General features: G+C 39.0%; 2 protein-coding genes across 2 annotated transcripts; both read left to right on the forward strand.

Moving 5' to 3' along the window:
* The first annotated feature begins 16,093 nt into the window (after positions 1-16,093).
* Positions 16,094-27,266, forward strand: LOC124281646 (sodium- and chloride-dependent glycine transporter 1-like). Its single transcript, XM_046717582.1, has 5 exons — positions 16,094-16,208; positions 19,937-20,198; positions 25,518-25,650; positions 26,506-26,640; positions 27,159-27,266. Exons 1-5 carry the CDS (start codon positions 16,094-16,096, stop codon positions 27,264-27,266), a joined length of 753 nt encoding a protein of 250 aa, XP_046573538.1.
* A 1,915-nt stretch (positions 27,267-29,181) lies between these two features.
* Positions 29,182-34,077, forward strand: LOC124280975 (sodium-dependent dopamine transporter-like). The gene is made up of 6 exons (XM_046716988.1): positions 29,182-29,291; positions 29,616-29,747; positions 30,214-30,313; positions 31,144-31,244; positions 32,736-32,906; positions 33,899-34,077. The coding sequence occupies exons 1-6, from the start codon at positions 29,238-29,240 to the stop codon at positions 33,989-33,991; spliced, it is 651 nt and encodes a 216-aa protein (XP_046572944.1). The 5' UTR covers positions 29,182-29,237; the 3' UTR covers positions 33,992-34,077.
* The last annotated feature ends 23,739 nt before the right edge of the window (positions 34,078-57,816 follow it).

Below are 57,816 nucleotides of genomic sequence, written 5' to 3' on the forward strand. Positions count from 1 at the left end.
TCTTTCTATGTTGATTGTGTAAAGAACATTCTAAGAAATAGTGATGAGCATTTTCGCATGGGTTTCCACATGCGCAGGACGGATCAGTGATTAGCCCTACTCTGCACAGATCGTAACTTAATCTACTAGCTTCATGACGTAGTTGAGTATGCAATATGTTAAATTTTCTAATACCGTAAGAAAAGTACAGTGGAGCTGAGTTATATGATGTTTTTATGCTCGATTTAAACTTTGATAGTGAAGTACAATTTTTTACATCTGTAGGTAGATTGTTCCACAATCTTATAGTTGATGGGAAGAACGACTCATGAGAATGTTTTATTCTGGTTCTTGGCAAGCAGATATTGCCTGAATTTCTTAGATTATATTGACTCCTGGAGCCCACGTTCCGAGGAATTATTTCTTTTAGGTAGATTGGACTTTTGTTGTTTTGAATATTGTAGAACAAAGACAATTTTCTTATTCTTCTACGCTCTGATAGTGCTTCCATGCCTGTTTCATAATATAGTGAATTAAAAGAAGAATATTTGGGAAGTCCTGTAATAATTCTTGCAGCTTCCATCTGGAGCCTTTCCATTTATAAACTTAGTTCTTTTCCGCAGCCATCCCCGACTTCGCATGCGTACTCAAAGTGTGGTCTTATAAAAACTGTGTAAATCTTTAGAAGTGTATTTCTGTTAAGAATATATTTAAGTTTTCTCATTGAGTAAATCATTTTAGAGGTTTTGTAAACAATATTAGATACATGGGAGGACCATTTGCCGTTCGATGAAAGTATTATCCCCAAATGTTTATGATCTTCTACCGTTTTAACAATCTTATCGTCAAATAGTAAGTTAATCGAGCAAATATCATCTTTAAGTGAGAAAAGTACTGATTCTGTCTTATCTGGGTTGTATGATATCAACCACTTGTTTGCCCACTCGTTTAACCTTCTGAGATTTATGTTTAGGTTTCTATTCTGTTAAGATTTCCAGAAGCCTTGCCTAATGATGTGTCAGCTGCAAATAATCGCGTTATGCAATCTAAGTCATCATCAATATCATTTACATAAACAATGAATAACTGGACATTATGTATAAAAGATAAAGATTAAAAGAATAATTTTTGACTCAATACGGCAAAATGGCTGCACAACCTACAACAGTCCAAACCAACAAACGTGGAAGAGTTAACTTATAGTACATGTACTCCACACTATCTGGAAAGACTACAAGATCCATATCTACAGCAATCAGTGTTACACAATCAATACTCAATTTTCAACTACCATAAACCACCTTCACCGATGTGCAGGCAGGGATCTTCCAAACTGATTCATCGCATCAAGTTTTTTGTTTTGCGCTAATGTCCAGGTAACGCAGGTAGGCGTTACTCTTCCAAAACCCTAAATCCTGCACAATCTCTCCTGCTAGACCCGACGGGAAACCCCAAGTAGCCCCTCCTCGTCTAAACGAGTGGCCAGTAATATTCTCCTTCACACCATGGGATTTCATAATATATTGTACTGTATCAATGAATGTCCTGTAAGATAGAGCGTTCCCCTGATTGTCACACAGCAGCGGCTGTGATGTGTCACCCCGGCCGGGATGTATGCGAAGTAGTCCGTCAATTGCCGTAACCGGATCTAAAGGGTGATCTGGAAGTTTTGGTAGATATACATGCAAAGTTTTTTCTCTAAACTGAAGAATTTTTGACCAATTCAGCACAATCCGATAAGCGTCGCGACACGCCTACAACTGTTTAATCAGCAACAACCTCGAATTATCACGAGTTCCAGTTCCAGTAACTAAAAGATTACATGGTCTGATCACTCCCAAAAACCTATGAGACAAGCGACGAAAATAGTCACACCAAACACACTGTCATTTACACTGTCCTTGATGATTAGAAGATTATTGGCGTAATGGCTGTGGCTGGGTTCTGAGAGTCTCCTAACTCTCGTCTAGCACCATGCAGAACGTGTGCTATGCGCCAGTTTTCCTTGATTGGAGCCTCTAAGCCACTTTCTTTGTGTATATTGGAGATAATACTCAGATATTGTCTCACTGTCGCATACTTAAATTGTTTAACATCCACCAAAAAGACAATATACAACATTACACTTTCCTCTGACAGTGGCACAGGAACCATCTGCAGATGCAGCTTGTCACAAAATAACATGAAACATTTAAATTGAGACCTGTACGTAGTTTTGGTTTAATCTGCCCATCCCTAGGCTGCACTCCGCTTTGAAGACGACATCCCATCTCCCCATCAGCAATTAATAAACGTTCGTGACATATGATTCTCTAGATTGCGACTTGAGAATTCCATCAAAGACAGACTGGGGATCAAATCATACAGCCGTGACAAGCTGCCAGCCTCATGCATTCTGGAGGCTGCATCTGCTACTTTGTTCTTCAAACCCGGGATATACTCAGCTGTAATTGAGAAGTTATTAATTGCTTGTAACCAAAACAAACAGCGTAAATAATGCATGACAAACGGTATCTTGCAGGTCCCCTTGTTAATCATGGCTTTTGCGCATATATTGTCAGTTTTACTACAACTTGTTTGTTTTGCCATGCACATGACCACCTGATAGCTGATAAAACTATGGCCAGGCACTCCTTAACGTTAATGTGCATATCGCTCACATCTGGCATGTCACATTGCCAGTTTACATAGAAAAAGTCACCCATGTAATAAGCACCAGCCCCTTGGGAAGAAGCATCCGTCTGGACAGTACGTACTGAACGCTTATCAAGGAATTTCTTCGAACAATTGAACACTTCAAGACAGGATCTCCACCACGAAATATCGTTCAATCAATCTTCTCAAGAACGATCTCTTGACCTTGAATAACTAGACTGGCCCAATTCAAGAACGATTTACCTTGAATATCAGACTTTCAATCTGGAGCTTACTTCTAATCAGACTTTCAATCTATTTGCAAAGAGAGCTAATAATTGTTGCAGATCTTTTACCTTTTCCCCCGGTAAGGCTAAAGTACTGTCAATTGTATTATCAAGAACACCTAAAAAAGTAAGAATCTGACTCGGGCCTTCCACTTTGTTCCAGTTTATCCTAAACCCCAGAGCTCTTAATACTTCTATCAATTTTCTAGAGCACGGTTACACAAAACAGCATTATCCGATATTATCAGAAAGTCATCTAAATATGCTATAACTGTGAAACAAAAGCGCGCTTTCGTTATTCTACAAACAGCAGAACTAAGAGTCTGAAAAATCAGGGGACTTTTGGATGCACCGAAAGGCAGCTTCCTGTCATACATAAAAGCAAAATCACCATTCTCAAAATGCCATGCTAGTCCTGTTAAGTCATAGTTGCTTGGATGTATTGGTACCGATCTGTACGCATGTTTTAAGTCCACATTTGCTAGAACACTTGCAGGTCGCACTGCTTCTCTAATGTCCATGTATTCACAGTCACAATTGTTCATAAAACTGTTCATACCATGATAGATGGGATTTTCTTGTCAGATTTTGGAATAACACCCATTGCACTCACTATTGTTGGTTTTGTCTCTGTAATTACATAATTTCCGGCTTCTAATTACTCTTTTATTTGTTTTTCTGTCGCCTCTTTATGACCATAAGCTGATCTATGATTGGCAATAAACACATCCTGGAGAACGGCATCAGAAACTTCTGCTAACTTAAAACCTTCTTTAACACCTGACAGAATATAGTCTCTATCGGCGTAATCATGTGGTAGAAGGGTTTCCCATACGTCGTAATGCAGTGTGTTAGTTAAAAGTTTTTTTGACTGGTTCAAGTAGTCGTTACTGCTTGCTTGTGTAGACTGTGTGTGACTCCCACCATGAAATTGCATCGTATGGCCCCTTCTAGTACACACCGAACATGCATGTAGTAGCTTACACTGATCACCCCGAACACAACTGCCGACATTGAAGCGCCGACAAATTTCAATCCCATCAGCCGTGAATGGGCCCCGCTGCCTGTTGCTATGGTGACCGTTCGCGCCCTTATGAACGTTGCCGCTCATATTTGCATTATCCATCTGCTTCAATGCTTTCGCTGTATTTGAGTCAGGTTTTGGAACAAGTTGAAACTCACGAATATCCTGTAATGGGTTTCCCCACCGGAACTGATCACGATGCTGTAAATCCCTGTACTCTTGGTCGTACAAGAGGACACTACCCCACACGTACTTCGAAGACAATCTACAGACATTTTGCATATATTTAAGGTAGTCACTTATCCCTGCCATATCCATCTTTCCCTTGTCAATCATATCCTGAAGAATTCCCATACTGGCATAGTTCCACATGTCGATGGTGTTGTTACTCAATTTTCCGCTTGACCTTGTATTCATGCCCAAAGTTATCCCTTCGGCAATTTCGACAGTACTTGTGTCCCTATCAAGGGAATCTATCCATAGATAGTCAGAAATGTTACGTTTTGGAGGCACATTACCTCTTTGAGTGGGGTGATCCCAAGCTTGTGGAGGCGTAGGTTGACCTTGCCGGTCGCCGCCATGTTGAATTTCAGCGCTACTGGATTTTGCCGCCTGATCCTTTTCCAACTTGCTTGTCAGCCCATCAATCCGAGACTGCAATTCCTGTCGTTTTTCCTGCAACTGCACGCGACGCATTTTCTCTTCTAATGAAGCACATTGTGCCTCCAGCTCCGACACTGTCTCTTCCCTCAGCGGCAATGATCCCCGCGTTCCGCTAAATGCTGGAGATTGCCCGACGTTTTCCAACTGAACTGGGGAACCCCTCAATGCGCCTAAAATTTCTGGCATCTTTGCACCGGCACCCTTGCGTCTTGGCTTTACATCCCCTTCTGTCATCTTCGTAGTTTCGAACCAAAACTATGCAAAAATTTGTCAATTTTTTTGTCAAGTGCAAAGCAGTGCAAGCGTGAACGTCTTGTCGCCTTCGCGTAGGCGATAGCAGCGCCGTTTCAAGGGAGCAAACTCTATTCTACTGTAGATGTTATGTACAAGGTGAAAAATGTGGTCAAAGGGAAGTAACTCTTGTCCTAACTCAAAATACATTTTATGACATAAAATAACACATTGTCTTTATTGCTATAATCACTGCCTTTATATTATAATGTTGTTAAATTTATACTGAAATTGTAATATCTGTGTAGTGATATTTATGTTTGAATACAATTATCAACTATCACTTTGCTTTGTTGTTTGTTAGATTCACAACGAGTTCTTTTACGGACTGCTCAATAGCTTTTAGTTTCGACTTGGGAATAAACACGAAAAATACTAGGTATATATGCCATATATATTTACATGGCATTTTGCGCAACCCGTATGTCAAGTTGTTCTTTTGAACCCGTACTTTTCGTAATGATTGTGGGTATAGAGATACTCTGTAAGTCAACTATCTTGTATTGTTGGGAATTCAAGGCACTCTTTAAAATGTGCTCACTCACTCACTCACTCATTATGCGGGACACGGCCTTTGGGGAATACAGTGTTATTCCTCCATCAGGTGAATAAAATATTGGAAAGCAGATAGCTACAGAAGTACATGTACAACAACAACGATAAGATAAATATAGTGTGCATTTAACGAGAAAGTTCAAGCTGGTTGGGGCTGATTGGTAATGACATTGAACAAATAGACGCCAGGAATATATATGCCCAGTCAAAGTGGCTGAGTCTTTGACTTAAAAGGCTAGTTTGCTATGAAAATATTTTTCGTCAACTTCATTGCCGACGTGGATTATTTTAGTGATAGGCCCTCTCTGTTCATAACACGCTATGTGACCCAGCTGGGGTTATTCAATCGCGTTAAAGGCACAGTTTCACACATTTTCGACAATATTTTGGCCTATTAAATATACTCACTTTAGCTTCCTATTGATGCAATAAAAGGCGCATTATCCCTTACGATTAGCCTGGACTCGATAATGGAAACTCCGAGGCGAACAGCTTCCAAACTGGAATGTAAACAATGGCTCTGTACATCAAAAACTGTCGCACGCGGTGTTGTCGGTGTTTCCCGAACTGGTTTCAATCACAAGTATGTATTTGTCTAGGATTGGGTTCTGTCTCCAAAGGAGTTATAGAATATTCGTAAAGAGCGTTCCAAGGGACATAACTCCATCGGGTTCTTTCGGCCAGTAGAGAGGGCCCGAGTGTCGATTTAATGCAACATTGCATTATTTCATTCGAATTTTTTAACTCAATATTGTAATCTAAATATGTAATTTTGTTTGGAATACATTATGTGGCAGCTTCCCTGAGGGCTGATAGTTCGTATTATTGAGAGAAATGCAGTATTTATTTTTAGAGAAGTGTGGTGTGAAATAATGCTTAAAATTGAATCTCATTTGTTCTATGGCCACAACTGTGGCTTGTCAAGGTGTTGCGTAAGATACTCTCTTTATATTGCTCTTATACGTATCGTATTTTGTACGTACTCTCATTCAGTTAATCCGTAATCATTTCGGTCAGAGTAAATTGAGTTCTTTTACATTGTTGCTCGGTTGTGGATGAACTTAGCCGATATGGAGTCATTGCTTGTTTGTTGTTTAACGTCGCATTCTACTCAATTGGGATATAACATATGCCAACCATGTTAGCGAGCCTGACTACCTGATCACGTTTGTCGCCTCTTACGACAAGTATTGGTTATTATTATTATTACTAGAGGGTATTTATACAGCGCACATACCCAGGCCACTAGTACATGCTCAAGGCGCTGGTATCGTCACTGGTCGATATGGAACAGTAACTTTTACTACGTTTCCAATTAATACCTTATCTGGTTTAATGGCACCCTGGGCACATGAAGGAGCACGCTACCATGACCTGAGGTAATCAATTAGTTTTGTAGTGTGTAGTAAGCAGTATTCCAGCCATATATCAAGGTCTTAATAGGCATGGGAACACAGGGCAAAGATCAATGATTACTGTAATAAATGTTCTCATGTGTGGTAGTTATTTCATTTTTTTTCATTTCATTTATTTCTCGAAACCACCCACCGTGGTACATGAGATATAATAGCATATATATACAGTAAACATCAAGATGACAGAACATACATGAATATAAATTATAAGTCATTTGTAATACCTCTGAGTCAGATCGAACATGAATACATCTACATGGATAAGTCAAACATATCAGATATACACTAAAAATGTCATACGAATAAACCAGGCGTGGAAACAAGTAACGGATGGAATTTTTTACGGAATGTAGGGATTACCTCCTAAGCTTTTGATGATATTAATTTAAGGTATCTGGGGAGGTTACGTGGGGTGCTTGTCTCTTTTGATTGAAGAAAGATTGCCATTTTAGATAAGTTTGGGAATTAGCAGAATCTTTTGGGAATATATATATATATCTTGGGTTAAGGTTTGCACTTGAAAATGTAATGGAACTCATCTGCTATAGCAGGTGAGTTACAGAGAGGACAAAGTCTTTCAGCTCTTGGTACTCCACTCCAACGGCCTGTTTCCACAGGGAAGTTATGGTTTGATGTTTGCAATTTCATCAGTTGTAATGATAACGTATTGGGAAGAAGAAGTTATGATTCAAATCCAAAAGACTATTTGTAAATAGCAATAATATAAACCTTTAGGGCTTGCAGAGATATCGCCTTTCCAATTTTGAAAGAACTGGTCTTTTAGAATTCTTTCAGCGTTCGAAACTAACCATGGGGTGGAGTACCCAGATGGATTATTCCAAATATGGTTTAAACCAATGTTATTTAAGACACGCTGTATACAAGTTAGCCATGGGTAGTCATTGTTATCAATTTCAAAATCTAACCGAACAAACCGAAGCATTATTTGAGAGAACTTAGTTACACCTATCTGGAAATGTAATGTATGTCAAAAATTTAACATACGCTTGTATATCTTGATATATAAAGGTTCTCTTCCTAGTGCCCCATATACCATAAAATTTGGTGTAGAGTTTCGTAGGCCGGCAGCGAGCTTAAGCAATTTTAGATGAACCTGTTCAATTAAGTGTAGGTTTTCAAACCCCTAAACTTCTGAGCCATATGTTAAAATTGGAACAATCAAAGTGTCAAAAGCTGAAAATAAACAGTCTAGCGGTAAGTTGATATTTCGAGACTTCCTGAGTAGAACATACATTGCTTTTTGTGCATTTTCGCATAGAGATTTTATTGCATATATAAATCGTCTATTTCTATGCAAGTTAATTCCAAGATAAGTATAGGAATCAACTATCTCTAAACAATTTCTACCGTAAAAGAAGGCAAATTTTGAAGATATAGCAGGACCGCCTCCAAATATAACAACTTTAGTTTTCGCAATACATGTATTAACGTTTAACTTCATCATAATAGAATACTCGTTAAAAGCATTTAAGGACTTCTGTAAACCGTTTGGTGTAACATCAAAAATAGCAGTGTCATCAGCATAAAGTAATACAATGAATTGAATCCACATAATAACCATGGAATCATCTGGATTCCTAATGTCAACGTTAACACCCTCACATCCCTTAGAATATAAATAAGATTCAATGTCATTCAGGAACAGGGAGAAAAGTAAAGGAGAGAGGTTTTCTTCTTGTCGGACGCCAGTAAGGCATAGGAAGTAATCAGAAGTTGTATTGTTTACTTGTACTAGCGATTTTATATCTTTATACATATTAACTAATAAAGTGAAAATCTTCCCCTTGATTCCATTTTCCTGTATCTTTGACCGTAGTCCTATTCTCCAGACTGTGTCAAATGCTTTTGAGAAATCAATGAAGGGAAAATATAGTTTTCTTTTTGATAATTTCAAAAAATGCATGAGTAGGTGAAGGACAAACATATTATCGGCAGTCATAAAAAGTTTTCGAAATCCAGTCTGAGCAGAAGATAAAATCTCATTTACATCAAGGAAATTAGTAAGGCGGGTATTAAGTATTCTGGTGAATAATTTGCCAAAGCAACTTAGGACAGTTGGGTCTATAATTATTTGGATCCATTGGATCACCTTTATTTTTATATATAGGTCTTATCTTGCCATTAAGCCAAAGATCAGGCATCGTACCTGAAAAAAGTAGCAGGTTGAAGTATTCAACGTACACGGGGGCCAGTAATTCCATTGAGTCGATAATGTAGTCGTTTTTTTACATCATCTAAGCCAGAAGCTTTGTTTCTTTTTTAATTCCCTCACTGCTTTTTGGATTTCTGCTAATGTTATATCTTTGTTCAATTCTTTACAGTCATAACTTGCTGGTGCAGTATCCGATTCGTCAAATATCTCGGTATCATTGATTTGCGTACTTTCCGCGCTGTTTTGTGATTTAAAGTAATCATAGAATGTATTTATATCTGGGGTTGCATTATTCAGGTTTTTAACTGGATTATTGTTAAATAAATGCCAGAAATCCCTTAGGGAGTATTTCATGGAATTTCTCAGTATATCTTGTACCTGTTTCTTGTATTTTCGTATGTTTCTATCCATACATTTCTTATAAGATTTCGATATTTTACGGAACAATTCTTTATTTGGAGCGGTGTTTGAATTCTTAAGACGACTTTTAGCTTCATGAAAAAGTTTTCGTAATTGTTTACATTCATATCCGAACCACGGTTTATTTTGATTTTTCACTCCTTTCTTATGTACAAACTGATTACGGGTTCCGAATGTTTCTCGTGCGGCGTTGGTGAGCATGTGCGTTATGCGCTCAGCGAGATCATTCACGACAAGTGGGTCGCATTGACCTGTGCGTGCGTCGCGAATCGATTGTAATAATTTGTTTATTTGGAGCGTATTTAAGTTGTTAACAAATACCTCGGATTTAGATTTATCATATCTACCCGGTTTGGAGCCGTTTTCCAATGAGATATTACAAGGATTATCTTGAGTGGAGGTGGTGAATTCTACTGTTTTTACCGTAAAGACAAGTTGGCAGTGCACGTCAGAAAACAAAGGTGAGAATTCCTAAATTTCTGGGTCAGTGAAAATATGTAAACATTTTGGTGAGGCTATTAAGTAGTCTGTTAAACTAGTATCTTTGCACGTCGTTTAACCTATTAATTTGTCACTACCAACTCTACCGTTGCAAATAAACCTACATATGTTTCTGCAAATTTCAATTAGTCTAATGCCATAATTATTAATCTTGACATTATCTTGTGTTCCACGCACATGAGGCATACATAAATTATCAAGAATACACTCAGGAGCTAAGGTATCATCAGTTTCTGCATTATCTAATTCAAACTCCTCTAGTAAAAACTCATCAAATACCCTATAATCACATAGAACACCTGTTCTAGCATTAAAATATCCAACTAAGGAAACACATTGGCTCTTACTAAGGTAGTTTAATATTGATTGTTCAATTTCATAAAATGAGTCTATATTTGCATATCTTGAGCCTTCTGGTGGTATATAGACTACACCAAGGTACATATCTTACTCTAAACCAAATAGAGCTTTACTAGCTGATTCTAATCCATAGAACTTGATTGCAATTATCCTCCATTTGTGTAATGTAATCTTTATATCTATTTTAATGGCTACACCAATGCCCCAAGATCTCCTCCTAGAACCAGCACTATGTTTGAAATAAAGTACAAATACGTCCATTTGTAGATCATCGAAGTAATCAGTTTTTGTTTCCTGTAGGTCGATTATGTCATTATTGTTAATGAGATCCATGCATTCACTGTAATCAAGTCTATTTCTCAGACCACAAACATTTAATGACATGAACCGAAACAGACTTGTATCATGGATTGTCCTGAGTGTGTCTATATGGGCATCATTAACAACGTCATTGTCAACAATATGTGTATTCACATTAACATTATTCTTTCCGAGTTCATTATAAGCATTATCATCATCATTATCCTCATTATTGTCAGCCTTTATAACTCCTCCTTCATTATCAACATCTCTATCAACATTTTCAACATCACCCTCATTATTATCAACATCGCCCTCAGAAATATTTGTCCTGTTTCTATCACTACCATAGACATGGTTAACCTCGTTGCATTTTCAAATGTATGTGCATTCACATTTGCATTATCGTCAACAATCGTACTGGTTGATGTTAGGTTCATGTCAGAATTACTTTGCAAAGTCCCTACAACATCACTATCATCATGTTCAATATCACCCAAGACCGCCTCCGTGGTGTAATGGTTAGAGCGTCCGCCCGGAGAGCGGAAGGTCGCGGGTTCGATCCCCGACCGCGTCATACAAAAAGACTGGACTGTCTGGTCCAGACTCGATTATTTACAGACCGCCGTCATATAGCTGGAATATTACTGAGTGCTGGGATATTGCTCACTCCACCGTCGGTTAGTTCAAGACATCAAGGTGTTTACCATACAAACCTAAACTGACATGAATGTCATATTTGTATATTTGTATTTACAACATAACGGATTCATTAACAGAGTATATATTCAAGATTTTGAGGTAGGTCACTTGTTTGTGGGTCCTACTGAACGTTTAAAGCTAACGTGAACCTCACTACCTGTTGTGCATGCATTGTTGCCTCGTCAAGTACTCACTTATGCTGACAGGATACTAGTTTGTATGGCAACGGTAACCTTCCATTAAATTAACGTTGTCAGAGTTATATATGTTTACAGTCTATAGTCGTGGCGACAGGCTATAAACACTTACGTATAATGGCATAACTGTCTGCACGCAGACGTGCAGGACATGCTTAACTGTTACTGATATTGCTCCGGATTGCAATCCACATTTTTATGCCCCGGGACAAGCGAGGTAACTGAAAGAGTGGGAGCTGCGGTTTTCCATGTGCTTCACTGCGCTGAAGGTGACACGGAACGAAGTTGACAGGTTTTATGGGTTTACTAAAAATACCTTTCGCGAAAACCTGGTGTCATTACTGATAATCAGTAATCTGTGTTTTTCACAGCGACTTTTTCATTTACGCTGGGTATTATACGTGTTATATTATACCATAAGTTTACCTTAACTGGGTCCGCCCGGAGAACGGAAGGTCGCGGGTTCGATCCCCGACCGCGTCATACCAAAAGACGTTAAAATATGGTACTTGTTGGTCCCTGCCTGGCGTTCGGCATTAATGGGTACAACAAGGACTGGTCGGCTCGGAGTCAGTATAATGTGTCTGAGTGGGGTATTCATGTTTCACTGCGGCGTGGTATCTCAGTGTGTTAGCACTATAAAACCAGCTTAAGTCTGGGCTAGTACAAACAGCCGCACATACACATACACACGCATGAGTGAAATATTCTCGAGCACGACGTAAAACCCAATTTCACCTCACCTCACCTTCAATATCACCCACATAAATATTTATCCTGTTTATATCACCATAATAGACATGGTCAGCCACATCATCATTGTCAATCATATGTCCATTCTGATTTGTATTATCATCAACAATATTACTGGTTAATGTTAGGTTCATGTCAGGGTTACTTTGCAATGCACCAGCAACATCATTATCAACATGTTCAACATCACCCTCAGAAATATTTGTCCTGTTTCTATCACTGTCATAAACATGATCAACCACCTCGACATTGTCAAGAATAAGTGCTTTCTCATTTGCATTGTCATCAATAGTACTACTGGTTAGTATTAGGTTCAAGTCAGAATTACTTTACAAAGTTCCAACATCATCGTATTGAGTATCCGGGTTAACATCGACTCTCTGCAAGCCTTGTTTGTTCTAAGAGACGACTTAAAGATGAAACAGAAAAAGGATCATTTGGGCACAGTGACTTGGTTGATACATGTCAGCGTTTCCTTGTTGCGTAGATCGATGCTCACGATGTCGATAACTGGATTGTGTTTCCAGACTAGACTAATTTCTGACATTTTACAGTGCTTTCAACAACAAACAGAACCTGCAAGTGTACGCGTCTTTTAAGATAATATCCCGTAAATTACGCAGGGCGGAACGACTCGGGAATAGCAAGCAATCAGAACAAGAACTTACATAATACAAGTGTATACATCGAATGTTGAAGGGTTGATAGGGGAGCCTTGTGGTTAAAAGCCTTTGTTCGTCACGCCGAAGACCCGGGTTCGATTGATCACATGGGTACAATGCACGAATGAAAACCCATTTTGATGTTGAACCCCGCCTTGATACTTTTGCTTAAAGTCACTCAATCCACACGAATCGTATTTCTATGAATTTGTATTTTAAAAATCGTATTTCTTTAGGCTGCCGCTGTTTGAAGGGTTGTACACTGATTCACAATTCATCTGGCTCACTGGTTACACCTGTTATGTGTTTTTGCACTTTTTAAGTGTTTTGTTTGTTACGTACAATGTGATTAATATAATACCAATGCCATAGAAGACCGCCAAACGTTTCTAGCGGCCGAGCCTCGTTTTCAGATTTCCATGATTTCCAGATATCCGTTTGTCAGAGCACGCTGTACGACAGAGCACTCTGCCCAACGTGTTTGCAAGGATTAGAAGGAGCGTAGTGTTGCAATATACAAGTGATTAGATGTATCAAATAATACTGATTAATATTTATATCCAGTTGAATGAGTTGGTCTAAAAATTCTGGACTGGTTATTGTACTACGTTACGCAATAAGACCGAACCCAGTCAGCAGGAAACGAGACTGTTGAGTAATCAATGTTTTGACTTGACACGTGTATATATTTGATGACAAATTTAGAAACAAGAATTATATGAAACTAGTATGTATATCTGATGTAAAATTTGAGATCAGTTTCTTCGGTATTTTCTGCTCATTTCGTTATGCTCTGCTTAACTTAAATCATATCGGAAACCTAACGATATACAAGGCTATAAACATCCCATGAGAGAAATGGGTTGTCGTTTCTGATTCATTTCTTTTTTTGAGAGTTTACTTGTGTACTGAAGTGTCTCTTTAAAAATCAGTCATACCTTTACCATATGGATTAATGCATAAATAATGCGCGTGTCTGAGATCATACGCTGGTATTCACACGAACATCTATGAGGCACATGGGACCACTTGTTCAACCACGACGCATTCTTAGCCAACCATATGTGGAAATCACGTGATGCAAACGTGACAGACGTGACTTGAATGGCCAACACAAATTGGGGACCATGCTCTGAACCTAGACTGTAACACTCGAGGTTACGCCAGGACCTCTCAGTTAATCGGTCAGTTGGTAAGTAATAAGATTAATTTCATTACAGTGAAATCCAGACTCGTTCTGTAAATTCACGTTAGGTATTTGATGGAGAGAATGTCTCATGATCACAGTAACATCAATATTTGACAGTGATCAGTCAAAAACCCATACTTATCAGTCAGTGAGTGAAAGCCGTCAAGAACGCGTTTAGTGCTGACGAAGCTAAAAACATTATCGGGGCAAACGAGTATTTGGACCCAGGTTCATAGCAGACCCAAGGGACGCAACTCTAAGCTAATAATCTTTGTTTATTTACCATGTAGCTTCACAAATTACCTCCATCCATATATACTTGTTCTATATTTCACAAAATACGTTCTCTTTGTCCACGCTAAATTGCAACTACGATTAGTATTGTGAAGATGTGGTCCGTTGTAGAATATCGATATAAGAATCAATTCAAATTCAAGTAATGTGTGCAGTACAAAATTCATAAAAGGAGATTTGTTAGTTAAGGTGCTTTTAACAAACAATTACTTAAGACTAATGTTGTTTCTACAAACGAAGGTGCTGTCAGTAAGACTTCATATGTTACAGTAACTTCATTTTCGCTGCATTTCGAAATCTTCGATATTGCAAACGAGGTCATACAAGTAGTCTGTGGATGGTATGATTGCACTTATCAACTACGCCACAGTTTCCAGAATAAAGGCTATTGGCACATTAACAAATCTCTTTAATGTAAAATGAAAGCATTAATTTCTAGTAGAATTGAAGGACGCGTTCATGGCATGCTAACCTTTAGCGTGTGAGCCAATGTGTGTAAACTTACAACACACCCAGCGTATTTACTGAATATTTGGTGTTTCAAGGTAGTACAAAATGTGTTTATGACGCAACAAGATGTAATAATACAATGTGTTCGCAACACCGGTATTGCCCCCAATATCCGCACCCATTACAACATGAACAAAAGCAAGTCAGTTAATGCTCATTACATGAAGAAGAATACTGACAATTATTATGGATATACAACTTCTTTTATTCTGTGGAGGAGACCTTTCGACATAGGTTCTAATGTCGTTGTCAAGCAAGTGATAACGACATTAGAACATATTTTTTTTGTTTAAACATATTTTTATTCCGTCAAAGCAGAAACTTGGATATGCGAACAAGCCTAGTGGCGTATATAAACGCCGCTCCAGTACACGGTTCCAATATAGCTGGATACATAATTGAAATAGTCCGACAAGAAAAGAATAAAACTGAGACAAATTAACACTCAGAAAAATGATTGAATAATAAATATTTGGTTATGGTGTTGGTTGTACCTAGCAACGAAAAGAGCTGCCGCAGAAAATCAAGTTATATAAATCTTGTCTTGCATTGAATATACATGTATATGTAGAGGGGATAATCACAGGAAGCGCTTACTTTTAGAAATGAACTGGTGTAATGAGTTGAGAATGTCACAATTTGTTGAGTTATCCAATGCGCCGTTACCGTATAAGATAGTTTTCACATCGCATCCTTGAATATAAAAATACATCGTTGTTCTTAAATTTTGATAGTTCCGACATGTAAAAAGGTAGTGAATGACGTCTTCGTTATAATGACCACATGAACAGCTGTTTCTGATATTTGTCGATTATATCTGTCTGCGTTCAGATCACTACAGCCGAGCTTGAGGCGACAATGGATGATTTGACAAAATCTAGTCCCAAAAGTTAAACATATGTCGAAACGTCGCCTCCACAGAATAAAAGAAGTTGTATATCCATAATAATTGTCATTATTCTTCATCAACTCAACTTCTAAAATGCCCATCAAAGAAGCTCATTACATTGTTCACTCCATTATAGCAAAACTAATTCTAAATCAATTTCGGGCACAGAAGAGGCCTCCTCGTCAAAATCACTGTGAATTTGAGTCCCGTTGATAAGGTTTGTAAGAATCTGATAACGGCGGTTTTGAATCCAAACTTTGTTCCCTTATTGGTATTGGCGTTATTCAGGAAGGTCATGGCTCACCAACAGTGGCGCAGTCAACTGGACTACATCGTCACACTGCTTGGGTTCAGTGTGGGGTCCGGAACATTCATCAAGTTCCCTTTCTACTGCATGCGCAATGGAGGAGGTAAGCTGTCTCGCTTAAACTATTGTGTACATCCTACTTCAATAAATGTCGCCGTGTATCATCTTCAAAGCATTCTATTCGATCCATTAGTCATCATCTTCGAAAATGATCAATACCGTTTTTTCAAATAAGCCTCACCCATTGATCACATTGGATTAAAATTGTTTTAGTGACTTGTCCTTTGTTTGTTTAGTTAACATATGATGGGCGGCTTCTTTATTCTCGTGGAAGTTTTTAGTTAACATATGATACCATTAATCTTTTATGTTTATTTTGTTCCTTAATCTTAGTCTATTATCTTCATTCCTATGTATGGACTCTTTCAACCATTTTCAACTCTGTTTTTCTTAAATGTGGTTTTCCCGGGCTATAACCGTATCGATAATCAACGTATCACTACGGCTTAACTTTCTAATGCATTCTATTCGATCTATTAGTCATATATCATCTTCGAGAAAGAAAGACTGACTGACTGAGTTTGGTTTAACGCCGCTTTTAGCAATATTCCAGACACATCTCGGCGGGGGACACCAGAAATGGGCTTCACACATTGTACCCATGTGGGGATTCGAACCTGGGTCTTCGGCGTGACGAGCCAACGCTTTAACCATTAGGCTACCCCACCGTCCCCGAGAAAGAAAGACACAGTAGTACAAGAAACATACCAATATGGCTATCTGTTGCTTTACATTCGATTTATTTAGTCATATATTATCATCGAGAAACATAAACAAATGTTGACAAGAAACGTACCAATATGTGGATGTCCGGGATGCAATATTACCAGCCGCAGTATATCGTTCATGAGCTGCTAAGTTAGTAGGGCGGTGGGGTAGCCCAATGGTTAAAGCGTTCGCTCGTCACACCGAAGACCCGGGTTCGATTCCCCATATGGGTACAGTGTGTGATGCCCATTCCTGGTGTCCCCCGCCGTGATATTGAGGGAATATTGCTTGAAGCGGCGTAAAAGTAAACTCATTCACTAAGTGAGTAGGTATTATTATGACATGTCACGAAGCCATAATTATTTTAAAAGTAATAAAGATTAATTTTCGTTTATGTGACAAGGATATCTACTTTGTGAAACCAGTTGATATTGTAAGTCAGAGTTACAGGGTTCAGTTTGATTTGACATGCATATGGTGGCAACTGTTTTATGGGTTCATCGATGAGTGATCATTTAAGTTCATACATTGCCATGTGATGATATATTAATCTGTTCTTGAATATTGTCGTCTTTCATGCTTTCACACAGGGGCGTTCTTGATACCTTTTGTCCTGTTTACAATTATTGGAGCCATCCCATGTGTGTTTCTGGAGATGTCGATTGGTCAGTATTCTCAGAGTGGTCCCATCAAAGTCTGGGACATATGTCCAGCATTTAAAGGTAAGGAACCCGTTTGCCAATTGTACTGAGTTACATTTTACTACCGACACAATAATTCCACAGAGAGAGAGAGAGAGAGAGAGAGAGAGAGAGAGAGAGAGAGAGAGAGAGAGAGAGAGAGAGAGAGAGAGAGAGAGAGAGAGAGAGAGAGAGAGAGAGAGAGAGAGAGAGAGAGAGAGAGAGAGAGAGAGAGAGAGAGAAAAATTATTTTATTATTGTGTCACGCAGATGTTTACAAAATATATCAAATCTTCTGTATCACATATGGAACATCTGCCCGGCCTTTACAGGCCTACGAGACACATACAATCCATAAAACATTGCATAAATAAAATATAGCTCCATACACACATAGTAAAACTAACAGAAATGGTGGGTGGTGTTATATCGTACGTTATAATGATTTCCTTCTTTTAAACATAAGTAACACTGTAGCAGCTAAGGGATATACTAGATTTTATCACATTCCATAATAAAAATGGTCTGGGCAACAGGAGTCATCAAGCTAAACAGAGGGTTAAGAGAGCGTGCCTTTTGCCATAAAACTGACCTTATATCGGAATATATATCACACTTCGATAGAAAATGGACCTCGTCTTCAACTGTACTATTCTTACAATATTTACATAGCCGTTGTTCAAGAGGGGTTTTAGGCCGTGAAAAACGACCAAGCTCAATCTCCAGAGGTAAAGTTCCACATCGTAGTTTGGCAAGGGTACTTCGTTGCGACCTATTGAAAATAGTGCAGACATATGTTGATACTGATAAAGAGGTCTTAAACAGCCTGAACGTTCGTAGTTACCAACCCATCTCGCCTCTTACGGCTAAGTTCGGGGTGTTACAACCTACACCCAAAAAGAAACGACATGCCCTATTTTGGATAGCATTTATACAACTGAATTCACGTGTTCCCCAAACAGCAGAGCCATACGATAGTATTGGTTGAACTAAGTTATCATAAAGTTTGTTAAACACATCATAATGCATCCCACCAGCTGCTTTGAATTTACTAATTAAAATACCCAGTGCTCTTCCAGCAGACTTAGCGATTTCCTTTGCAGTGAAATTAAGATCAAGGTGTTCTTGTAACCACAGTTCAATATATTTATATTTATAGATATTAAATAACTAGGCTACCCCACCGCCCAGATTTTGAGAGAATGACTGAGTTTAGTTTTACGTCACTTTTAGCAATATTCCAGCCATATCACGCCGGGTGACACCAGAAATGGGCTGATTTTGAGAGAGAATACCTTGACACAATCAGCCAACATGCACCTGAGTACATGACAGGTCCACGTCGATATGAATTGTACTTGCGGGTTAGACAATCTTGATGCCTGAATGGAGAACGCCAAAGTCACTAATATTTTAGTTGTATCATAACCGAATGTGAATAGTGGTACCATGTAAAGCAGTGGTTTTGATAAATATAGGTTATCACGCGAGTGTGTTTTGGGATGGTGAATATCCTTCATTAGGAGTAATCATTGTAGTACATATAATACATACTGTTTATTCCTAATGCAGGATATTAACAACCCCAAAACACACGAGTGTGATAACCTATTTATCATACAATGTCATTTTTGCTTTATAATTTTAAAAAATGCGATTTCAAATGCCACAAATCATGAAACTAAACTTCGTGGAATGTCTATGACGTCACAAATATGTGCGGAGTAATACGTTACGTCACAAGCCCGGTGACATAATTTTCTCCTGATCACTCATGCTGACTGCGTTAGGTCATCTAGTTCCCAGTAAGCTTTTATGCTAAAGCACGTATTGTTGTCAACAAATCTTAGCTTACGTCTAAGAAACTTCAGAAACCTTCAATTAACCCTTTGAACAACAAACTACGCTTTAATGTTCGCGTGACATTGTGCACCTGGATTCCTATGCCGTTCTCTCGCAAACAGTGACAGTCGGTCGGGGAACTGATGTTGGTATCTTCGTAAGCCTATGAATTTCTATCTTCGCTTTGTAATCTACTACATCTATCATAACCAGGCATGAATTTTCTTGGATCAAAGCACTGACAGTACCGTAACCACGCCCGTCGATCCGGACACGACCGCCGACCCTTGACGCCATGTTTGTTTACACTGTGAAAGTAGACCCTGAAATTTGCATAGGACCTCTCTAATTTGCATCGATATCCGTATATGACCCCAACGGATACCGAAAATATCCGTTGGCTTTATCCTGCCGAGAACACTATCCATTGTATGATAAGGAGCAAATATCCATATACCTGCACCCTTGCTTTTCAGTGAAAAGTGTAATACTGTTGTTGTAGTGCGAAAACAATTCCGTCGTAACTAGTTCCAATTCCTAGGTATTGGCGTGGGATGTGTGGTGTGTTCGTGGATGTTCTTCACCTACTACAACGTCCTCTTCGCCTGGATCACGTACTACTTCTACAACTCCTTTTCCTCCCACCTGCCCTGGGAACACTGTGATAACGCCTGGAACACCCCCGGCTGTATCCCGGTCAACCACAGCTCAACCCTATACAACATCACTGGCTCGTTTCCTGACACTGCTAATCTGACTTCCAACTCTACTCCTGGTATGTCAGCTGCCGAAGAATTTTGGAGGTGAGGTACCCCATTTTCCCACTGAGGATACAGGGCATACAGACAGGCTAATGTACGCAAAAGAAATCATAAGGAAGGGATTTTTCTATTGATGTCAATTTCTTTATTATGAGGAACACAACGTTTCGGAGTATATCCTTACTTCTTCATCAGGTGAATGATGGTATGAGGCAGAGAGCATATACAAGTACATGTAATAAAAACAAAAGTAATGAGACAACAAAGTTGCAGGTTAAACAATGGAGCAATTGGAAGCCAGTACTACCAGTAAATTAGAGTTGAAAGGACGCCAACACTCAAAGTTAATTAGCACCGATTGACTGGTATCACTGGCTTCCAATTGTTCCATTGTCTAATCTGCATCTACTGTTCACTACTGGGAATTGAATTCAACTATCAAAGTTAAAAAGAACGTTAAGACAACGTACAATATGTTAGCATCAAATAACTTACCTTGTGGCGACGTAAAAACGACGTATCACAACGTCAGGACACAACGTCATGACAACGTAAAATGGAGTCCACAGAATAACGTTGTAACAATGAAAGCATAAGGTTGTGACAACGTGAAATTGTTAGCTTGGTATGTGATACTAATTGAACGATGTCAGAACGTCGATATACTTGAAGATAAAATAAACTTCTTGGTCCTACTGAAAACGTATGAAACGAGCTGCAGATTGCTACGCCCTGTCCTTGTGGTAGCTCATAAACATATCAGCAATGTTCTTCTGAGTAGTGTAAAAGTCTTGTGTTTGCACCCGCCAAGACTGTTACTCAGGGCAAAAGATGAAGGTGCAAGGCTATGGATCACGCACGTTCTCCAGACGTTTTTGTTGTTGAACAATAAATTTACCTTTCTTTAACACGTGCCAGTTTTGGTCCGTTGCTTTCATTCTGACGGGCGACATAACTGATTACTGGTCACATGTTGTTTATTGACATTGCGTGGCACATAACAATGTTTTTTAATGAACTAAATATTTATTCCAGCAATATTGTATTCGGCTATTTCAACAATGCACGCAGTTTACCTTTACATTTGAAGTGGCGATCCTTAGCAAACTTTGACTAGAATGGTATCACTGTTTAACACACGTGATAGTTGCTTGAACTTATTCTGCCAAATGACACGACCGGAACAGTTGCTTGGCCCAAGGTGACAAACCGGCACACGTTTAATTAATGCACTAGCAGGATTTGACATGAGGATGTGTACACGCATACAAAAACTGTTCCGAGAACCTTTTTCTGCCGGCATTTGACTACAGACACCTTAAGTGTGTCGAGTAATTGATGACTGACACGCTTAACTTTTTCCAACTAAATTTTTCTGAGCACATATATAATAACCATTGCCGCTCTTGTTTATTGTTTATATAAAAGATAAAGTTGAAGGTATAGAGAGTAATATACGCCATTTTGCGGATGATACTTCTTTTTATGCGATCATTGGTCATCCTGGGGTAACTACTATCGTAATGAACGATGATTTACAGCGAATTGCCGAATGGGCAGAAAAAATGGCAAGTATCTTTTAATCCCAATAAGACAGTCAATATGCTTTACTCGTAAATTGCAACCAACCTCAATGCCGAACCTAACAATGAATGGTAATGTCATTAATTCCGTACAAAGCTATAAACATTTAGGTCTTATACTTCAGCATGATTGCTCATGGAATGAACACATTAACGACGGTGCTAAAAAGTTGCACCAATAGTGAATTGTCTGAGAAGTCTCAAATATTGTTTAAACCGAAATACATTAGAAACCATGTACAGACAGTTCATATTACCAGTTTCTGATTATTGCAGCCATATATGGGATAATTGTACTAAACAGCAAGCAGATATACCTGAAAAGCTCAATCTTTATACTCTAAGAACCGTGTGTGGTGCCAACATAAAATATACAAAGAAACTTATTGTCACCCGTTGTGTCGTAGAAGGTACCTTCATAAAATGACTATGTTTTGCAAACTGGTTAATAACACTACGCCAAGTTACCTTAGTAACCTTGTTCCGCCTAGAGTATCAGATATCGTTGGTTATAATCTGCGCGGCGATTCACATCTTCAGACTATAAACTGTAAATCTGTAAATTATGCGAGGTCCTTTCTTCCAGATACAGTTGAATTATGGAATTCCTTTCCAGCTGAATAGAGCATCACCGTGCCTATCTAGATTCAAAAATGTACTTTTAAATGATTCTAATATTTTGACTTAAATTTCGGTAGCAGGTTTTGTCAAATCATACATTCTCGTCTCTGACTTGAATGTAGTGACCTTAATGCGCCCAAATATGAAAGATTTCTATCTCCAACATCATCTTGCTCTTGTGGCCACAACTATGAAGACTCTGCTCATCATTTCTTCTCATGTACTCTTTACAACGATATACGTCAAATTATGTATTTTTATACTAAAGGATTGGACCTAAAATCAATTTTGTTTGGAAACCAAAGCTGTTCCTCGATAGTAAACAAAAAACTTTCAATTTCAGTGCACTCGTTCATAAATGTAACAGGTAGATTTGATGCAACATACTTTCTTCATATGACATATACTGTTTAACAATGATTGGCGTTATTCTCGTTTTGCAACATTTATATATCATTCACATTGTACATTCATCATGACATGTTTACTCTTCCTTCCATTGTATCCCGGAGCGGTATTCATGTAAGCTTATGCTTGTTTACCAATCCGCGGCCGGTTCCTTTTCTGGAAATAAATATGTTTGAATCACATTGGCGTATTCATGTGTATTAGCGATAGTTGACTCAAATCAGATTATTCAGTTTTGCCAGTTATGGAAAGAGACTAAAGTCCAAAGCACCTTTCAGCAATATTCCAGCAACATCCGATACATTAAACATTGGCGTATTTATGTGTATTATCGATAGGTGACTCAAATCAGATTATTCAGTTTTGCCCGTCATAGAAAGAGTCCAAAGCAGATTTAGCAATATTTCAGAAATATCACGGCGGGGACATCAGAAGTGGACTTCACACTTTGTACCCATGTGAGGAATCGAACCTGGTCCCTTACTAGAAAAACCGCCAGAGTTAAAGGGCCACTGATCCAGAGCGATTATTGTTTCCAACCAACAGTCTAATTACAAAACCTAGATGCAAACTGGTCAGCCTCTGTTCCCTCGACCGTGACGGACACGGGGACTGGGTTACTGGCACCCTGGCAGAATTTCATCAACCTAATCATTGGGACATTGCGAAGGGTGGATGCCCATCAGATGCCGTTATTTGAAAATATTCCCGGTAGTTCTTGTCTGATTGTAATAAAGTATCCCAGCAGTGTAGGCTTTTTCAGATTTTCAAATTTGTGGATGGTATAGTGACTGATCCAATTTGATCCTATTTCTGTGTTTTTTTACCTCAATATTTAATCATGTAAAAATATGATGCCTATTACGCATGCTATGCTATCAAAAAAACACATTTGATATATTTGAATCCATAAACCAAACAGCCCCACTTTGCCATTGCAAAATAAATCTGAAATTTTACTTAGGTACAGATTTTAACTAAGACATAGCAACTGCTTATATATATTTCCTATGTAACAATGAAGTTCTGTTCGTTTCCTCAAAACAGTGTCTGCCCATAAGTTTTTTTCAGGCAATCACACTTGCATACAATTTAGCGATTACTACTCTCTTGCTGTAACCCTTGTTTGGTGGTAAACCTACACATGTTATTTGTCATCATTCACTTGATGGTCAGTTAATGGATTTATACCAGGTATAATTAGTGATATCACCAATCAGATTACCCGACAAAGGTTCCCATTTGGCATTTCTTGTGTCTGGAGTAAAATACTCATCATTATAAATTGAGGTCTGATGTGGCAAATGCATTACATCTTATGTAATATGCGCATGGAAGTGCAGCAAGAGGAATTATCAGCTGAGTTACAAAACAAACATTGATCAAAGAATTAACCGATAACACGATGATTGATTAATTGCTTTTATCCTGCACAGCAGATTTGTCAAAAGGTAGTGTTTATATATGTAGATTTACTAATCTATACTGAATACACTCTGTCGTAAAGTCTCTTTGTAAAAACAACGTCCTTCCTTCAAAGGATTGACCGCGAATACATTGCGTGATTGCTCATTATTGGCTAACTAAATTACTTTTTTAAAGAATGGCGGACATTAGTTGCCAGGTATGCTATCTTGGGTGACCAATTGGACTATACACCAATGTGAGAAAACCTGAAACGAGAGATCACTGTTTCGCATATTAGACTGTTAAAAGACACATGAAATGGAACAGGATACTTTGTCGGCTGAAGATGAATGGCATATCATTCCTTTATGTGGATATTGATGGATACATTCCCCGAACAAGGCAATAGCCTGATATTGTTGCTATAACTTTAGTCTGTTTTAATTTTAATATTTGCATTTTGTTTTTATTTATTTGTTATGCCATTCAACAGAATCATCAGGGCGTGTGTGTGAAATATGATGCACGTTGGCAATCTATAAAATGTCTAGATATTACAGTCATGTTATAAATTCACTAAGTATAAGCAGATCGTGTGCATTATATTAAGTTTCAAAATGCATACAAATATGATAATAAACTAATTAGGATTATAAGACAAAACATAAAGATGTACATTGACTTCGTTATTTCAGTCCAAATATTATTTACCAAGGGCAGATGGTTAAACTGAAAATGTTTTAATTTGTTATTAAAATAATGCCATTTAATACAACATTCAGATTGACTAGCAGTGAACCTAAGCTCATAACTATCCCAAAGTCTCTGTACTTAGTTAGCCTTACTTTCAAACAATGCTATTGTATCAGGCTTCTCACCAAATTCAGGGTCAAACTATTTCTTAAATCAAATTTTACATCCATTTACGTTAACAATTTTTATGAAGTCAGCCTTACTATGAAATCAAAATATTACATCAAAATCAGCATTTTTATCAAAGTGAATATTTTTGTATAAGAAACAAAATTATTCATCAAAGTCTACATAATTTTACCACAAAATCATCATAAGATTATCGAGTAAAAAGATTTCATCTTTGTTGATCAGTCTATACTTATACTATCAATTGCGCATGAGGGTGGCGCAGCAGAGGTAACGAAACAGTCATGAATTCTGGGATATCATCCGGGTAGTCACTGGAGAAAAACAATAACAAAAGCAACAACCAGTCCACGAAAATTACTCTGGATCAGTGGCCCTTTAATATTGATGAGTACCAGATGTGATCATTACAAATTGATCATTACAAATGTGGCGTCTAACGTACGCGACTCTGTCGTAGGTTCCAGACATTGAAAATCTCCGACGGACTCCATTCTTTGGGCGGGATAAGATGGCATCTTGCAGTGTGTCTGATCATCACCAACATCATCCTATTCCTGTGGATATTTCAAGGCATCAAGGTTTCAGGCAAGGTAACTTGTAGGAACTTGCAATTCAATGCTAACGACGCCATTATATAATTTAACACACTTGATTGTTGATTCAGCTCCACTACATGATAATACTTCGGCAACGTTGTGAGGGGCGTTAGAGATTTGTTTGTTTGTTGTGTAAAGCTCACTCAACAATATCCCGGCCGAATGGCGGCAGTGTGTGGACCAGACAATACTGTGATCAACAACATGAGCATCGATTTACGCAATTTGGATACGATGACATGTGTCAACCAACTCAGCGAGCCTGACCACCCGATCCCGTTAGTTGCCCTTTGCGATAAGCATTGGTTGCTGAAGACTAATTCTTACCCGGATCTTCAAGGGTTGAAAATCATAGGTTGACTGTGTGTTTGTGTTACACTCCAACTGTTGTACCAGGTGATCTGCTGCTTGCTGAAGATCAATTCTAACCTGGATCTTCACGGATCGTTGTACTGATGCTGCTTCTGTAAGGACGCAGTGTTACATTGTTCGGTTGTTACTGTCATATGTGACTGTCAGTAAATTCACCAGTGTGCTTTTTATTTATGCGTGTAAGCAACCGATCACCTGATCCCGTTAGTCGCCTCCTAGGACAAGCATGGGTTTTTGTAGGACAAATTCTAACCCGGGTCTCCACGGGTTGGGCGTCAGTGTCGTTCTGTTTCATTCAGGTCGTTTCTCACAAGGTTTTGTTTGTTAAGCTTTCCCACGTGTTGCGTTGGAATTGTCAACTGTGCGTGCTGTGTAGAGAGTGTTGTTACTTTCAGCGTATTTGTATGTCAGTGGTGTCAAGATCTTTTCAATACATTCAGCTTATCTGTCTTATGCCCTAGATTTTGATTCATTCAGCTCGTCTATGTCACTGTGGGCGTTCCCTACATCCTCATCACCGTCTTCCTCATCCGGGGCTCCCTACTTCCGGGATCAGCGGATGGCATGGCTTATTACATCTACCCGAGGTTCGAGAAACTGCGAGACCCCAAGGTAAGTACATGTAGATTATGGCTTTTATTGTCGCAAGGTGCATACATGAAGAATATCTAATGGAAATATATCACCCCTTAACCAGACCATGCATAAGACATTTGAAAACCATGTTTTAAGGAACGATTGCACTCACAATAATTTGATTTGCCTGATTTTCCTGTTTATCGTTCGAAGTACATGTATTGGTACCAATTATTTTGTTTGGGGAGGGTAGGAGGATGGTTGAAGACAATGTTTCTGAAGGTATTGCTGTTTTGCAAAGATGCTAATAGTTTCACAGCAAACAGTATATGTAAGTTAATGTCGATGTTTTAAATAGATACGCTCAATGGAACATGGTAAGTGTATTTTTGGTTTTGTGATGAACGAAAACAATGTAATTCAAGGTGCAATAGCTTGTACTGCATATAGCTACCACCTGCAAATACTCTAAAGCTGTGAGGTGTGCGAAAACAACAGAGTTTCTTGGCTCCTGGAAAAATATCTACACTGCTTGTTTCCTTCTGTTATTCGAGGTATGGGTGGAAGCTTGCAGCTACGCTTTGTATTCCATGGGTGTTGCTTCCGGGTGCATCATCACAATGTCTGGTCACAACAGAATCAACAACAACTGCTTCAGGTAAGATGAATAAGAGCTTGTTCGGAATCTTCTGTCATGGACAGACTGACTCCTGGTTTGGAACACGTCCCCAGTAACCCACCCTGGTTATACATTTATATTACATACGCATGGCTGAGCCTAAGATCTCCAGCTGAGATTGTAGTCCAAGATTAGTTCAAACTGTCATTTGGATCCGACCTCTCGGAAGGGATTATGATCATTGCTGTCCCTAAATCAAATGGACAAAAATAGCTAAACAGTTAGGCAACGATATGTCAAAGTCCACACCTGAGACGCATTGCATACAACATTGCATGAATGAATAACCATTAACAGCAACCACTCACACTAAGTCCAGAAATAAGCGTGTGTTTGTCGCTGACGCCGTAGTTCTCCTGCCATGCGAGGGCAGAATGCAAGCAAACCAGGCAATCACTCGATGGTCCAGACATCCAGTAACACGAAACTGCACTGTTTCGTTAAACGGTAAAAACGACATGTTAATTTCGAAATAACTCCCTTGAGTGCAGAGTGTTTGCTAAGGTAATGTTTGGCATGTTTGGCACTATCTTCTAAGTTTTCTAATGAGGTGGTGGGGCAAGAGGTGACCAACAAGACCGGTCGCTCAGGTTCGGTCACTTGGCCGATAAATGTCAACATTTACCGCAGATCGATGCTAATGTCAATCACCGTGATCAACAACATGGGCATCGATGTACTCAATTTTGAAACGGTGACATGTGTTAACCAAGCAGCGATCATATTAGTATGGATTATATTTAAGAGAGAGAATCACTTGATCAATGATCACATCATTGTTGCTAAAGTTCGAGTTTCTATGTCAACCTTTTTTCGTTATGCGTCATGATTACGGTGTCTATATTTCCTAGAAAGGTGCAGATTACTGACCTCCGATTTCCTTCAACTTCAGAGATGCCATTGTGGTGTGTCTGGTTGACGTCATCACCACCGTCTACGTAGGGCTAGCTTTCTTCGCCATAATCGGTCACGTGGCCTACCTACGCGGCGTAAGTATCGATGCATTCGAATCATCAGGTGAGTATCACATCGATACCTATATGAAAGTTACGCTAAACAAGCGAAAATGTTGGCAATGTATAACGAAGGGATAATTCTGAAATGATACCCATTCAGTATCTAATAACGTCAGCATTTATGAACGACTGGACTTGGATGTCGTGGGTGTTTCTTGGGTCAAATGCATGTGTGAAGGCAGTACTGATTTATGAGTTTCTAAATCTCTTATTGTCAATGTGCGTTCCTTTCTCAAACAAGCGAGGTTACTATACTACAAACAAAAAGTATGAGAACACCCTAAAATTTGATAGTCATATATAAACGTAAACGTGGTGAGGTTATTTATACTCTAGTGCAATGTTTTGTGTGATTAATGGGCTCTTTAAACAATGTGTTAGAACAGGCAGTGAAGCAACTGATTCAATATTCGTCGAGTTTGAGTGAAATAAACATTGTAAAAAACAGCGAAAAACAAAAAATAAGTTGTAAACAAGCGAAGAAGATAAACACTCTACTATAACAATGTTTTGAAAAGAAATCTATCTACTTCCGACATGGAATATGCTTCCCGGCACCGTATCTTTAGCTTTGGAGGTACTCCCCTAATCCCTTCGAAATAAGCTCTCCCGAGAAATCCGAAATATACATTTGAGCCTTCCCGGGACTTTCGAAAAATAAACTTTAGCCTTCCCGGCACGACACCTCACTCACTCACATCCCTCACTCATCTTTGCACCCCCCGACAACCCCACGCCATAACTCTCAAATATTCGAGTTCGCCTTTGACATAGATATTTACAGCTAACTACAACTTATACGTCGATTTTGTTCAGAGAGTGTTATTTGGTGTTTATGAATGCCTTGCCTTTTATAACATTGGTTTTTTCATATTACAGGTTTCAACTTGGCGTTCATTGTCTATCCTGAAATACTGGCTTATTTGCCTCTATCCCAGATGTGGTCGGCGTTAACCTTTATCACTTTGATGACACTTGCTATTGACTCAATGGTGAATGAATACCGTACATATTCTACGACTGTTGATTCGATGGTTAAAGACACTACTACTTGCGACACGCCGTAAAATGCAAAACGTTCACTACTTCCGATTTCTGAATATTGAAATATGAAAATTACCTCAAGGCATGATAACTGTTTGGTAATTGAAAATCACTTGCTTGATGTGTAAATATTGTCCCACCAGTAAATACAAACCACTTTTATTATCTGCAATATGAACATATTGTCCCGCTGATAAATTCAAACCACTTTACTATCTGCGATATGTACATAATGACTCACTCTCCGACTCTCTCACTCACCTACTGTGCAGGTGCCCGGGATAGAGATCATCGTTTCAGCAATAGAAGACCATTTGCCCCGCTTGTCTAAGAAACAGTCTTGGGCTGTGAAATGTGTCGTCATCCTCAGCATCGCCCTATTTGGCCTCATATACATTTCAGAGGTACGCCGGCATTTGTCTCGTCACAGTGTGCATGGGGCAGGACTTAAAAGAGAATAGCTGAATGGAACGAAACATCAGGGTAGACACCTGGTGTCATCACTGATGTTCAGTGACCCATTGATACCATTTTAACCGCTATTTCAACTAGTACTCACATTGGAATCTCTTTTAGCAGATAATCAAAACTATTTATTTTCTGGTGTTGACGATTTATGTTCACATGCAGAGGTTAACTGTGAGTAGTGTTCACCAAAGATGCTGTGTATAATGACGCATGCAGTATTGGTAACAGGTTACTTTTCTGTTCATTTGTTATACACCTTAAATTTGATGCTAGCGTATGCAAGGATCAACGTTTGCTTCAATCTCATTCATTCTATATTGAATATTGGATATACGTTGTAATCATACCTGCTGCACTTCCTCGGGGAGATAGACGAACTGACATTATATATTTCACATTTAGGGTGGGATATACGTGCTGACGCTGTTTGACTGGTTCGTCATCTTTCCATCCATAGCAGTATTTGCCATCCTGGAGTGTCTCGTTGTAGGCTGGCTGTATGGTGAGTTCCTGTGTTGATGTCCCGGAGTGTGCCATGGGTGTACGGTGAGTTCCTGTGTTCATAGCTCGGAGTATGTCATGGGTGTATGGTTGAGTTCCTGTGTTCATAGCTCGGAGTATGTCATGGGTGTATGGTTAGTTCCTGTGTTCATAGCTCGGAGTATGTAATGAGTGTATGGTGAGTTCCTGTGTTCATAGCTCGGAGTATGTCATGGGTGTACGGTGAGTTCCTGTGTTCATAGCTCGGAGTATGTCATGGGTGTATGGTAAGTTCCTGTGTTGATTGCTCGGAGTATGTCATGGGTGTATGGTGAGTTCCTGTGTGTTCATACATGGGTGTATGGTGAGTTCCTGTGTTGATTGCTCGGAGTATGTCATGGGTGTATGGTGAGTTCCTGTGTTGATAGCTCGGAGTATGTCATGGGTGTATGGTGAGTTCCTGTGTTGATAGCTCGGAGTATGTCATGGGTGTATGGTGAGTTCCTGTGTTGATAGCCCGGAGTATGTCATGGGTGTAGTGATGATCATGTCATGGGTGTATGGTGAGCTCCTGTGTTCATAGCTCGGAGTATGTCATGGGTGTATGGTGAGTTCCTGTGTTGATAGCCCGGAGTATGTCATGGGTGTATGGTGAGTTCCTGTGTTCATACCTCGGAGTATGTCATGGGTGTATGGTGAGTTCCTGTGTTGATTGCCCGGAGTATTTTGTGGACACCTTGTACTCATTAAGAAACACATACTTGTCTTACGGTCGGAATCGTACAATAGGCTTTGATACAAGCGGATGTTTGCTGAAGTTGTGGAAAATGTTTTTGTCAATTTTATTTACAGGAACACAGCGATTACAAGACGCTATCGATGCTATGTGGGGTAAACGAATTCCTCGAGTTTTTGAGCTCTGTATGAAATACGTGTGTCCCTTGCTGTTCCTCGTAAGTATGGGGCTCATGGAATTCACTCTCAGCCACAGAGAGATTCATTCGCTTGTACATACTTTACTTTGGAAGTTGATTGTCTGATTGTGAGAGTACCGCACTGACATTGGAATGCGGTCTGATCTGTGAAAGAGGTCAGGGGGTGGTTGGGTCAACGCTGGTTGAAGAGTAGCACGGCATGCGAGCTTGATTCGGCTCTTAGACGTTTTACCATTCTGTTTCAAGGAAATGGTCTGTTTTTTTATTTTATTACATGGATAGAGGACGATGTGAACATCAGAAACAGATGGGTAAACCGTTTGTAATTGTGTCTGCTTTACGTTGACCTTTTCTGTCCTGATCTTCACATTCGTATTCAAAATGTACGAACGGGTATGGCGTGAACAAACCAGGAACCTATATCGTAGCAATTCGGGATTCGAATCCTAGGTTCCTGGTGAGCACAAGGGGCGCAACTCAGCACAGCTAGTTACGGCTGCTTACATGTATTGGCCGCCCGGACTATGGGAGAGTCTTTTTCAATGTGTTCTCGCTTGCATTTAGTCACATGGATATGTGAATGCTGCAAGGTTTTATCTGCAGTCTGTGGTTGATGACTTGGTTGTACTTATAACTGTGCTTTTCTTTTCAACAGTGTTTACAATCCTTGACGTTCCGTCAAATTGGAAGGAGTTTGCATTCAAACTCCGATCCACAAAATTCCCACCATAACACTACAGACCCATAGTTCCATGGAGCTTATGTATGCATGCACCCATCAAGCAGTGAACCAATACACCTATTGGGTAGCCTAGTGGTTAAAGCGTTCGCTCGTCACGCGGAAGACCCGGGTTAGATTCTCCACATGGGTAAAATGTGTGAGGCCCAATTCTGGTTCCCCCCACCGTGACATTGATGGAATATTCCTTAAATACGGCGTAAAACAAAATTCACTCACTCCTCATACTCGTACAGCATGTCTGGCCAAGTGCTCTTGTGGACTGAATGTCGCTATGAATCCATTAACTGTAGGCTCGGATCCCTCTTCCGCCCTGCCCGATTCATTCTGATCTTACGTTTGTTTGCTTCATATCCACGATTTTAGACATTTCGTCCTCATCATTTGTGACTCTCCCCTCGCGTTGTGTTAAAGCATGACTATGTACATTGGTATTCTAACTGCCTGAATCAACTTTGGTTGGTCAGACTCGCTGACTTGGTTGAGGTATGTCATCGAATCCCAATTGTGTAGATCGATGCGCATGCTGTTGATCACTGGATTGTCTAGTCCAGACACGATTATTTACAGACCGCCGCCACATAGCTGGAATATTGCTGAGTACGACAGCTCAATATTTTGCCTTTGAATCTATTTAACTTTATCAAATATTTCACCCCCAAAATAACTATAAATTTACAGAATCTACAAAATGCATACTGAATAGTCTTTTTAGACTGATTCTTCCTTGATAATCATTTAATTATGGTAATCCTGTATAAATACTTCAGGTGGTCTTTGCCTATTCCCTCTATGCCTACCGTCCACCTAAATATGGCGACTATAACTTCCCCGGATGGGCCACAATCATTGGGTGGATGATCTCCCTTGTTTCCATATTACCAATCCCCATCGTATTCACGTGGAAGGTCTACAGAGCACCCGGGACTTCACTTGTCGAGGTATTTGTCTTATCCATTGTATGAAAAATGGAGTTACGTTTCCATTAAGATTTAAGTATACATACTTATGTTGTCTCTGTGCTGACAGTTGTACAGGAATGAGTGTCAACTAAGCCAATGACCATGTCAAATCAGCACTCAGATTTGGGTCAGGAAAGGGTCTGTTATATGTTTTATCAAATAGAGGATGGTATGAACATTCATTCACAATTATGGACGTTTTATATAGATGGTACCAAGATGTTCTACATGTAGCTGTATGCATGTGTCATTATTGACATATATTGACAGAGCGAAGTTATATAGGTTTTGAACCTACTAAGGGCTAATATGTTTCTTTTGTAAAAGTACACGCTTAAAGAAATGTCAAAATATATTCGTTTATCTGAAACAAAGCTGAAAAAAGCGTTTTAATTATCTTTGCTTTACATTGACGGTTTCCGTCCCAATCTTCATGTTCGTATTAAAAAGTGGAATTAATATCATTCCAAATCTTTGCGTAACAACATGCTTCGACTGAACTTAAACGTTAATCTTCTCAACTAACGAATCACCACACCTGTTGCAGTCTTGTTAGACTAATGCTTAGTCTCTGAATATATATACTTTTGATAGTAACAAACAAACCCATTTAAATTGAAAAGGAGCCCCAGGGAGACCAGAGATTCAGAGGCTTTAGCACTGAGAGGGTTTGGCAGTAGGGAACATAATGTGGTTCAGGGACTGTGAGACAGACTACAGTCTTGTAGATCGTATCAGCTGACTTTTGACTTCTAGAAAAGGTAATTGATTAGTTGAATCTTGACGTGGCAAATACATGTGCTGCGGGCATGGGCATGTTTACCTTACCCATCAGTACAGTGCTAAAGACAGAGAAGTAATCATATCAATTCTTTACACTATTCACACACACGTCATGATTTAACAAAGCAGTTACTTATCAAGAACTCACATATGGGCTACATAACTCTCAACAATGACATTTGTTCCAGAAACTGAAAAGGGCTATAAAACCAAAGAAATGCTGGGTCCCTTCATCCCAGGAAGAACCACCATACACCGCAGTTCTTCAGCCAATGCTTTAAACCTTTGTACCACAGCCAAACATTGTTGTGTCAAACTTTGATGTGTCGAACTGACAGTTGTCTTGAAGTAAACGCTTGGTAGCTTTTCCCTGTCTAGTTATTCCTTGTGTAGTCGTCAGTTTACGGTTGTGTCGAATCTGGGATAACTCGAAGTATTTACTCAGTTTCCTTCAACTTCGACTCAGCCGAGTTTGATAGTATTTTCAGGTTGGTTGGTTGTTATTTAACGCCGAACTCCAACAGCAATAGTCCAACTATATGGCGGAGGTCTGTAAATAATCGAGTCTGGACCAGACAATCCAGTGATCAATAACTTGAACATCGATCTACGCAGTTGGGATACGGTGACATGTGTCAACCTAGTCAGCGAGCCTGAGGATCAATTCTAACCTGGATCTTCACGGGTCAGTGTATTTACTATGGCGCACAGGAGCTCTGATGTTGTGTCCGTAAAGACGTACTCTTACATTGTCCTGTTGTACCTGTCAAAACTGATTGTCAGTGAATGTATCAGTATCGACGTTTGATGTTTATATACGCGTGTATGCAAGCTTATCACATGTCAATCTGCAGCCAATGAGCCCACGGTCAACGTCGAACGTTCAGATAGCCGGTATCTTATAATTCAAAATCTTCAGACAGTTCATCATTATCGGTATTCTTTCAGGTTACTCCTTGTGTTAATCGAAGGATTCTTCGGTATCGTTGTCCCTAAGTGTCCCATTTTCATCTTGGGAAGAATTTTGAAGTAAAAGGTATATCCCGGCTGATGCAGTTCAGGGTCATGGTCCATTTCACTACATTTTAAGCTCTGTTCTCCAGTGATGAAAAGGAGGTTTAGTGTATTTTGGGACACCGACACACATATAGAGTAGACATGTACAGCAAATAAGACAAATATGTGCGAATGCAGATTCCAGACAGTATTGTTCAGATTTTCAGTAGAAGAGTCTATACCATAGTAGCTTGCAGTGGTGATAGTAGATGTCTCGGAACCATATTTCTCTCCAGTGATTTCAATGAAGATTCGGGACATCATCGAGTATTCCCGAATCTCATTCCCTCGGAGGGACGGTGTGACTCCCATTTAAGGTGTCCCCCGCTGTGATCTTGCTGAGATATCGCTAAAAGCGGCGTAAAACAATACTCACTCACTCATTGCCTAAACTTGTATAAGTTTTCAAAGTTCCTACAAAAAATCGTTAGGAAATCATATCCTTCTTTTAGTTCTGCCAGGGTAAGGACGGGTTTGATGACGTAATGCCATGCAATGCCATACAGCTTCCAAAACTGAAAGTATTTGTAGGGAACACGGGCCTAAGAATGGTTGATGAATAATACAACGTCCAGTGCCTCCATTTACCAGGGGGCGGTGGGATAATCCAGTGTTTAAAGCGTTCGTTCGTCATGCTGATTCCCTACTTGGGTACAATGTGTGAAGCCCATTTCTGGTGTCCCCCGCTGTGATATTGCTGGAATATTGCTAAAAGTGTCGTAAAACTATACTCACTCACACATCCGAAGACATTCTGAAGTTTCCTCAGAATATGACCCATGTCAGTTGGGACATCAATGGAGCTCACGTAATCTTGTACTCGACACAGAATATTTTGTGCAAAAACATTTGTGTTCGCCAGACTGTCCGACAAATGCGTTTGGCTATCTCAAGAACGATATACATCGGGCCAATAGCTGTAAATCTAGCAGAGTCACAGTAACAAAGCCTCAAGAACTCCGTGTATCGTACACAAACGACTTTAGAGTGAAATCAGCAATTAGAAAATATGAGCGACCAATTTCTGCTAAAAGAGTAGATTGAACAATCCCGACTGTATAATGAATACGTGTTGACTCAGTATCAAATGGCGATGATATCAGAAAGAAACGTTATACAATTAACAATTGTGTTTTCAAATTAACAGTATGTACAAACCAATACTCATTACTTCAAAAACAATTACAGTGGCAGTAAGCATTAGTCTGGCAATACGAAAGGTACGATACTTTATGGATGCCAACTTCTTTATTATATTATGTTGCGACGTTTTGGTATATATTACTCCCCTCTTGCGTGACAACGGTATAAGAACGTGTACAAAACGTCGCATCATAATATAATAAAGAAGTTGTGATCCAAGGTATCATATGATTGCACAAAGCCCTTTTATAGACTGGTCAAATGTAACATATGGTTTATTTGGGATTACACTTTCTTAGTAAAGTACATATTCTAGTACTCTTGTTGGGTTGTGTCCCATCACACTATGATAAAGAAGTTGTGATCCAAGGTATCATACCTTTCTTATTATACATTAACTTCTAAAATGCCAATCAGACATTTCATTTAGTCTGGCAGTATAACATCAATGGCAATACGATTACATTTATAGCATTTATTAGCAGTTGAAATGGCAATACAATCAGCATTAATAATACTCACCTACAACAACCATGGCCAAGATTCAGAAACAGGCCCAACCTGGATATCCAGATCAGAAATATCTGTCTTCACAGACTGCTGGTCGTGATGAAGTGTGAGATGACTCAGAGGTCCGTTTATGGTGCGACCCAGAATGTGTGGAAAGTGTGATGGAAAACGACCATCATAAAGATCCTCAGAACAAATAGACCCGTGAAGGTCCGGGTTAGAATGAGCCCTCATTAACCCATGCTTGTCGTAAGAGGCGACTAACGGGATCGGGTGGTCAGGCTCGCTGACTTGGTTGACACATGTCATCGGTTCCCAATTGCGCAGATCGATTTTCATGCTGTTGATTACTGGATTGTCTGGTCCAGACTCGATTATTTACAGACCGCCACCATATAGCTGGAATATTGCTGAGTGCGGCGTAAAACTAAACTCATTCACTCACTCACTCAGAACAAATACATTAATGTAATGATTTATATCATTGAACTCGCTACCCCTTCTTACACAAATGCGATTGCAAAGACTCAGGAAAGAACATGGTAAATATGCAGAACTCGCTTACTAACTGTCACGCTTGCATCCGAATTGAAGTTGTCCATCTCACCATCGCTCTCGGTGCCTCAGCTTTGGTACTTCCCGTTCTGTTGACTGACACTGGTAAAGCAAAAAGGCTAAAACGTAAACGTTTCTGAGTTAAGGGCGCCCAACATGTCAGGCTGTAATCCCTTTGCTGCATTTATTAATATAATCTGAAGAAGAAATGGTGTAATGATTGATCTACATGAAATGGTGACATTCTGTCCTGAATTCATTTATACCAGCTAACCTCGTTTCGACTTGCGAAGGACATTGTAGCAGTACACTCCAGTATTTCTGTTTTGTGAGATGTCATAATGCAGGGAGATAGTATAGCGTGAGTGTGAATGATCCACCGCAAAAATGACATGTATATACATGGAGCATATTTAAGCAACCAATCCCCCCACACACACACACACACACACACACAACCACCACCAACCCTTCTCCTATTGTAGCACAGTGGCACGTTGAACAAAAAGGTGTAGTATTCATTTGCCTGATCATCTGATGGAAAATTGAACACTTGCCTGCAGACAACAAAAATGTAGGTAATATGTTAGTTTGTATGCTCTGTACATGACAAATGCCAGTAAGGTTGATTCTTATTTTAAATACAGTTTACTGAGTATGTAATAATCTGCCACGACATATGATGAAATAGCGCCGGATATCGTATCTGTCTAAACCACTAACAATCTATGGAGGTGTGTCCGAAACGATAGGATGACAGCCTCCAACCTTCTCCTCATGCAACTAGTGAGCCTACGGAGAAGTTCCTGAGGCAATTGCCTCCTACTCACCCACATCTTGTACAGGAGACACCCTTGCCTCCAAACGACGACCAACAATATCCAAGACGTGCTCGACTGGGTACCGATCAGTATGTCCATATGTCTTTATGTCCATGTTGCAAGTCATGGGAGAGCCTCAATATAGTATTATTCTGCAGGAACCTCTCCGAACACACACACACACACACACACACACACACACACACACACACACACACACACACACACACACACACACACACACACACACACACACACACACACACACACACACACACACACACACACACACACACACACACACACACACACACGTTGTCACCATTGAATGGGGGGCTGGTATGAATTGGGTGGTCGCCAAAATTAGTCACAACTTGATTAAGAACGCTCGTGATGCAACGCTGGCCATTAATAATTCCCCATACAGTCACCATTGTCAACGTACAGTCATGGGAGACACATTCCTACACCATAACTGTGCCTCCACCAAAGGGAACAGTAGGATGACTGTTCTTCGGCACATAAGCAGTGATACGCTTTAAGGCGGTTGGGCATCCAGAGCTGCTTCAAGCGAGTGCTCGTGACGAAGGGCTAACGCCTCATGTATTGACCAAATTTTGAAAAGTTGGGAAGCGTTTATTTATATAAATCTGAATGATGAAGAGGAGAAGAAGACGAAAATGAACATTCTGTTCTGAATTCATTTACAGCAGTAACAGTTTGCAAATTTGAAAAGCTTCCTCTCGCTGCCACTTGTTAACGTACTCCTGTGACTGGCGATGGGCGGTTTAGTAGTGCAACCTACTTTGACTGAAGCATTTCTGCCTTTGTGCCAGGTCATAATGCAGCGAAATGGTATTCCGTGGCTGTGAATAATATTACTAATGATGTATAATGAGAGAGAGTAGTAGCAGGTTTGAGGAGCGAGGAAGAGAAGGAGAGACATAAGCACTCGTTACATCTGAAAGGATACATCGGCAGAGATACAGGTTAGAAACCCATAGAAGATGTCACAATGGACAGAGCCATAATATTCCTTCACTTGGGTCTTGAACTTTACAAAATATTTTACCCCACACGAATTCAGGTGGGACGAAGACATGTGTCTTTCCAATAACAGGGGCGTAGCTACCATTAAGAAAAAACACAGGCTTACACAGGCTAAAAAGGTTGGGCAAACCCTCAATACTGTCTAAATATAAAGCTTTGCAACCTTTCGGGCTTACACGAAAAATATGGCTTGATGCGCGCCTAAATAATCCTTAGCTATGGTTAATATGACTGGAAAAATTCCTCCGCTATTTCGCTTTGACTTCAGATTGAATCTCTTTGGACAGATTATTGTGACTGGTTAGTGTCTGATGTTCACGTTTATGTGTACTTTCTACGTATTTGTCCATCACAAGGGATAAATATTTCAAAGTCAAAACAGTGAAGGATCTCTTTAATGTAAATAATGATGTAATCATTGAATTTTTAAAAGAAATAGAATTACTAGATATATTTTGATAAATGGTTTGTCAATAGATACATATTTTATTATTGGTAGTTTCGATTAGTAGCTGATATTGTTAGTGGCTGTACCCTCAAAGGAGGTTGAAGTATTGTAAAATTATTGTCCTCCTGAGAGGGTACGTAAGTCCCGATACATTCATAGTACATTTAAACCTACCACTATGTTTAATCGTAGTATATATGTTATTTTAATGTATGGCTAGATTTATCTAAATTGCTAACAGCTGAAGGGATGATGTAAATCCAGCTAAGGTCCATGCAGGAAGCGAGAGTACTGTAAGCCACCATGGTCCCTAGCATGGTGATCTAACTTCAGTTATTGGCAGTATATAGCCTGTTTTTATATTGTATTGCCAACCATAGTTAAATGTTTTAGTGTTAATTACTAGTTTTAAATTGACATCTGTGATAAACTAGTTGTTTTACTGCCCTTCGATGACATGTTTTTATAATTTACCTTTATCTATTGTAAAAATATAACTTGTTTCAGTCACGATATGGCTGAAATATTGCCGATGAGGTTTAAAATCTTAACACACTCACTCACTCACTTTCTACGTATTTTGGTCTTATTGGTGATTTGATACAAAGGCCTAATACTGCCACATGTGTACCGTACATTATGTTTCACATATACTTGCACATATTCATAATGTTGCAGTTACCTTCAACAGGTGTTGTTTTGGATGCGTTTCGTAGCTTTGTAACTTACTGTCACTGTGACTTAGCATTGGTTGCTACTTTGTTTAAAGTGTGGAGACAACCATGACGCACGAACAGTGGCAAAGTCAACTGGATTACGTTATTACCCTTTTGGGGTTCGGAGTCGGGGCCGGAGCTTTCATCAAATTTCCTTTCTACTGCATGCGCAATGGAGGAGGTAGGTCAGCCCAAATGACATTTTCACAGATGTGAGTAATCGTGTGAACAGTTATACAGTTATTCATCGTTTAGACGAATGTCTTCGATTTCACCTCTTACAATGAAAGTTTGCAAGCTAAAAAACGCCTATTGAAATCTGTGTGTCTTGTGTGTGTGACAAGCCGACTTTAGTCACCACTTGTTGTGTCTGTAGGGTGAACATCTATTAGTTGATCAGACTGTTACCCTGCATAATTGTCAGTCAATTATCTCGAAATCATCCGCCATTTTGTATCCCGACAACTCGCAATCAAGGGAGATAATACGCTCACATAATTCAGACGCACTGACGCGAGTATCACTGGTGGCACATTGTATCAGCAAAATGTTATTTTCCATCCTCACAACACATATATATTCTTAAATATATTCAAGTATTTTTGCAACAGTATAGTGTCGCACTCACAATACGTATTGCTGAAGATTTTCACTCAAGAGAACGCCACTACATTAAAGGGACACTGATCCAGAGCAATTTCCGTGGACTGGTTGTTGCTTTTGTTATTGTTTTTCTCCCGTGAGTACCCGGATGATATCCCAGAATTCTTGACTGGGTCGTGACCTCTGATGCGCCAGCCGCATGCGCAACTGACAGTATAAGTATAGATTGATCAACAAAGATGAAATATTATTTTAACTCGATAATATGTTCATCTTCATTATTATGATAAGACATGAAATCAGTTTGAAGTTTAAACATCTGCCAGTAGCAAAAAATGTTAGGACTGAGAAAAATAACGGAGTCACTATAAGTCTTTATATTTTGTCTTATAATCCAAATTAGTTTATTATCATATTTGTATGCATTTTGAAACTTAATAAAAAGCACATGTTCTGCTCATACTAATAGTGATTCATAACATGACTGTAATATCTGGACATTTTATAGATTGCCAACGTGAATCATATTTCACACATACGCCCTAAGTGCGACCTAGTGTATGTTGTCTGACTCATTACACTTCGCGTAGAAAATATGATTCTGTTGAATGCTACAACAAATAAATAAAAACAAAATGCAAATATTAAAATTAAAACAGACAAAAGTAATAGCAACGATGTCAGGTTATTACCTCGTTCGAGGAATTTATCCATCAATATATTCACATAAAGGAACGATATGCCATTCATCTGCAGCTGAAAAAGAATCCTGTTCCATGTCGTGCGTCTTTAAACAGTCTAATATGCGAAAAAGTGATATATCGTTTCAGGTTTTTCACATTGGTGTATAGTCTCAATGGTCACCAAGATAGCACACCTGGCAACTAATTGCACGATGTTCGCCATTCTTTAAAAATGTAATTTAGTTAGCCAATGATAAGCATTCAATCAACGTATTGTCGGTTAATCCTTTAAAGGAAGGACGTTGTTTTTACACAGGCACTTTACGACAGGGTGTATTCAGTATAGATTAGTAAAGAGTGAATTCAGTTTTACGCCACACTCAGCAATATTCCATCTATATGGCGGTGGTCTGTAAATAATCGAGTCTGGACCAGACAATCCAGTGATCATCAGCATCAGCATCGATCTGTATAGATAAGTATTGAAGAATTGATTAGTTAGAAAATTGATTATATATGCCATTGTCAAGATGTATCTCTTTTGTATATGGGCCTATGACCTTTCATACAATAAAGAATTGAATTGAAAAATAGATTAGTAAATCTACATACATAAACACTACCTTTTAACTAGTCAGCTGTGCAAGATAAAAGTAATTAATCAATCAGCATGTTATCGGTTAATCGATGTTTGTTTTTGTAACTCAGCTGATAATTCCTCTTGCTTCTTCTTTTCCATGCACATATTACATAAGATGTAATACATTTGACACATCAAACCTTAATTTATAATGTTGAGTATTTACTCCAGACACGAGAAATGCCAAATGGGAACCTTTGTCGGGTAATCTAAGTGGTGTTACCACTAGTTATACCGGTTATAAAATTCATTAACTGACCATCAAGTGAATGATGACAAATAACATGTGAAGGTTTATACCACCAAACACGGCTTACAGCAAGGGAGTAGTAATCGCTGTATTGCAAGCAATTTAATTGCCTGAAAAAACACTGTTTTGAGGATACGAACGGAACTTCTTTGTTTCATAAGAAATACATATAAGCATTAGCTGTGTACTTGCATTAAACGTTGTATAAACCTAAGTAAATTTTCAGATTTTTCTAGCAACGGCAAAGTGGGGTTATTTAGTTTTCTGATTCCAATAAATCAAATGTGTGTTTTAATAACTAATCTCACTATACCATCCAGGCATTAGAAAATCCGAAAAGCCTACATTGCTGGGATCCTTTATTAAACTCAGACAAGAACTATTTGGGATATTTTCAAATAACGGCATCTGATTGGCATACACCCTTCCTAAAGTCCCACTGTTTAGGTTGAAGAAATTCTACTAAGGTGGACAGTAGCCCAGTCCCCGTGTCCGTCGAGGGAGCAGGTACTGACCAGCTTGCAGCTAAGTTTCGTAATTAGACTGTTGGCGAGAGACATTAATCAATTGACTTCCTTTAATGATTATGATTTCTTTGTTGGAAAGGAGCGTTCCTGATATTGTTCATGTTCAGCTTGTGAAGAAACCTGGAAAAGAATAACGGAACACGTGTTCTTCCATGTGTTCCCTTATTGGTTTTCATGAGTATATATTAATTTCTGGTTAATAATTCACACAACACAAAGCCACATAACCTGTAAATAATTGAGACCGAACAACACCAACCAGTCCTCCGCTATGCACCAGTCTGATCTTCCAAGATAATATTAACAAAAAAGCGGCCTTAATTGATTTCCCGAAATGCTTATTATTTGTTTGTTGTCAAGGAGCATACCTGATACTCTTCATGTTCTTCACAATCATTGGAACCATCCCCTGTGTGTTTCTGGAGATGACAATCGGGCAGTTCTCTCAGAGTGGACCTATAAAAGTCTGGAATATGTGCCCTGCTTTCAAAGGTAATGCTTCTACATGTCCTTGTGGCAATAGAGAAATATGCCATACTTCAATTGGGAGCCAAACCAAGTTTAAAAAAAGAACCATAGCTTTGTGTGAAGCGGGAATAGTAATCTACTTTCCAGACATAAAGTTGGATGGTTTCAGATAGTAAGCATCCTCTTGTAATATTATGTATTGGTATAAGTGGATGGTCGAGTCGTCTATTATTGCCAGGATTCAATGAACGTGTGTTTCAGAGACGGTTTCACATTTGTCTTCCAGTAACTGGCAATGATATAACAAAATATTAATGAATTTGAAGAATCTCAGGAATTAATCAATAATCTCCATTCCAGAGATAATTTCTCAATGTCTTGTCAAATACGTACAGACAATGTAAATAGACTGTGGCTACTTGCACCATCAGCTGTTGAACATTTATTTATGATATTGCTTGACTCTTACGTGAACGTTGCTGACTTCTGCAATCAAAAGAATACTAATGTGGCACATTCGCTTGATATTGGTAGACATGTATTTATACATTGTAAACCAATAGAGATGTAGTGATTGAAGCACCAATTGGTTTTTTTTTTTTATTTAACGCCGGTCTGCGCCGGACTGGAAATCGAGTCTGTGCCAGACAACCCAGTGATAAATAGCAGTAGCATCGATCTTGACATGTGTCATTCAAGTCAGCGAGTCTGACCACCCAATCCCGCTAGTTGCCTCTTACGACAAGCTGAAGATCAATTCTAACCGGATCCTCACGGGTCCAATAATTGATAGATTAGATGTTGATATATTCATCAGTCTATGGAACAATGATGATTGCTTACTTCTCTGTTTTCTCCTTGGTGCCTTGCCAACAGCGTATGTCCAGGACAATGAATATAAAATCTGTTCAATCTGTTTGCTACTTGTATGTCAAACTGTCAAAATGAGGAACTGTTTCTTTGTTAGTTGCTGCTAGCATTCCTGCATGCAATTTATATATTTACCTGTATATGCGTATAGGCATATTCCATTTATGTTAATGGGGATGACAGCTCTTGAACTGATCTATACATTCCCTACTCTTGCAGGAATAGGCATTGGCGGTGCTATTGTTACGTGGATATTCGTTAGCTACTACAACGTCAACTTTACTTGGTACATGTACTACTTCTACTACTCGTTCTCACACAACCTGCCCTGGGACAGCTGTGACAACACATGGAACACTCCATCATGCATATACAGCAAGAACGCTACAGGTGTATCTAACGATACAACGCCTAACACAACAGACGCAAGACTCACCTTTAATGAAACAGACGGAACGATGACAGCTGCCGAAGAATTCTGGAAGTACATTCACAAACATACTCAAACGCAAAAGTTATTGAGACACACAAACAGAATCAGAGTTAAAGTTTTGTTGCCGCGAATGAAATGTTATTACAAGACAAATGCTTCAAGGTATCGTAACTAGCGGTGAGTGAGTGATCTCAGTTTTACGCCGCTTTTAACAATATTCCAGCAATATCACGGCGGGGGACACGAGAAATGGGCTTCACACGCTGTACCCATATGGGGAATTGAACCCGGGTCCTCGGCGTGACGAGCGAACGCCTTAACCATTAGGCTACCTCACCGCCTCTGGTAACAAACAACTGTCCAAAAGAACCTGCCATATGCTGATGCGCCACAACAGAGAGGGTTCACAATCAAGTACACACGATCCGTATCGAGTATGTGGACCATGTGCATTGATGCAGGTCTGGCAACTGACACTAAACGTCGACTTAAGTCCTACGGATTTCCTGCAGCTTTGATTTGTTGGATGATTCAGATGACGTCGTAAACGTCGCTACTCGTTAGGTTAAAATCAGGGCCAGGGTAGTGAGTGAGTGAGTGAGTTTAGCTTTACGCCGCACTCTGCAATATTCCAGCTATATGGCGGCGGTCTGTAAATAATCGAGTCTGCACCAGACAATCCAGTGATCAACAGCATGAGCATCAATCTGCGCAATGTGTCAACCAAGCCAGCGAGCTTGACCACCCGATCCCGTTAGTTGCCTCTTACGACAAGCATGGTCGCCTTTTGTGGCAAGCATGGGTTGCTGAAGACCTATTCTACCCCGGATCTTCACGGGTCAGAGCCAGGGTAGGAAACTTGAATAAGCGGTGAAGAGAACTTTGCTCCGCTCACGTGCTTGGGATCGTTTCTTCGGCCATTACAACATGCACTTTCTCTGGTTCATATCCAAAAATTCATTCGTAAGATTACCAGTCTAAAAAATACCATGTCACAATAACTTTTGCCTCACACTGTTGTGTTAGGTTTACTGAGGTATTGACACGTTACTGCTTTGTTCTTAGCAAATCTCTTGCATGTATTTGCAACATTATACTGAAATTATAACTCAGCAATTTATGTATTTGTTTATAATTTATTCTACGATCTTAGATCAATCAAATACCTTGCATATGATGATACGACTTGATCTGACAGACCAAACCAGTGCACGCACCAAAGTGAAAAAATCGCTCAGTGAAATTTGTCCTAAATTTGGTTGTTGGTCTTTATATCTAAGGCCTGCATCACTCTGGGTTTTCCTTTATATCAAGCTGACACACCCACCTTACTATCATCTCTTATCTAGTATATTGCTGCAGACTTAAGGCTGATTCCTTTTTTAGATTCCAGATGCATGGACAGAGTGATGGCCTGGACAATCTTGGAGGTCTGAGATGGCATCTTGTCGGATGTCTCGCCGTCACCACGGTGATCTTATTTCTGTGGATATTTCAAGGAATAAAAGTATCAGGGAAGGTAATATGTGTAATCCTTCATATTCGGTCTTGAGCATCACAGAGAATGTGACTGAAAACATAGACTATGTCGACACTTTTCAACATTTAACACAATGTCAATAATATATTAAGAATTCCTGCTTTCATTAATCTACCGTCAGTTCATATTAAACCAATGAGATCAAAATCTGCCATTCACGATGATAGTTGTATAATCCAGTCTTTACTCATTCGCTCATTTATTGCTTCCTACTAGCTTGTCTACGTGACCGTAGCTCTCCCCTACATCCTTATCCTTGTCTTCCTCATCCGGGGCTGTCTTCTTCCGGGTTCAGCAGAAGGAATATACTATTACATCTACCCTAAGTTTGACAAGCTTACTGACGCTAAAGTGGGTACATTCTGGTTCGATTCCTTTCATGTTTTCAAAGAATATTTCTATAGTTGCACAGCGTAATAAGCCGGACAAATATGATAAAGCGACAGAAAACCCTACTCTATTGTATGCAGATGAAGTTGGGGAAACGACTGCCAGTATTCAAGGAACATGTGTATCACTCCGTACAATAATACGAATGCACGTTCCTATGGAAGAATATCTGTGCAGTGCACTTGTTTTATCAATGAAGTGAAAGAATAGAATATGTTTCTTGACAATACTCTTATGTCAGTAACGCTAAATTGCACTTCATGAAATAATGGAAAATGCCTCCTTTAAAGGTTAAGTTGTGTCATATAATTCTGATAAGGACTGTATATTTACGGGATGGTTTCAGATATGGATTCAATCATGTAGCTACGCCCTGTTTTCCATGGGTATATCCATGGGGTGTATCATCACTATGTCTGGACACAACAGAAAGGATAACAACTGCTTCAGGTATATGTTACTTACCAATCAGTATTTATTGGTGTATCAATAAAAGAAAGGACACAACCAGCAATAACACAAACCATTTCTGTGTGACGTGTCGATTCCCAAGTTGAAGATCCGGGGTAGAATAGGTCTTCAGCAACCCATGCTTGCCACAAAAGGCGACTATGCTTGTCGTAAGAGGCGACTAACGAGATCGGATGGTCAGGCTCGCTGACTTGGTTGACACATGACATCGGTTCCCAATTGCGCAGATCGATGCTCATGCTGTTGATCACTGGATTGTTTGGTCCAGACTCGATTATTTACAGACCGCCGCCATATAGCTGGAATATTGCTGAGTGCGGCGTAAAGCTAAACTCACTCACTCACTCCCAAGTTGAAACAACAATGCAGTGGTGTAGATGAACAAATCACAAGAAAGACATTGCAATGGAAGGTTAAAATAGAGCGGCAGTGTAAATACAATTACAATATACTATAGAAGCAGTGGTTGTACATTACAGGCAGCAATGATAATATTCTTCTGAGGCAGCAGTGGTCAAGATTAAAAAATTGGCTCAGCGTGAGAATGCAGGACGCAAAGTGATGTTCAACACAACTGCGGATCTTGTAATATCAGATGTGATTCAAGTTGGACACTTTTATAATTACGAAAGCGTCTGAAGTTCCTGTTTTGAGTCAGACTGAACTAGAATATTATGGATGCTCAGGAATCCTCTGAATATAGTTACAAGCACACAACGGTCCCCTAATGAATCTGTAATGATACAATACAACGCTGTTCCACGTTAAACAACACTGCCACATAACAATTTGCAGACAATTGGAGACACGCTGTTTCTGTCTTAATGTAAACTTCTCTACGGTGAATACACTGTATGTATCTCCATTCTACCAAGACATCCCTAAAGGAAGACAGTTTAGATGAATGGGGAAAAGGGTTCTTCGAAAAATGTCAGCTTGGAGTGTGTGAGTTTAGATTCACTCTGCTTTTAGCAACATTCTAGCAATATCACGGCGGTGGACACCAGAAATGGGCTTCACACATTTTGTCCATGAAGGGAATCGAACCCGGATTTCCGGTGTGACGAGCGAACGCTTTAAACACTAAGCTACCCCACCTTCCCTGTCTTCTGTGGGCAATAAGAAAACATCGATAATAACTGTATAAGGTGTTTCGCGAGGCAGAATTAGATGTAAATAAAGCTTCACCGCCTGGAACTGATGGTGTGCCTGGTTGAGCCTGTAGTACATTTTGTTATTTCAATCGTTCTTATTATTACCATCGTATATTGCTTAAGTGTGTTTTTTTTCAAGGGATGCAATAATAATTTGCCTGGTGGATTCACTCTCCAACGTTTTCTTTGGCTTCGCTTTCTTCTCTGTTGTTGGTCACGTGGCCTACCAACGTGGAGTAACTGTTGAAACGTTTCAGTCTTCTGGCAAGTAAAACATTGATACATTAGGAAATCGTATTTATTACCCACGTGGTCAACGTATGGGTAGTTGCATATTAATCTCGTACGTCACACGAGTGTCGTATCGCGTTGACCTGTGTCGTAACGACTTGACCTGAAATTCTAACGATTTGATTGGATAACCGATGACCTCTCAATTAGGTCACATTCTGACGTAACTATTTTTTCATTCATAACAAACACGTGAATTCATTCATTCCACAACTTAAATGCATTGTGGGAATGTAAACATTGCGAAAGTTGCCGTGTCGCTGTTTAATTGTGAGTCGAACTGAGACATTATATCTGTCGAAAAATATAAACGCAATGTTTCCACCAGTGATGTTAGCCGAATAAAGCAACTGGAAACCAAGAAACGAGGTGCAACGGAGTAGTTTACTGTAGGAGGCTGTACGAGGCGATGACAACTGACATGCATCGTGACGTCGGTTACCATGGCAGTGACGTCATTAGTGTGACGTCATGCAAATATTGTACTACAGTACAAAACTCTTCCGCAACCTCTTAATGAAACCGGTTTCGGTTTGAAACCAAAAACATAACAAAAATACGCTATTTTGTCAATTTAAATGCATGTAAGACGTGGGTAATAAATAAAATACCACACTCGGTCTCATTACATACGAATTATACGAAACTCGTGACCTTCCTATGGTATCTGACCGAGCGAAAGCGAGGTCAGATACCATAGGAAGGACACTTGTTTCGTATAATTCGTATGTAATGAGACCTCGTGTAGTATTCTCTATATATGTATGAATTTGGAATGTAATCACAACGAGTGTAGGGGTACATGTGGTCAGGTTGTCTCAAACTCTGCAGGGGAAAATCTAGGAGTGTGTTTCTACGCCATTAAGAATACCCATGAAGATCCGGGTTAGAATTTATCTTCAGCAACCCGTGATTGTCGTAAGAGGCGACTAACGGGATCGGGTGGTCAGGCCCGCTGACTTGGTCGACACATGTCATCGTATCCCAATTGCGTAGCTCGATGCCCATGATGTTGATCACTGGAATGTCCGGTCCAAATTATTTACAGACCGCCGCCATATAGCTGGAATATTGCTGAGTGCGGCGTAAAACAAAACTCACTCACTTAGAACCACCATTGTTCACGTAGGATTAACTGAAGAGGTACGTGTCTAACATCTGCATCACCGGCATGAGAAAATGGTGACATTGTGATGTTTCAGAGTATGTTATTTGTAACGACGATTTGCGACCATTCGGTTCGTATATTCATGATGCTTGATAATGTATTTGGTTCGAGTAGAACTATTTCCACTACTTCGTTCTTATGCTCTGCATCGAACATGCACCAATGGTGCAATGACGATAGTTCAAGCCTAGTGTGGGCATAATACCATCAGTGTCACTCAAATAATTCATGGACGGTTTTTGCAACGTCTCGCTGAGTATATTCATCATCCCCTTTCGGTATTTCACATGAAATTATCTTAACCATATATGCTGCTATCCAGCTCCTTTAAGATGGGATTTGAATTTTGTTTAGAACTATATAAAATATTACCTTTAGATACATTTGATACCGCATGTGTTTCAGGGTATGACCTTGCCTTCATCGTCTACCCCGAGGTCATTTCCGCTCTCCCTCTGCCCCAGCTATGGTCTGTGATGACCTTCCTGACCTTGATGTCCTTGGCTGTTGATTCCATGGTAATGAATAAGCTCCAGTTCTCTCAGAATCAATTAGTAGTCTTTTACAAAATAAAACAATACATGCTTATTAATGTAGGATTGGTTATAATTACATAACTGATACTAATCTGACCAGGGTCTGAATCAGTACTCCATCCAAGATGCTGAAGATTCCATTCTGTTTAGAGAAAAGTTACGGACTGTTCATGCTCTTTGTACATACTTTGTCCATATGCTATACATTCTGTCATTGCATCTCATGGTCCATACTGAACAAGTTTATAGCAAGCACAGAAAATGTTGAAACATTGTGGAGATGATTTGTTAAATTCTCATAAACTTGACACTCTTTCGGTTGTTGCAACATGTCCAGGTACCGGGAGTTGAAATAGTCATCGCTGCCTTGGAGGATATGTTTCCGCGGCTGATGAAGCGACGCTGGCTTATCATCGGTGCTGTGCTCCTCAGCCTCTTCCTGTTTGGATTGATATATATTTCACAGGTAATGGTACTCCTCAAGTCTCTTCTTGTTTGGATTGATGTATGTTTCACAGGTAATGGTACTCCTCAAGTCTCTTCCTGTTTAGTTTGATATATATTTCACAGGTAATGGTTGGTTGGTTGGTTTGTTGTTTAACGTCACACTCAGCATGTTCCAGCTATATGGAGGCTGTCAACCAAGTGACCACCCGATCCCGTTAGTCGCCTTTTAAACCTAGCATGGGTGACTGAAGATCAATTCTAACCCGGATCTTCACGGGTTACAGGTAATGGTGTTCCTCAGGCTCTTCTTGTTTCGTTTGATATATATTTCACAGGTAAGGTGGGCACACCTGACTGGACTTCTAAATATTGCATAATTGCAGGTTTGGCTGACAAGTGCAAAAAGATATACCGGTTATGCTAACCCCCCGTTTACGTTCATTAATACATGGACAATTGCATATATACACCTGTGAAAACAAAAGGTCTTTGGGTGAACTGCTTGTATTTTTTACGTATGTATGCCTTGATTTGATTTGATCGTTAAAGAAGAACCCTATATTAAGCTTTATATAGTACTTTACCATCTATTTGGATATGTAGACTCTAATAACGTATGTGGAAGTAAAGCCTCCCGATTAAGTGCATTTTAATTATTTTGTATAATGCGTGTTTGTTATCCGAAACAAAATTGAATGAATATATATAACAATGTTTATATATAATGATTGTATGACGAACGACAGAAATTTGCCATTTCCAATTAAACTTTGGTAATAACCGAAATATACACGTGTGAATATCAGGAAGCTGTTACATACAATGTTTCTATCCTTTGAGCACATCCTACATATTTAAGGGCGGGATATGAATATGAATATCTTGCGCAACTTGTGATTGAAACCAGTTCCGCAAAAACCGACAACAGCGCGTGCGACAGTTTTCGATGTACGGAGCAATCGTTTAAATTCCATATATGGCAAGTGTTCTCTTCTCGGAAGCTGTTTGCCTTGAAGTTTTAGTTATCATTTTCAGGCAAATCGTAAGGGATGATAAGTCTTTTATTGCATCAATAGGAAGCTAAAGTGAGTGCATATGCCCTGATATATGTAATATAGCACAATGTATTGTCGAAAATGTGTGACATTGTGCCTTTAAGGGTGGGATATTCCTCGTGACGATGATGGACCAGTAAACCTACTTCCCATCAACGACCATGTTTTGCATTAAGGGCATAGCTGTAGGTTGGTGTTATGGTAAGAGTTAGACTGCATCACCATTGGCGCCCTTCAAAATGTTTTTAAACGCTTTTGAACAATCAAATATTTTAGGGTGGGATATACGTGGTGACGCTGATTGACTGGTATACCTACTTCCCATCGACGGCTGTGTTTGGCATCCTTGAGTGCATTGCTGTGGGTTGGTGTTATGGTAAGAACGGTAAGAGTGACCTTGTCACTCGCCACCTTTAAAAACTGCTTCATCCACAATAATATTATGATTGTTCCTGAGGATAGTCAATACTGGACATTCCTTTGCACTGACCTTCTGCAAATATTGCTGTACGTATTATTAATTTTATTATGACACATGCGAATATGAATAGTCATAATCAGTTGGAATTTTAGGACACCACAATGGTTAACTTGCTGTTAACATACAATAAACGCCAAAAGAAGCGTTACCCTTTTTCCTTAATGAATTTCTTAAAATCTATTCAAGTGAGGATGAAACTTTCTTCTCCATTGTGATGCGTGGACGTCTGTTTGCGGTGACCCCAGTCTGTGTGTAGCACTGAAGAAGTCTTATAACCGCAATACGATGGCATCCTAGGGCGTTGGTAACAGCATTGTATGTCGACCCCATCTGCACCATTACAGTAGCTCTTTCTCTCTCTTTAGCTGTTAATCGTGGCCTATTTCTCGTACTTGTGTATCATATCATGCATTGTAGGCTCTCTTTATACCCTATAGAATCATTCTTCGCGTGAAATTGATGCAAATACTGCTTGAATATTGCTACGTTTTGGCGATTGATATTGCTATGTGTATAAACAAAATGGAAAAAGTTTACTTTGCAAGCACAAATGTTAACAAAGATAAGTTTAGATGTTCCTGAATTTTTTTTCACAATATCAAAGACACGTTTTACTAATGCAAATCAGCAGACAATGTTTTAAAAGACTGAAATCATAGGAATGATCATTTTACAATTTTACACCCTCTGCAACAGTTGTTTCTTGTTTTAATAGTTGAAAAATGGTGAGTTTAATTGGTTTATCTTTGTCTCAAACCAAAATGTTATTTCAACCTTTCTTTTGGACATCTAAACCACTGTTAATGGTTTATTTCGGTATGGACGAAAATAGGACAATTTAACTCTTCTGAAAAAGATGCCTTTCACCCAAATATGAATGCAATTGAGAATTATTTTTCGTGATTTTCTTAAAGCTGTGTTGTTAAGCTTTCTTGTTAACTGATACCGACTAACATATCGTTGATAGTTTTTAAGTAATTCATAAATGTAGGAGGGTTATGTTTGTTTTGGCGTTTGTTGTAGTCATAGGCCTGCTCCAAACAACGGAATATATATCTTGTGAGAAGGACTTCTCCAACAGCAGTGCAACATCACATTCACTTGTGTGACATTTGCTTCCGCAATCTGAGTTTATGAGTCATAAATTTAAACAGGACAATCAAAACGAATTTCACAAAGGCACGGAGGTCCAACATGCCTTTGGTATAATCAGAGAACGCACCAGCCTGTGCTATCAGGACCCGGTTGTATCAAACTTTAATAAAGCTTTAATCGTTAATTAAACTATGATTAGTTAATCATTGATTATCTTCAGTTGCATGAAACCCTTAATAAAGGAATCCCTTCATTAATCCATCATTAAGCTAATGAAGGTTTGGGGGTATCATTAACTCGTCATTAGCTGTATCAACATGGCATGGATCTCTACACTTTGAGCTTCTGAAAATAGATAGGATTTTTGGTGTGTTTTTTTAAACTAGATATAAAATATGCCACCCTTCCACAAAGTCATTGAAAATAAAATAAAAATGACAAATGCAAATACGGACCAGAGCCAAAAAATTTTGCCACTTAACTTAATTTCAATGGACTTACATGTGAATTAAGTGTAGAAAACACAATTTTTATTTAATTAATTCTGGTGGAATCGGAAAATTCTGTCGAAATTATGTGGGTGTAGCTGAGATGATTACTGTGCTCACTTTAATTAGGACCCAACGAAAATTAAATTCATGGGAAATATTTATGCTACACGAAATTAACATACCGTATAAGTCTCTGGAAATAACATCACATTACTAATACTGTTGACACAGGCCTGTATTTCCTCAAGCGCTTTTTATTTGATGTAATTACATTACGAGTTTTCGATGATAATTCCCTGAAATATTCTAAATTTTAAAGCATAATTAATAATAACAGCAGCGTCAAATGCTTCTGTCTGTTACTAACTTTGCTATATTTTTGCACAACCTTTTTAATATTGTCGCTTCTTAAATATTTGCATTGTGAGAAACATAATAGGAAGCGTATGCAAAGTGTAACGGGATGGGTTCCATGTACAAAATAGTAACAGGGGGACTTCACTCTTGTGAGAAAAGAGTGAACGGCCTTCACATTGATTTGGATATTCGTTGAAAGAGGACGCACGTTATGTACAGCGGGTGAAATGTGATTGAATAAAGTTCAACTGCCTTGTACAGAAGGTAAGAAAATGAAATGAAACTGTCCGCAATTTCGACATTATGTTTTGAAGTCGCAAGCTAGCCTATGTCTTCGTCTACTTGCTATTTTGTTTTAATACTTGCATCGACATACATAATCTATACTAACATCAATCAAAATTAAAATGAATGATCTTTATTATCAGTTTGTAGAACTATTTACCTTGCAAGGGAACAGGAGATTCCACTCCGGCCACACCGTTGAAACATGCGGAATCCGAATAAATATCCATGATTTTCTCGATGGAAGAGAAAACAGGCTTGGGACATGGACCGCCACCTGTTTTTTTCGTTTGAATTTTTCTACCTGAAAACTCTTTTTTTGCATTTTGAAACATATTATTCCATTTTGTCTTGATTTCTTTGGACGTCCTATTGCTTACCCCAAGGCTATTGATCTCGGCCGTTATTTTGTCCCATATCTGCTTCTTTTTGTCATTGATTATGGAGTTGGTAAGTTTGCGGTTTAGCACACCGATATAATCTTCAACTAGATCTGCTAGAAGTTGTATTTCACAACTTTCAAAGTTTTTGCTGCGATTTCTGAAGGCAGCCATGATGCAGACGATCGATGAGTGTTTACATGCAATGCATCATGGATAATAATTAGGGGATTCCCCCTAAGTTAATCATGGTTTAATGACGGGACCTTTATTAGAGGCATACTTAGTTAATGGGTGTTTAAATAAGGGTTTATACAACCGTATTTAAACACTTCATTAACTAATCAAACATTAAGTATTTAATCAATGATTAGTGTTTAATTGATGATTACATAATTACGTGTTGATACAACCGGGTCCAGGTCATAATCTCCACACGATAAAAACTATTTTTCATTTCATGGCTCCCAGAATATATAATTTGATATCGCATTGTTTGTTATCGTATGCTTTTATATTAGTGAAACAAATGTGGACAACTTTAAAGTTCATGTATGGCGTTATTACAGCAAAAGCTGAGCGGAGGAGAAATAGTATGGTTCAGGCAATGTGAGACTATTAGAAAAGGTCACATGCAGTGTAATAATATTCCAATTATGTACTGCCAAAAGATACATTACAGTAGTGATGCGCGAGCTGAACAGACTTCAAAAATTCCGAGTTGGTTCGTGTAGCTTATTTGGCTGTGCTCCAAGAGAGATAGTCTGTCTCACAGTCCCTGAACCACATTATTTTACCTACTGCCTCTCCCTCTCTGCAAAGCTAAAGCCCTGAACGAAGCAAGTCTAGACTTCCTCAGGTTCCGTAATCTCTGGTCTCCCTGGTGCTCCTTTTCAATTTAAATGGGTTTATTTGTTTCTATCAAAATTATATATATTCAGGGACTAAACATTAGTCTACAAGATAGATAAAGTGGTATGCTACAGGGATAGCTAGGGACACATTCGACGACAAAGGGATAGCTCATCGCCCTTTGTTCACCATTGAACCTGTTAATCCCTCGAAACAAGCACCTCACAATATTTGCCAACACCGCAGACAAGGCTCAACTGATACTGCTAGCAAGAGCGAGTGCAGCTTAATAAGGCACTTTAGCTTGCGTAATACTGCTTTCTTTGTCAGGCTCTTTTGGTGATAAGATTAACGTTGATTTCAAACGCACTAAAATGTGTGAAAATGAAATTACATGAACCAAGTAATTCACATGAGGGAAACATGATCATCTTGCTTGAGTACAGGTAACATGAAGGTGGATGAACCGTTCATATACCTACCCCTGAAATCTGGTATGATACATAAATATGTAAGGTGTGTAAACATTTGCAAATTTGAAAATTTACATGTGTTTCCCCACCTAAGTACATTTACATGCTTCCAACCCGAGTAAACATAGAACAATCTGTAAATTCTCTAAAAAGTCTTGGTTTAAATGGTAAAGATCTCCACCCTACTTCTTCTGTTAAAATATGGAAAAGAATGATACTTCCAACGAGCTTTTACGGTTGTGAACTTTTACCCATTCTTCGAGGTAAAGATTATGACTTGGTAGAAAGTACACAGAGATATTTTGCCAGATGCATTCAGGGTTTCGGTAAGCGCTTTTCCTCTGCTTCAGTGCTAGGTAACCTTGGATTGTGGAGCATGGATGGTTATATAGATAAATGTAGACTATTATTTCTCGGCAAGCTGTGCAAAGCAAGTGTTACTCCTCATTTAAGGATATTTTTTGTGTACATTTAGCCACCTTTCAAAACAGAACAGCTGTCTTACACAGTATATGTGACACACTTATTCAAACCAGTTTAAAATACAATCTCTTCAATTATCTTAGTGACTATCTCGATTTTGGAAGGTTTCCATGTAAATCGTCATGGCGAAGAATAACTATTAATTGCATAAATAAATCTGAAACTGAACGACGGATTTCTCACGCGTGTGTAAGGCACGATATGAATAGATATCGCTTGACCCACAATTTCTTTGGTGTACATAGATTGTCTTGTTTGATGTATTTTTACCCACAGTTTAAAGATATATTACAGTTTTGTGTACAAATCAGCTCAAGGGGAAAATTCTCAAAACATTGTGAACTCTGCAAAAGATATTGTAATGATTATGACTGCCATATAATTTTACACTGTGAACACTATATGTATAACAGAAATAATTTCTTTTCAAAACTTATAGATCTCTTTGATGTGGATGTTTATCTACAAATAGAATTATTATCTGAAGATGAAATGTTATCACTATTTTCTGGGGGTGAACTACTAGTTACGAACGATATTGATGAAATGTCATGGAGATGTATGATTGTCCTCTTCTGTAAATACCTATATTCCTTGCTCCCCTCACTAAACTGTGCATTCTAGACCTTTCATCTTTTCTTTGTACATACATATGACTATATGAATGTGTTGTGAATATATTGCTGTGATTATGTTGCTGTAAATATTTCATGTGCATGTTTATAATGATCTTCGGAATATAATCTGGAGGAAATAAAGAGATTCATTCATTCATTCATTATGAAATATATGCCTGAAGTTAGGAAATATCTGGAAACATACGTAAATCTGGTCATAGCATGTATTTCGTAATGTATTTACGTTTATTTCAATGGTGTACTATCCGGTTTTAGGTCCTGTGTTTATTTCAACCTTTCTTTTGGACATCTAAATCACTGTCATTGGTTTATTTCGGCATGGTCGAAAATACGACAATATACCTCTTCTGAAAAAGATGCATTTCACCTAAATATGAATGCATTTGAGCGTTTTTAATAGTAGGTAATTCATAAAGGTAGGAGGGAAACGTATCTTTTGGCGTTTAGTGTATACATGCTACAGCCACAAGCGTACTTTTAAAAATACCCAGTAGCATTTAATTTGGGCTATTATTCAAACTTCAGACACCTATCAAGTAGAAAAGCGACAGTACCGTTGGATAGTCAGGAGATATATTTTCTAAATGAGAATCTACTCTACTATTACGACATTATCATACACATGTGATGCGACACATTCATAATTCAAACGGTGATGATATTAGGTGTGAGGTACAATGAACATGTTCGGTCCCACTTGTGACCTCAGTAGCAAACACATACAAAGGGGAGTAGTTCGTCCACCT

The sequence above is a fragment of the Haliotis rubra genome, unplaced genomic scaffold, assembly GCF_003918875.1.
Source record: "Haliotis rubra isolate DU_JTF1 unplaced genomic scaffold, ASM391887v1 Scf108, whole genome shotgun sequence".
NCBI classification, from domain to species: domain Eukaryota; kingdom Metazoa; phylum Mollusca; class Gastropoda; order Lepetellida; family Haliotidae; genus Haliotis; species Haliotis rubra.

Bases quoted from the DNA above. Each gene is read 5' to 3' on its own strand.
- LOC124281646 (XM_046717582.1), top strand. From the start codon at position 16,094: ATGGCTCACCAACAGTGGCGCAGTCAACTGGACTACATCGTCACACTG. The intron at 16,209-19,936 runs GTAAGCTGTCTC...TCCAATTCCTAG, and splicing joins CTGCATGCGCAATGGAGGAG to GTATTGGCGTGGGATGTGTG. The intron at 26,641-27,158 runs GTAAGTACATGT...CTGTTATTCGAG, and splicing joins AGAAACTGCGAGACCCCAAG to GTATGGGTGGAAGCTTGCAG.
- LOC124280975 (XM_046716988.1), top strand. From the start codon at position 29,238: ATGTGGTCGGCGTTAACCTTTATCACTTTGATGACACTTGCTATTGAC. The intron at 30,314-31,143 runs GTGAGTTCCTGT...TTTTATTTACAG, and splicing joins CGTTGTAGGCTGGCTGTATG to GAACACAGCGATTACAAGAC. The intron at 31,245-32,735 runs GTAAGTATGGGG...TAAATACTTCAG, and splicing joins TGTGTCCCTTGCTGTTCCTC to GTGGTCTTTGCCTATTCCCT.